Genomic DNA, 72,089 nt, shown 5'->3' with positions numbered 1-72,089 from the left:
AAAATTAGAAAGGTTATGAAAATCCTTAATTCAAAATTTCCTAAATATTCAAGACTTATAACTAAGTAAAAATCGTACAAAATCTAAAAAAAAAAAATCTATAAAAAAAAATCCAATAATCAAATAAAATTTAGAAAAGTCTAGGAAATTCTTTAACCATCCAGAACCCCTTTTTCCATGTCATGTGAGGCTACTCTTGTATGCCACCTTTTGGATTTTGCAATTTTGTGTATTGTTCTCTATTTTGCTTGAGCATGTGTGTCAATCCCTCGGGAAGCAAAATATACTAAATGGGAATTTAAATCTTACTCAACACTTTGATTGGCAGATAGCCTAGTAGAATCACCTCAGGTTAACTTGATGACCTATTATAATTCTTCTAATTTTGAGTGTACATTTTCATACTTAGTCTGTTTACTTTCCATTTTATCTTTTTTTTTTTTCACATATATCCATAATAGATCCAATGATAAGTCCCAAAAGCTATGTTTATACATGCTTTTCAACGATCTTGAAGCGAGAGGAACTTTTGTCCGTACAAGGCTTATTAATATTTTTGACTAGAACCTCGTAAATTTTGTTTTTGTATGTTTTAGGGATATTGAGACGAGAAGAATCCTTGTTTGTGTACAGGCATCCAATATTTAATGGTTGAGGAAATAAAAGAATTGAAGTCTTGATCCGATGAATTCAAAAATAATTTCAAACTAATTTACTATTTGTGGAATAGGTCAATAAGGGGTACTTCCTTTCACATATCCGTACTCTCAAACCTTACCTGGTTGATCTAAAGTTGGATTCTCCCAACTCTCGCGTGGTTATACTCCGCTTTTCTTGGGCATTCTATTAATATCATAGATGTTTCTATTCGTCCCAGTGTATATACTTATTATTCAATAATATTTAATATGTAACTAGCTACAAGAGCAAATTGATACGCTAATCATATTTTGGGAAGAAGATTCAAAAGGGTTTTAAAGTGCTTCCTAATTATATGTTTCTTTTCTCCAAAAAGAAAATCTATAATAAAAAATTATCCCTTTATTTTATTTCCTTTCCTTCTTCACAAACGGCTACCAAACAAAACGCAACGTGAGTATTTTCACGTGCTTACGAGATACTGTCTAGAAGCTAGAAAGATGGCCCCGTGTAGACCATTTGAGATTGAGAGTAGGCCATCCATGCATGGCTGCCATTGACTTCCCGCACCGCTAATGTTTTCAAAGAGTTCAAACCTATAAAATAAATAAATTACAGACGCCATTTTGTACTATTAAAAAAATATTACTACTACTTTATTATTCAACCAAAATTATTATTTATTATATTAAAAATAAATATTTAATATTAATATTCTTTTTTAGGAGTATCTTCCTTTTGTGATGCCACGTTACAAGAAGTCATGTATTCTTTATTGAGAGTTTATGTAGGAAGTTTGGCATATATTTTAAATGAAAGGAATGAAAAAAGTTTCTGCTCAAAACCTTCTCTTTCCATTCTCCTCCCCTTACTACCTTCCACCGAATCTCCTTTTCAATTTTTTCAATTGTTAAAATTCAAAACCTATGGAGGATCATCATTACTAGAGGAGTTTACTCATCTCTCCAACCCTATAATAAATTTTTTGATCTACCAATCCTACTCTGATGTTAACGTTATGGATCCCATTTTAATCCTTCTAATTTATAATTCTATAAAATAAATTAGGCTCGTTTTAGCAAAGTGAGATGATCCTACTACCCAGATTTAACAACCCTTCCTCCAAACAGTGTACCATTATATGAATCATAATAATTATTGAGCTAAATAAAGAGCTACCAGTCGTTGCAAGAACAAAACAAAATAGAACTTCAACACATCTCCCTTTATGAACTAAACTTATTTATTTACATTAGAGAAAGCGATAGCAAACGACATGTAAAGCTGGCATAATAAATATTAAGAAAGAAACCAAATGCTCACATAAAAAAAGAGAGTAATATTTTTTTTTAAAAAACACACACACACGCGCTGACACACAGCAGGGACTCACACGAAAGCATGTAGCTCAGGAGCAAAGGAGAACCACCTGAAGCCACAGCTCCATTTGTCCGGCAGAGAAGGGCATTTGGGCAGCCAGTGCCAAGTCTTCCTTGACACCTTGTAGTACAGAACCTCCGGCCATGTGTAGCAGCAGACGCAGATCATCCCTTGATGCCACAGGCAATATACATGCTCGTAATTGTGATAGCACACCGACACGAATTTCCGGCACATCATATCCGGCAAGATCTCCACCTCCGCCCATTTCCCCTCTCCCCCCAATTCCAGCTCCAATTCCCACAATTTCATGCTTCTCGAAATCCCGTTCCTCCCAATTCCCCCAATCATGTACACCTTCCCCTCGCCGTTGCTCACCAATCTGACAAATGTCAGCTCCGGCGGCAGTTCAGAGACCAAATTCCCCCAATTCCCCGTTTCCAAATCGAAGGAAACGACTGAGAACGGCTCGGGCGTTGTGAAGTACAAACAGCCATTAGAGAAAACGCCTTCCTGGTGGCAATTATCGCTCAGAATCGGATCGAAACCCCCGAATTGCTGCCAAGAATCAGACCTAGAATCGTAAACGAAAGCCGAGGTGGATGCCGATCCGGAAGATAACATGAAGATTTTGTACCCGACGGATGTGGATACGAATGTGAAGACATCGAAAGCGAAAGGGTGCGTAGGGAATTCGATGAGTCTGGAGGATTTCGCCAAGAGGTTGCAGACGAGGAAGGAGGATGAATTGGGGAGCGAGAAGCAGAGGAGGCCTTTGGATGTGGAGATGAGGACGGAGGGGGCGGCGTCGGGTAAGAGGCGCGAGAGGGGGAGGGATAGCTTGCGCCAGGAGCCCACGATAGAGTCGAAGATAGGCAAGTGGAGGCGGTGGAAGTGAGGGTGAGCAAGCAAGAGAAATGACGAGAAAGGGGAAGAAGAGTGTTTGGAGATGAATGAAGGAGAGAAGATGAGAGCTTTGAAGCGGCGACAGGTTGATCGGAGATTCAAGAATGTTTTGAGGGGGAGGAATGATAGAACGTGCTCCAGCAGATCCACCGGCAGCTTGCTCCATATTCCAGGATCCATTTCCGGCACACTCGCCGGAGAAGAAGAGATCCTCCTGTTAACCATCATCGGCAACTTATTGGTCAAAAACGTTAGATACACTTTTAGACGCCTCACGCCATTCGAGAGAGAGAAGACTAGTCTTCGCTTGCCCACAGAGTCGCAGGCCGCGGGCGAAGACAGGGAGGGGCTTCAAGGGCGCGTTTGTTTTGCGGGGTTCCCAAGCATATATAAAGGAATTTTCACAATTCATTGTGGGAATATTTATTTTTATTTTTTTAACATACACTTATTTAATGTCAAATTTTTTTGAAGTTTAGACTCTAAAAATTCTAAATATAGATTTGAATTAATTTAAATAAAAGATAATATGAAATTTAATGAGTTTTATTTAAATGTACACACTCAAAACTTTAAATTCACATATTTTACACAAATAACATATAAACGAATTTTATATCATTAAATTAAAATAAATCATTTTTTAGTTTTTTTTTATCAAATTACTGAATTTCATGCTGGCTTTAAGATTCACACGTTTTAGAATTAAACAAAATTTTAAATAATAATAATAAAAATTATGATAACAAACTATAATAATAAAAAGTACAAACATATATTTTGTTGAAAAATTTAAGAGAGTAGGGTGTATTATAAGTACAAACATATTAAAATGAGATTAGCAACACCCATGATGCAATTGATTTTGCATTTAATGATTTATTTTTCTAGCTTGTACATTTTAAACCAATCATTTTCATCTAGGATCCTAGATGAAAAAAACCTAAAATATTTAAGTTTGTTTGAAAATATATTTCAATTTTTTATTTGAGTTTGTACGACTTTGAATGTACACTTTAGTTAAATTCAAAGAAAAAATTGAATTTCGATTTTAAAAAGAAATCCAAACACAAACTAATTCTCAAACATGGAATCCAAATTATAAAAAATGGCAATCACCATTCCTAGTATCAAAATGAGGCTTTACCTAAATTACAAAAAAAAAAAAAAAAATTAGATACTTTGAACGTTAAAGTTATATTCAATTTGCCAGATAATTATTTCTAAAAATAAAATGAACTTGAAAATTTTGAAAATAGAAATAATAGTGTTTTTTTTTTCATTTTTAATTATTCCATCCAGCACGGAATTTAAAAAAATGGACATTTTTCATGACGAAATTTGAAAATATTAATCCCTTATTTATTTCTTAATACGGATTTACAAAAACTATTTAACTATCATTTGTTTTATTTTAAAAACATAATGTTTAATTTCATAATAATAATATATATATATATATATATATATATATGGGTGTGGGTGTGTGTTTTATTATTATTATGAATGATGACAAATATTATACAAATATATATATATATATATATATATATATATATATATCAAATATGCAACGGCCAATTAAAATGTATTTGTACTTCCTTCGGGAGCGAGCTGATACATGGTGCTCACATTTTTACTCACTTAGGACAACATGAGACAAAATTTGAAACTCTTGACATTAAAATGGTATTATTAGATGTATTGCATGCACATAGTAAAGAAATAAATTATAATAACGGGTTTATTTAAGTGGTTAGTTTTTTATTTCTATTGCCGATTTTCAACTGTTTGTCATGGTTTTCATTTTTTTAGCAACCTCTTGTTAGAAAATTTAATAATCAGAAATAGTTTTTTGGGATTAAATTGTTCATTTTATACATATTTAAATTTAATTCAAAATTAAATGATCAAAGGGACTTTGAAACAATTAAAAGAAATATATATATAAATTTCAAAAAATAATAATAAAACCAATTACAAAATACTCTTACTATTTTTCAATTGTTATGTCCAACAAAGTTTTTGTTGTAAAGTAAAATTTGAAAGTAGAACAATTAAGTGAAATAATTATAATAAATTTTATTTTTATTATAGTAATTTTTTAATATGTATTATTTGTAATTTTATTATTTTAATCATATTTTCATAATATTAATTTATTTAAAGATGAAAATGAACATTTTTTAATTAAGTTTTTTATTTTTATTAGTTTTAAAAATATTGACAAAACAAGTTTCTAATTTCTAGTTTTTAGTCTTTATTTTTTATTTTTGGTTTTTATTTTTTATTTTTATTCCTCTAATTTTTGACAATAATACTAAACGGCCCCTAAAATTTTCAAAATCAAAATATAATATTAAAAAAATAAAAAAAAAAACAAGCCTTTGACACCATTTATATTGTGGCAATCCTGCACTACACAAAATTTTTAAATAGAAAATAAAAATAATCTTTCTTAATTGTCATTTATCATAGCAATGCATCGATCAGAGTTCCACATTCGATGCACCCTAAATAGATTTTGGTCATTTAAGAGTAGACTAAACCTTAATCATTTAAGAGGCTTTGAAAATGTCAAAACCATGAGCCCACCATAACAAGCTACATTCCCATCCCTACTATCCCTATCCCAATAATCCTGCCCATCCCTTTCTAAAATTTGGGGAAATCCTCCTTTGGGAGGAATAGAATCCTTGTCTTCCCAATGAAGAGCCTAGGTGATGAACCACCTAGGATCAAAATTGGGATACAATATGTTAGACTCAAGCATGAGTGAAATTAAATTCTTTTTCAAGAGTTTGACATCATTAAGAGATAGAATCGAACCATCTTACCTTCTAACTAAAATATTAGATGAAAAATTGAAAGTTGGAATGATGCCTAAGTTGTTCGAGTTTGAAGATATGTGATTACATCACGATGGGTGTGAGAAGGTGGTCAAGGGGAGTTGGTAGCGTGATTTTTATTTAAACTTAATGGAGTGAGTTAAACAGAAAATCAAAATTACTAAATACATTTCAAAGAACGGAACAAAAGCACATTTGGTGATATTAAAAGGAATTGAAAGAAATGAATGCTCAAACCCATGAGTTTATGCAAAGATATCCTTGTGAGGCTAAGGCCAATGGTCATATGGGTTAAGGATTGCAGGAGAAACACATAGACTCGTTTAGTTGTGAAAAATATTTTTTATTTTTCAATTTTTTTTCCAAATATATATAAAAATTTTAACTTTTTTTAAGATTTGAATTAAAAAGATTGAAAATGATAAATTTGTTTCATTATGCAAAATAAATTTTCATTCTTTTATTTTTAGATTTTAAAATAATCACAAATATGATAGTTGTTTTGTAATTTTTAAAATTTTAAATAAGGTAATATTTGGAATCATTGATTTAAGGGTTTGAATTCAAATTTTTATGGATTTAAAAGAAATTCTATAAATAATCTACACAAAATAAAGTTTAGGATCCAAGTCCATGTTCCCACGGGCAAAGTAAGAATTGAAATCTAGAAAAATAATGAAAACATATTTTTCAACTTTTCTATATAAGTTTAGAAAATTGAAAAATAAGGTGGCATTTTCATAATTATTTGAAAAAATTATAAATGAAAAATAAAACTATTTTCACGGGCAAATAGTGTCAAAGTTGTTTATTGTTGTTAATATATTTCATAAAAAATGTCATAATTTTTTTTTTTTTGAAAAAGTGAAATGCAAATGAAATTTTTTTTTCTAAAATTAAACGAACTCTAGATTTTCATTCTAGAATGTCACCAAAATAAATAAATAAATAAATGATACATGGTATTAGGATTATTCAAAGGCACATAGAAGTTGGAAGAAAATGATTAGTTGAGCGTAGTGTTAGGCTACTTTGAAAGTCTAATTTCTACTAATGGAACCATTAATGTCGAATCGGTTTTTAACATAATAGATCATTGCATTTCTAGTTAAGTGAATGCGACTCTCTTACACAAGTTTAAACCAAAAGAAATATATATATGTATCTTGAACTAGATGCATACTTCTAAAGCGCCTAGGCTTCATATATGTATGCAAATTTTTTTTTCCCAAAAAATTTGGCATATTGTTAGTTCAGACATTAATGTTTAACATATTTCTTTCTTTCAAACAATCCAAATAAATTACTCAATTCCATCAATATTTGCCAACCCCCAAAATTAAAAAGCCCAATCAAATGATCTAGTTTAGACTTGTTTCTTTGTAATACTCCCTATAAATTTAGTACAAAATTCTAGTACAAAACATTCTTTTTTTTTTTTTTTTTTTATTACATAGGAACTTCAGCCACCAACAAGCCCTTCGGACCCCTTGGTGCGGCACCAAACCTACGGATCAGCATCCTCCCCCTAAGTCTCGCTAATCAAGTAAAGTTCGAAATGCTGACACAGCTTCCATGCATCAGTTGGGCATTCGGCTAACTCGACTTCCGGGACACATCTTCATTACCATCCACAGTCCCCGTTGGCTCATAGAGAACTCTCACCATCCACGGTCCCTGTTGGATCACAGAGCGAACTCTCACCATCCACGGTCCCCGCTGACTCACAGAGTAAATTCTCACCATCCACAGGTACCGTTGGCTATCTACCTGAAATTAAACTTCCGATACTCCTTCTTATGTGTTGATGCCTTTCCACCGCTCCATGCCCGTGGGGGCTTAGTACAAAACATTCTTAGCTCGTATTATAGCATAATACCACGTCTATCATAATGTTAAATGATTTTATGCAAGAAAATATGAACAGGAAAGTAGCAGATTTTAAAAAAATGGTTGGCCAACTTTTTTTTGAACTTAGAGTAGAAGGATTTGATAGATTTCAATCCTTTATTGCACTATTTGTTACAGAAAGAATTTGAGAATTTGGAACTGTAAAATTATGAACTTGTATTGATTAATTAAACTATACATTATAACTCTATAAACAAAACCTATTAAACTAGAAGAACCAATTCCTTGAAGAATTAAAGCAGAATATTGACTTGCATGTAATTTGTGAATCACATTCTTTACGAAAGCATTTATGAATAATGTCACTCCTGACGAATAATATTTTGTAATAATAATTGTGAATTATACAAAGTTTTGTAAGGTTGAAATTGTATTGATAATATCACTATAAATTTATTTTTATTTGTGAAAAAAATCTTCTTGTACCTCCTTTTCTATAGGTGGTGTTGATTTATTCAATATCTGTATCAATATATAAAAAAAACAATTCTTTATTTTTATTAGGAACACAAAAGAATAGTAAGAGATTTCTAGTTTAAAATAATCATTAGAATTGTTAGGGTTGTTGAAATAATGATAAGAGGGAGCACTAGTACACATGTTATTTTATATATTATTATAGATATAGAATATAATTAAACATATTAAATGGAAAGCAAATACAAAAAAAATTTTACATATAAAAATGATTTTTTTTTTTTGGGATATTGCTACTCTCGCTTCAACTTTTTCAACAAAACACTCCCAAAGTTCATAATTATTACTATTGAAAAATATTATTTATCAAATGTCACAAAAACTTTCATGAATATTTTTAATTTTTTTTTAGAAAAAGTAGTATATTTGTCATGCTATATCAAATAAGCATTAGTGGGCTTGTTGAAAGAATGAAAATAGAATTGACTTTTTAGTGATATTGTTCTTTTTTTTCTTTTTTTTTTTGAATAATCCAGGAACTCCAGCCACCATTGTGTCACTTTGGACACTATGGTGCGACACCAAATCCGAGGAGGTGAAAGCCACCCGCCCATTGACGCATCCTTAGTAATTCACCGAGATAAACTTTAAAGGGGAAATTGAACCTGTGAGGGTCACCAAAGTCACAAGTCGCTCTTACCACTTGAGCCAACTCGACTGGGCTTTTAGTGATGTTGTTACTCTCATTTCAATATTAACAACAAGACACAAATAAAGTTCATAATTGCTATTGAAGAATATTATTTGCCAAATGTCATAAAAACTTTCATGATCATTTTCAATTTTTTTTTTACAAAAAAATAATGTATTTGTCATGCAATTTGAAATGAGCATTAGTACTAGGCTTGTTGAAAGGATAATAGAATTGAACAAAACAACACCTCTATGAAAAGGCAATACCAAATTATTTTTACATATAAAAATGTCTTTTTAGTGATATTGTTACTCTCATTTCAACATTTACAACCGAACGCAAATAAAGTTCGTAATTATTTTTGAAAAATATTATTCATCAAATGTCATAAAAACTTTAATGAATATTTTTAATTATTTTTCAGGACCTCTTTATCATTCTATATAAATAAATTATCGAGCTATTTCAAATAAGCATTAGCACTAGGCTTGTTGAAAGAACGAGAATAAATTTGAAGAAATCAACACCTATATTAAAAGGCAATACAAAATTATTTTTACATATAAAAATGACTTTTTAGTGATAGTGTTATTCTCATTTCAACATTGACAATAGAATACAAATAAAATTCATAATTATTATTGAAAAATATTATTCATCAAGTGTCATAAAAACTGTCATGAGCATGTGTCAATTTTTCTTTTTTAAAAAAAATTCATTATATTTGTCATATTATTTCAAAGTAATAATTGGTGTGTGAGCCATGAGTCACTCACGAAAATTTCATGGTTGATAATGAATTTGAATTCTCTATCCCCAATTTTCTATCCCATCCCTTTGTTTTTCTTTTAGAGAACGTCGGTATCATGGGCGTAAGCACTAAACTAATTTCATGCTTACGCTAACAGTGTCCTTCACTAGCGTAGAAGGTAAATCGCGATTATACAACAGAAGTGGTAGGGATCGAACCCAGAATTATACGATACATGGTGGTTCTTCCCGACGTGATCCCGGGGCACATTTTACTTTACCATCCATACCTACAAGACCTACAAGCACTCCCACGCCCCACCAACCACCACCAAAAGACGTGCCCTTGCCACCGGTCAAATTTTTTAACCCGATTAACAGTTCCAACGCTCATTTAACCCTCAGTCAATTAATACATTTTTTTTTTAAATTCATAGTTGACTTTTTTTGGATGCAGAGCATGGTCAAACCAAAAGTTTTTCCGGCAAGACGGCTCCGTTGATGGCCCATAAACTGCTACGGCGAGACTGCTCCGCTGATGTCCCCCTTTTATTTGCATGATGACATCATCTCTCTGAATTGATAGCTTCCAATTTTCCAAATTTCCCCCTTTAATGAACCTCTAGTTTAATGGATTTTTCTCATCGTTTGAGCAAATGCAGTTGATTTGAATCTCTGGGTTTAAGGGGATTTCGAATTTTGAGCAAACATTGAATTGTTGAACCTCTAGGGTTAATGGGTTTCTGATTTGGTGATCATGTTGTGGTTTTTGAGAGAGTGCAGAGCAAACATGTCATGCATGGAAGGAGAGAGAAAAAGCTGTGAGACATGAATTGGGACTAGCTCTTGCCCACCAAAGAGGACGAAAAACCTCCTCCCGAGCGGGTCACAACTGAGGCCACTACAAGCATGGTCACGTCTTCAGATTCCTTAAGCAAGAAAAAATTAGGTCCTCTCGGAGGAATGCCATGATCCTCCCATCAAACATTTACATTCAATGAAAACACTCCATATAATAGGTCTGATCAAACTAAAGTTGGACCCTACCATATGAGATATATTATTTGAAATGTTTTTATTGGATGGTAGAGTGTGATGTAAGATATATATATATATATATATATATATACACACGGCCATTTAACAAGAAACACTAATCTGTCTAACACTCTTACTCACTATGTAGAGACCCAAACTGTAATAGCTGGGCTCGTCGACGAATTCCTTCAGAACCTCGTCGACGAAATTTAAAGTCTCGTCGACGAGGAAATACCGAGCGGATTAGAGAAATATCTGGAACTTGGACTTGGCGACGAAAGGATGGCCTCGTCGACGAGTTGTGTGGCGGACTCGTCGACGAGTTGGACTTAGTCAAAGGCTCTGTAAATATCCATTCTAGTTGCTTAGTTTCTAAGTTTCTCCCAAAAGATCTCTCTCTCTCTCTCTCTCTCTCTCTCTCTCTCTCTCTCTCTCTCTCTCTCTACCAACGAAATCTCTCTCTCTTTCTAAGATTCTTCGCCACTTGTCGTCCGTTTCCAAAAACGGAGGGTACTGCGTGGATCAGAAGAAGAAACTCTACAATTTTAGCAGATCAAATTGTAATTTCGAAGAATTTCGGGTTTTCCCCAAAAATCGAGGTAAGGATCTGATCTTAATTCTGATTAGATATTTGGATAATAGTCAAAATTGTAGTAAGGTTATGTTCTGTGGTTTTAGGTTTTCAAGATCCCGAGTTGTCGATTTGGATCGTTTCCGAATGTAGTTTCGTTTCGAGTTTAAGGTAAGGAGAATGTGATTACAACAGCATTTTTGGAAAACTAAACAGCTAAGAAGCTAGTTTATACTTATATGTATTATTTAACTACTTATTTGCTAAATTCTATCGAGTAGAAATGCAAATTTTACGATTTTTGGTAAAAATGAGGATTTTGACGTATGATCTCCGAATTTTAGGAAAATCATCTATTTGAATTTATACAGTATTAGAAGATGCTTGAACCCTTTACTTTTACATTTAAATAATGTTTACTAGATTTTTATCATTTAACGGATTTTTCGATTAAACTTGTGTGATATATGTTGAAATGAAAATGTATGAATTTTCTATACTATTGATATAGATTATGGGAACGGAGTTCCAATTTGTTATATTAAAAATGTGGAAAACAAAGGCTGATTATACATCGAGCTGTATATATGAAAAAAAGGGTAAACCGAGTGGATAGACACCGATTTGAACCTGATGTGATTATCTGAATTTGTGAAAATACTATAATTACACAGGTTGCTATATTTTGTCATAAATTGTATATATGATAAATGGAATCACAGCTTACTACAAAAGGAGTTGAAAGATACTCTAGTAATAGGGGTTGAAAGATACTCCTAATGGCAGGGAATATTCCTCAACTGGAAGGGTACAGTGCAACCACTCATGTTTAAAATCAATGTAGGTACATAGATAGTCGGCTAGTAGGTGTAATGAAATCACTGGTAAAATAATAAACCAGATGGAGGTAGTCGGATTATATATAGATACTTGACATATGCCTGCACGAACAAGGCATTGTTGGAGATATTAGTGCACAACCCGTGCCATGGGGTAAATAGGCAATACACGTATGACAAGCTGGTCGTTGTTCTAATAATCATATGCATGATTTAAATACTTGATGTGCAGATATATGTTATATGATACAGTATTATAAACAAATGTTTCAAACGTATGAGTTTGTATGAAAATGTGCATATATGCAGTCACACACTGTTGTAACACTTTCTTCCGTACTTATAGGTGTCTCACCCTATTATACAACCTTTGTTTTCAGGTTCATCAGTATGTCGGTCCTAGTAGCTAAAGGGCCTGAGGAGACTATTTTTGGTTTAGCTTACGTAAGCATTGGAATCCTGTATTAAACTCAGATGATGTTATTTTCTGGAGGATTGTAAAAACAGGATTTATTATATGTCTAGGTTTATGTAATTGTGGATGTGTTAGTAAGCTCTGGTATAAGACTAATAGAAATCTTAGCAAAAATTAACAAAGAAAAGTTTACATAGTCTTTCAACTATGATGTAATTAAGAAGTTCTACCCTTAAATTATGCATTATACTTTTTTTGTATTTCAAAGTGATGTAATTACCATTTGATAATCAATAAAGTTTAAGTTTCTCTCTCTCTATTTCATTTAGTTTTTCCTAGTTTGATTTGTGACTTTCATGTTTGGGATTAATTATACTAAAAAAAGGAATAAAAAATGAAAAAGAGATATTACATATTTCATTTCGTAAGTCATTTTTGAACTATAATTGGACTTTATCTTTTGAATAAGGGTACATACGCAACCTATCGAATGAAATGGCAAATTTAGTCTAAAGGAGTCACAAATCCAAGTTTTTCGTAAGAGTAAAACTTGTCTCTTCAGTTTGAAATACAATGTCTTATAGCCAATCAAGATTTGAGTTGATAACTCTTTTGAAACTGTTGATTGACCTAATAGTGAGACAAATTTTTTGATCTCATCTCTAGGAATGTATAATTAGACCAATTTAAAGGAAATGATGCCATTCTTAGTAATCTTTGCATGGTCTCATTTAAAATTTGTTCTTACTCGATTCTTATAACCCTTAGCCTTCTCATTCAATTCAAAAATCAAAGAATAAAAATAGTTGAAAATATTTAGCAAATTGTTTATCAAATGGTGCAATTTTGAAATGTACCATAATAATGAAGCAAATGATGAAGAATTCATGAAGGGATTTGGTGACTTCAATTAAGTTCTAGTTAACGTAATGATTAGGACAAGTGGTCGACTGAATTTATACGTTTTTGTGTGGTGTTTGATTAACAAATTATATCTCTATTTTTTTCTAATATTTTATCCTAAAATGTTGTTTTCAAAAAGATGGTTGTTATCTATAGTCATTTTTTGTCCAAACATTCCATGACCTAATAAGAAAATACAAAAATTAAGCTAAAACAAAGAGAGAAAAGGAAATTGTACAGAGCAATCGAACAACCACTTGATGGAAGTCAACCAGTCCTTGTACTCCCTATATTTTGGCACAAGCACAGAGACTTTTTGGCGTCATCCTAATAGCAGTCAACTAGTCCTAAAGGAGCAATCTACTAGTGCAATTATTTTCAAATTTTGAATCTTTTTATCTGATTGGTTCATGAGTCCAGTAAAGCCAAGTATCATAATCGTTTGCCACATGTCAAGCTACAAGTCAGGTCATTATTTGTTGACAGTTGGTGGTTATGGTGGCTAAAATTTTGAATTCGAAATTTAAAATTCCTAACCCTCCACCATGAATGGCTTATAAATAGACCATACATAGTTCTTTTATGTGCGTCCAAGTGAGGGTTAGGGTAAGAATACAAAGGAAGAAATTTATTTCCTTGGGCTATAGGATGACAATTCCTATTTGGGGGTCGGGGGGATTAAAGAGATATCTTCATTCTCTCAATCATTCTTTTCTGACCTTTGGGTGTGTGTATATATTGAGTGTATCTCCTACTAGAGATACAATCCCTCGTGTTTACAAGTCAATCATATCACCCTCCTACATTTATTTTTAAGTTTCATTGTAATTTTGCATGTTGGTATGCATAATTTTGTGTAATTTGTATATGACATGATGTTTTTCTTTGTATTTTCACGCAATTAAATTGTTTTAGTGTCTCTATATTGGTCTCTATGCATCATGTGAAACCACACTTAGTTTTGGCATCATATCTTCTGAAAAAAATGCATTGTTGATAAAATGAATTTCATGGTCTTTCACCCCTAGATCTATGATTGATCTAGGATTCCCCGAGACAAGACGAACTGTTGATTCTCCAAAAAATGTCAATGACTTACCTAAGAGTAAACTAAAAGCAATCCTTCAGACAGGATCTTCCCTCCCTAAAAGCGCCTCTTGGCCCAGGTTAGTTAGAATTGGATAAAACTTCCTTAACTAATTGAATGGGAGAGGGAGACCTAGGGCCTAAGCCCAACGCAACTTTGGTCTTGATCCTCCCCAACCCCCCACCCCCGCAGAGCATATAGATCCACTCGATCGATGAACACTTTCTTTTTTCACATATGTATGTTAATATTTCAAATCAACATGTCATTTATAGGATATGAGTAAACAATATTTTGCACTACATTTGTCATAATAGCATGAAAAATTAAAGGAAATTTAAAAAATGCATACACACAATCAACCGACATGTTCTCCACAAACAATCGACCACTCGGTCTTGAGGTTTCTTTACAACCCTTTTTATAAAACTTTTCTTGAATTTCTAAGTTGATGGGTTAAAACATTCACTAGAGTATATGGTTGAATCTAATTGTTGATAATTTAATGTGATTTAATGGTTTTCACCATTAAAAAAAAAAAAAAACCAACAAAAAAAAAACAAAAACCAAAAAAACCATAAACAAAAACAAGATTAAATTTTGAAGGTTTTTTTAAGGAAATTAAAATTCTGAAACGAATGTTCATGATGTGATTTTTAGACATTTTCCAAAAGTTTTTCAATTCCTTTTCAAAAAGAAAAAAATCCAAGCCCAGTTTATGGTTCTCTCATCAAAAAATAATTTTAAGTTAGTTTAGAAAAAATAATATTTTTCAAAGTAATAATCTATAAAGTAGCTTGAGGATGAAAAGATGTTATTTTTCTAAAATTAACAGACATCAAGGCTCCACTTTGCAAAGAGTTTTTTGAAAAATCAATGTTTTAACCAAAATATATGGACTAATTTGATATTGTTGCTATCTATTTTATGTTTCTGATTCTACATAATGAAGACACAAACTATAAAATGCATTTTTATATTGTCAATTTTTTATTTCTATCATTTGTTTTTAGTTGTTTACGAAAAAAAAATGAAAACCAAATTTTAATATCTAAAAATAGTTTCACTAGATTAAATCATTCAATTTATACACTTTTAAATGAACACTAAAATAAAATGATCGTCTGAGTTTAAATATCATTATAATAAAAGTATAAATAAATTTCAAAAAATAATAATAATAAAATCAATTACAAAATATTTTTACTATTTTTCAACGTAAAATTTTTATTAAAGCAAATTTTAAAAGTATAAAAATTAAATAAAACAATTATGATAAATTTTATTTGTATTACAATATTTTTAATTTGCATTATTTGTAATTTTATTATTTTGATCAATTTTATTTAATTAATTTTTTAGTATTAATTTATAAATGTTCGTCAATTTCTGATTTTAAATTTGTCTCTGATCTTTTATGTTAGTTTTTAATTTTCATTTATATAGTTTTTTTACAACTATACCAAATGGCCCCTAAATTTTACATTTCAAGGTTTTAAGTATTTTCATAAATTTTCAAAATATTTATAATCAAAAATTAAAAATAATTTGAAACTACAAATGTCTTGAAGATAGGTAGGTTGCCTACTTTATAAATTTAACCATAACTACTAAATTCTTTTCCCTTTTTCTCTTTCATTTTAGTGTTTTTTCTTTTGTGTTGCTTAATTTTCTTTAAAGACTTGAAAAGTAAGTAATAAAATTTTCTTAATGGTTAATTCCTTGCACAACCCTTATGAAAAAGTGGAAGACAGTTCTCTATAAGGGACAGTCGACCAACCTTACACAAGAGCAAGGCACAGTAACCTACCTCCAAAGAACGTTCAACCGATCCCTAATACTTTTCATTTTTATAAATTTTAATAAATAAATTTTTAGGTGAGATAGCACACAAGATAAAAAAATGGTAACCATTCTTAATGAAATGGGTGATTTAAGATCGTGGAACTTAATTCGACTTGAATAGAATTAAAGAATTACCATCCCTATTCACAATTAAACATATGAACCTAAAAACTTTTTGAAAAAAATTTTTCATTATTGTCTTTTAAAAAATTAAAATAAAAGGACAACTCCAATTTATAAATAAAAATATGAATTTAATAATCAATTGTTTGGTTATCGACACTTATTTTCAAAATTATTACCAAACTAATTGACAACAAAATAAGCCTTTGCGTCGACAAACCAAAAATAAATTTAATTAGCAAGAGTCATAGTTCTTAACTTACGAATAATTTTGTAATCAAATATTACTATGAGAACTTTCTCCAAGGCCATTGAGACTAGAATTTGTTATTTGAGAGCTCCATCTATGTACCAAAGAATCCTATTAAGTTGGAGAAATTCTTAACTCTAGTTACCCAAGAACACTACTACATTTTCAGAAACTAAATCAATTAAGCAGTTAATGGGAGTCAAATGTCATATACTTGGTTGTCCAATAGCATAACCTAGCAAGTCCTAACTGAGCTGAGCCCTTTATGTGGACACTAATCAAACCACAATTTTCAATGATATCTCTGCTCAATGTTTGCTAAGTGAAATTCACCTCTTTATACTTTATATGTTGGCCATATATTTCCCATCCCATCACGTTCCAACCCATTAAATGGGCGCAATGAAACAAAACCAAATACAAGATGCAAAAGGCAGCATGGCCCTAGAGTAAAATTTTATTAAATAAAACCCTCTTGCACTATTATTTAATATCCCTCTGCCTTGTACATGAGGATAATGATTAGTCTAAATGTTTTCTAAAGAGAGTAATAATGTCATTGTAATGGTTGTCCGACCGATAATGACCTCCCTAGTTTGATCCGACCTAGGCAATGGTCTCTAGGTTTAGTCACCAATCCGAGTCACTAAACCTATTCGAGTTTTAAAACTACCAAGGTCACTTCACGAGATCTAACATTTCCAAAAATGTGATGCCCATAACTATACTTGAAAATAGATTTAAACCAATGCGGATTACATATTGTATTCATAATGCAATTTTTCGATAAGAGAAAAAGAAATATGAAATAATTAGATCAAATACATCCATTGGCGAAGTATCGAACCATTCCTACTAGTGAAAGCAAAGAGCAAAAGCACAACCACCCAAGAACTAAAGAACTCACTCAATAATCATAGTCATGATACTAACCGTGAATAGAACTCCCAATCTAAGAAATCACAAATCAAATTGAATTAACTCGTATGATCCTAGTACAAATTTTCAAAAACCAATTAGGCATGCACATATGCCAAATAAAAAATATACATGAAATTTCAATAAATACGCATTGAACATGCTACTAAGTAATATGAGATTTGCTGCACCATAATCTATTCAACTCAAAACATAAATCATATAGAAACAGTAAAATGTGTTCGCTAAGTGACTATTTGGTATTATTATCAAAAAAAAATGAAAATAAAAATTAAAAACTAAAAATTGAAAATCAACAACTTACTGGGTTAACATTCATAAAATAAAAGCAAATTTAAAACTTAATTAAACAAACGCTGATTTTTGTCATTGAGAAACAAAAATTTATAAATATTAGTAAAATAATAAAAGTACAAAACAATACAAATTAAAAATACTATAATAAAAAAAAAATTATTATAATTATGCTATTTTATTATTATATTTCAAAATTCGCTTTACAAGAACAACCTTATTCTACATTACAATCCACAAATAGTACAAATATTTCGTAACAACTTTTTTTATTTTTTAATTTGAAGTTTATTGGACAATTTTTTTATTTTAATTATATTCTAAATTCATGTGATCATTTTAATTTAAAAAATTAGTCTTAAAATAAACAATTTGATTCCAACCAAAAAAAACAGTTAATTTTGAATATTAAGACATTCTAACAAGAAGTCAAAAGCAAATTTTAAAAAATCATAAATTTTAGTTTTCAATTTTTCGCAAATAACAAAGACTACCATAAATAGATACTGACAACATAAATACACTTTCATAATAGGTTTCATCACTATACAGAAACAAAAAGCAAGAAACGAGAAACGAAGGATCTATTTGGTATCATTGTTTTTTGTTTTCTGTTTCTATTTCTTCACAATGAAAAAACATATCATAAAAACACATTTATGTCTATTGTCAATTTTTTGTATCTGTTGTCTATTTTTATTTGTTTGCCAAAAAAAATAAAAAATAAATTTTATAATTTTCAATTGTTTTGGTGACTTGTTGCCAAAAATTTTAATTTCTAGAAATATTTTTTTAATGTGCATTATTTGTAACTTCATTATTTTACTCATATTTTTATTATATTTTGATTTAAAGATGAAAATGAGCTTTTTTTAATTAATTTTTAAATTTATATTAGTTTATAAATCTTAACCAACAGATTGCTAATTTCTATTTTTTAATTTCTATTTCTAGTTTTTCGTTTTCGTTTTTGATTTTCGTTTCCCTAATTTTTGACAATGATACCAAATAACCTCTAAGACTATCGGATAGACCCCAAGTTGTATAAGCTTGACTATTATAATTTATATATATATCTGTGTGTGTGTGCGCGCGCGCGTCTCAAGCACAAAAGAAAAAGGGTTTCCATTCCTCAAGCTTGATTTGATTGTAAATGTCTACTCATCTTATCGCCTCCTACTAATAGTGGATTGCTCCTAGTTTTCATGTTCGACAAAATTTCCTTATTTTGGGACAGTATAGAACCATTTCATACCCTCTGTGTGTGTGTGTGCGCACGTCTTAAGCACAAAAGAAAAAGGGTTTTCATTCCTCAAGCTTGATTTGAATGTCTGCTCGTCTTATCGCCTCCTACTACTAGTGGATTGCTCCTAGTTTTCATGTTCGACAAAAGTTCCTTATTTTGGGATAGTATAGAACCATTTCATACCATTAAGGCAAGGCAGCTACTGAATACAGTAACCTTGCCGCCATTAAGCTCATTTGGTGTCTTTGCACCTCAAAAACCTTTGGGTTTTCTGGGCGCATACTTAAAAGATCAAAGGGAACAGTTTGTGGGCCATTAAGGCTCCCCTCCCCAACCAGTATACATGGATCTGGATGAAAATTCTAAAAGCCAAACCTTTATAAAAACATCAATATCTTATTGGTGACTTAACATCTGTCAACTTGGACAATTGACATTCAGACAGACTGATTGAACACTTCGGACAACATTTCACCTTAGAGCTGCTGGGTCTCCCTATCAACTCAAAATGGACGACATGATCTCAATGAATCAATGGATATGGCCAAGAAGGCTCTTCCAATGTTCAACAAATGCAAAGTCCTCCTTGCTGCTTAAAAAAAGATTTGTCATTTGGCTGCCCACTCCTTCAGGCAAATTCTCTACCAAGACTGCATGGGACTCTTATCGAAGACATAATCATATACTTCACTGGCCAAATATCACGTGGACCAAGCACAACATCCCAAAGCAAGCATTCATTGCTTGGCTTGCCATTCAAAAAAGATTGATTACCTTAGAAAAGCTGCCCCTTGGGGCAAAGTCGTATGCAATACTTGCAAGCTTTGTGATATCTCACCTGAAAACTGCAAACACCTCCTCTTTGCTCTACTCCACAGAGTGAAACATTGCAATAAGTGCAAATGACTTTCAAGTGCACTTCATTACATACTAACTGGTACAGCACTGTAAATTGGTTGAGTCAGCTGGGAAATTCTCTAACAAATGAAATCTATAAGCTTGCTTGGACTACACCATCTACCACACATGGAAAGCAAGAAACAAGAGATCATATGGAGCTGATCCTAAATATGAACCAACGGCTGAGCAAGTCATTCTATATGTTAGAATTAAAGGTTCAGATTTCAGGAATCCTAACTTACTGTAGTTATTTTGTCTCCTAAACATGTACATTCCCTTTGCTCTTACTAAGAAAAGGAAGGTAGCTTCTATAATCTGCTTTCAACACGTTCATTCATCATCATCCCATTCCCCTAGTTTGAGGTCCTTGCCTTCATTTTCATCTTTTAAAACAATTATCCCATCTTACCACTCTTCCTCTTCAAACTCATTTTTGCATTCTTTACAAAGATGAGCATTCAATCTTTGTTGCTCCAATTGATTCCCTTTTCAAGGGTGGACATGGTCAAACGTGCTCCAACTCTTTTCACAACCTGTGAGCATCACATGTAAAGCTAAGTAATCATATTACAAACATTTTTTTTTTTGGATCCAAGGTAATGGCTTAAAACCAAAACAAGAAAAACAAAACCACCTAAGGCATAGAAAGAAAACAATTAAAAAAAAAAAAGGCTGGTAAGGCACTTCAACTCTCCTACTATAAAGTAATATATAATAAAAAGAATGAACGTGTGTCATATCTATGTTTATGAGCTAAAAAACACTAAAAATTGAAAAAATAATTTTAAAGGCAAATATAATACAAGACAACTTCTCATCTCTGGTCAAAGTAGCAAAATGTATACCAAACATTCCCTCAACTTTTTTTGAACTTTTCCATCTATAATTTCAATATTCAAATGCATCCTTTCAATTGTGTAGTATAAACCAACTTCGCCTTCCATGTCCATATTAAAATTGTTACTATATTGAACCTACAAATGAGTAATAGAGAGAAATGAATATTTAGGGAACATCTAACATACTATTAAAAATCTTATTCCCAGGCAACTTTCCTCAAATTGAAAAAATATCCCACATATGGCCTATTAAGTTGCAAGTCTCATCTTTTATCAATAATCTTCCAAATATGATTATATTTTTGTTCTTAAAATTTTGAATAATTTGTTCTTCTACTCTATCCATCACCTTGTATATATACTCATTGTCAATTTGGCAACACCATCAACAAGCATTAAAACTTTTAGTAGTGGACTAACACACTTTAAACAATACTTGATTGTTTTTCAGAATTTGATATCATGCAATAGGGAGAGCCACCACTTTCTTAGCTCCCAACTGCAGATTCCTCTAACGCAAACATAGCCCAAAATGAAGCTCATTTTCAACAAAATCTTCAAAGTACAAAAAAACAAAAAAAACAAAAAACAACACAAAAAACAAAACAAAAAATGGAAAAATAAAATGTATAATTGCTACAACTCTCTGAACATGTTAAGTACCCATCCGCTTCCTCGGCTTTCTGTATTGTGACATGAAAGATAGGCGAGTCCTTGATGTCATGCATAATTAAGTCAATGCAATGAGCCAAACATGAAGACCAAAGCAAATTCTTCCTTGTCACTAGCAGGTAAAAAGAGTCAAAGCACCATAAGTTGCAACTTAAAGATCATTTTTCTCCCCAATCTTTTCAATTAGTGAGTCAAGTAACTCAAAATAACTTACAGGCATCATTCACCACGGCAGGAGGTATCCACTAATTTGAGGAAACGCAAGCCACTAAGGTAATGTCTTTGTTTTGTGTCAAACCATCCATCCGGCATCAATGTACATCCCGTCTTTCCCAATTCTTTTCTGTACCAGTCCATAATGTCTTTCACACTCAAACCTCTTTCTTCAAAGAAGTTACCCTAACAATGATGATAACTCAGGAAGTTCCAATCCTTTTCCATATTAGCCAACCATCATCATTGAAGCAAATAACAGGCTCATTGCCAAGTTGAAGGATAAAGCATGCCCATATAAAATCAGCATCTGCTTTGTAGTTTGAACCACCTGCTCCTTATTATTCATCATTGTACTAGAAGAATGTTGTTTACATCCCTAGTCCTCTACCCTTAGTGGAAAAAGCATCCATAGTGCCTTTAATTTGTCCTACAATTTAAACTTATAGTTCTTCTTTTCCAACCACTTCTTGAAAATTTCATTTTCATCGTTGACATTCTTTTGTCTTATTCGTTCTAAATCTTCATGCCATCTAAACATTTCTTGCAAGGAGCTACATCACCATGATCCCTATAAAATGGTATTTCACTCTATTTATGCCACCTCACCTTTCAAGCCCCTGGGTGATAACATTTCAGGTGCATTCTCTTATCATAAATCCAAGAACAATGCTCCCATGTAGAATCATCACTCTTTTATGTTTGAACTTTTTTTTTAAGACTTTGCACTTGAACTAGAAGCCATTTTCCAACATATCAAGACCCAAATAAACACTAACCACTTTTCTAATTTCAACCTACAAAATAAAAATTAACAAAATATATAAAAAAAATAAAAAGTTTAAAATAAAACATTAACCACATGTTTGATGCATAGGAAATAATGGAATTCGGCATAATAGGATAGAATTTATTGCTTAATTTTTTTATGTTCTCCATTCAAACTTTCATTCCAATTCCATTTCCACCCCATTCCATTCCACAAACCAAAGACAAGGTAAGAGATTGACAACAATATATAAACAGATTAATAAATGATAAAATCATAATAGCATAGAGGAGGGGGCCTGAGGTGAAATCTGTTTTCTCTCTGCACATTTTAATAACCATATGCTAGCTTGCACCATGCTTCTACATTTGTCCCAAGAACCTTTTTTTTTTTTTCAGGATAACAGTATATTCTTCCAAGATCTTGATTGATAAGATCTGGTTTGATCATATTTGATTGGATTTAGTATGGAGAATACTAATCGATGTTAAAGATCGATGACTTCTGTTAGCTTTCTTAGCCTGGTTTTGATTTTGGAAACCATCTGGCTTTTGTCTCTGATGATTGGATTGGATTGTATTTAATCTTGAAGATTGGTATTCAACATTTTTGAAGTTCGATTGACTCTTTTAGCACCCTAATTCTGGTTTTGATTTTGGAAATCCGTTTGGTTTTCATCCGAGATGATTAATTTGAAGATCTAGGCAGCTATAGCGTTACAAGATTGATTGTTGTCGTCTTTGTATTTCCTTATTGACCTATTCTAATCCCGTATAGTGGAGACTTTGTTTAAAAACACAATGCAGAATGTTGAAAGATCCACTGGATTGTACTGTGAGAAGCAACACAGGAGCCCACTCGCTTGGTACATAGCAGCAGAGTAAGGAGCTAGAGGAAAATATTTGGTGAATCTACTAGTAGGAGGCAGAACTGAGTAATAATGAATGCTGCCCGATGACATCCACAGAAGAATAGGCTCACAACCTCTGTTCTATCGATGAATCATTGTCAGCACAATTCAAGAAACGAGACTATGTTTCGCCCTCTGCTCCACCTTGGTTATTAGCAGACAAATACTCAAAGCCAATCAAAGTTATTGCATTCTCTGACACAGGAGCAGCATGTAGCTTCCTTAAGCCAAGCATTCTTCCGAAAGATAAATGGTGGTCATGTAATCAAGGTTTCAAAGCGACGAATGGAGAACATTTTCAGGTCAGATTAAAGAGTGTACCAATCTATATTAAGCTTCATCCAAAATGCTAAATCAAGGCAACATTCTTTCGGTCAAACCTTCCAATATATACTGAGTGGAAAGCATTAATTGGTATCACAGTCATGGCAGCTTAAAGACTCCTTCAAAGCCTCCCTCATCCTTTGAGTGATGGATCTCTTCGCCTACAACAAATATTATTGGTCTAACCCAGTATGCTCTATCGTTACCACATCCTATGTGGATCCTCCACATCATAACAATTATGAACAACTGAATATTCCATTCCAAGCATCTCTTTCCTTTTAAAGTCATTATAGAATAAGACCTAAGGTACCCTTGACCTATTCGAAGCCATGGAAGCATGTGTTTTGCTCGGGTAGAGTTGGCTTCTCTAGTAATTGATAAGGAATAGGAATACTTTGATTGATCATGTGTTTTATTTTACAAGATGGGCAAGAGATCTACTCATTCATAGGTTGTGAGAAGAGGTTTCGATTGTGTCAATTAAGAAGACATGCCTTCTAGAGCCATGATCACTCCATCCATATCCTTCAACTCTTCTCCAAGATCTTCATCCGTGTTAAGCCTAGATTGTCTTGATCATATGTATGAAGTAGACTATGTTCCAAAAGATGGCCTTGTCCCCCAAACCAAGAGTCCTCAAATTACAAACTCATACTATGTCTATATGACAAAACCAAATACCCTTTAAATCTTCTGAAGAAAATCACTGGCAAACTAGTTGTACCTAGAGGCGCCAACGAAATCATCAAGGCTTCACCCTTTGATTCTCACCAGCTCTTGGCAACTAAGGCAGAACAGTTTGTTACCCTGGAGTTCTCCCCATATCTTCCCCGAAAGTATCTCAACCGGGGATTCACCCATATTCATGTTGGTGCAATCAAACTGTACCTTACCTTCCGTGGTAAGAAAGGTCTTCCAATTTGCTCCAAGATTCCTCTCCTTGATTCAAAGTTCTGTAAGTATAAGCATGCTTGCATTGCTACCATGCAGACAACGTTGAATGTAGGGATGGTCAACTTCACGATCTTCCCCAACTTCTGCTTACACTTATTTGATCCCAATATAAGAACTACTCTTAAGGTCTAGATCCAAAATGTTGGAGCACCCCAGATCTCTAATTCCATAGCAGCCACTCTCCACCATCAAATGGTTTATAGGCTTTCAACACCATTCCTTTGATCTAGCAACCCCTCAAAAAAATCAAGATGTTCTCTTTGTCAATTATAATACTACTCTTGTCCCAAACCATATCCATATCCATATCCCAAGGCAGCTACCCAAAGAAGAGCTCCTGAAGCTCCTCCCAGAATCCTAGGTGACCAAGAACGAGCAGCTGCACTAGATCCCTAAGTCAGACATCCTCCATGATCCATTTTATAAAGCTATAGAGAATGGCAAAGTTCACATTTCCTTCCTAAAGGAGCTCATCCTCTTAGCATGTCTTTCCCGCCTTTATGACTCAACCGCATTAGGAGTCATCGACACTTCCAAAAGATCAGAGGGTCATGATCAGACAGCCAACCTCTTCCATCAACCTAACCGATCCAGCCTCTGGGATCTCAGGTTCCAATCCCATATTTCAAGGGAGATAGCTTTCTGATTTACCAACCCCTGACCAGATATGACCACAAGTGGTTTGAAATTGACTATACCTATAATGAATGCCTTAATGATCCAGTGTACAAGTCTGATGAAAAAGTTAGAAATGAGAAAAAGAAGAACAACTCCCAACAGAAACTACTCAAAAGGAGATATGAAGATGGAGATCCAACAGTCAGTTTGTTGGGAAAATCGTTAGAGACATTTGACTACTATGTCAAATATGAAGGAAAAAAGACACAAAATGGTGATCTCCCCCAAATTAACATGCTAAGACCTTCAAACCATGACGGTGGTTTTCCACCATTAGAGTACGAAGATATGAGGTTTTAAACAAAACACTCCTAGACAATCAAAGATCCAGCTGTCGTCAACCCAGACAGATCTACTAAGTAGGTGTCTCCAGCAGAGGCAGCTCTTAATTAGTAGTCAGAAAATGCCTTTGCTCAAAATAGAATGTTACAGCAAATTGTTGACAACCAAAAGGAGTTGGCCAACAAAGTTGAAAACAAGTTCGACATCACATCTATCCTTATTGATAAATGCCAGAATCACATCCAAAGACTACGTGAGGACTTATGCAAATGATTGAGCACATGACAGCATTCTCTTCTACTTTCAAAAAGAAAGAAGCATAGATGCAGCACCTAAGGGCTCATCTTAATTCTCTAAAGCAAAGCCAATAGCAACAAAATAGACAAGCGAGGATTGATCCCTTATTTCCACCATCCATTTTGGTTTTCAGCTCTCCTCAACCAACGTATCAGCCTATATCAACGCAGGCATCCTTCAAAGGTAGTGACTCTTTTCTCCACCTCAAAAAGAGGCATCACACTCAAAGACCAACCCAAACCCAGAGGGTTGAATCAGTGGCAGCCTCCACACTACTCAGAAGAAAGATAAGCAAAAAATTGGAGAATCAAGTGATCCTAATCAAGAGCTACACATTGGAGTTTTGGAAAAAGAAAACTCTACCTCCAAGCTTCTTGTTGAGATGGCTGATCCCTTACATCTGAAGGAAGCACCAAGATCAACACTTCCTATCATAACGGAAGATGAATCATCCGAGGAAGAGATGCAGCCTCCCAGATCCACGATGATGACCCCGTCATCCACCCACAAATCAGAATACTATAATCCCAAAAATGACGAAGGAATTGACGACAACATCAATCTCTGAAAAAGCACCCCATCTACTATTCCCATGCAAAGTCCCAATAGTTCAAATGGTAACAGACCAACCATTTCATTGGAAGGAATACCTCCAAGCCACACCATAGACAAGGGGAACAACACAATGGTCCAAAGTCTCCAATCCATCCTTTTCTCACATTTTGCACCAGTAAAATATTTGGACTGGCATCCACTTTTCCATACATTAATGGACTTTGGGTCCTTACACTGTCTTATTTAACCTTCCCAAAAGAAGCTTTTCTTCTTCTTTGGTACCTCACCAGGACATACCGTATTGACATGATCTTGTATAAACTCTTACAAGAGACTTCTTTGCTCTCACTAGTTCTGCCTAATTGGAAGCTAAAACCCTCCTTATATGTTGGCCAACTCCTTTTGGTTGTCAACAATTTGCTATAGCCTTCTATTTTTAGCAAGGGCATTTTCTGACTACCAATTAAGAGATGCCTTTTCTGAAGACACCAGCTTAGTAGATCCGTCTGCATTGACGACAATTGGATCTCTGATCTTCTAGGAGTGTTTTGTTTAAAACCTCACATCTTCGTACTCTAATGGTAGAAAATCACCATCATAGTTTGAAGGTCTTAGCATGTTAATCTGGGGAAGATCACCATTTTGTGTCTTTTTTCCTTTATATTTGACATAGTAATCAAATTTCTCTAACAATTCTCCCAACAAGCCGACTATTGGATCTCCATCTTCATATCTCCTTTTAAGTAGTTTCTGTTGGGAGTTGTTCTTATTTTTCTTATGATGGGGATCAACATGCACCTCGAGTATCTTTCGCAGATATTGTGACACGTGGACAACCACCCAAAGTCCACCATTGGATGTGAACTTTATTTGAAGCAATTGAAGCTTCTCTTGGAAGCTAGCTTGGAAAGAGGATGACAATTTGCAAGTCAAAGAGTTGGTTTTTCAAAAAGCATGACAACTTGCAAGTCAAAGAGTCTTGTTTTTTCAATAAGCATTTATTTCATTTTAAGTTCCTAGACTCCATTATCATAATTATTCTAGTTCCAAGGCACCTATTTCCTATGACAAACTATTTCCTCGGAACCTCATTACCTGTATTTTAAATGTTTTATTTTACATTTGTATTTTCATTAATCTCTTAAGAAGCCATGTGCAAGTCATGTGCATGCTCATGTAAGGCTATAAACATGTCATCACTTGTATTGTAAAAGGGATCTTGCATTATCAATTAAAAAAAGAAGATTTTGATCGAACTTGTGAATCTTGCTCATCTCCTTGTGAGTAGATAGTGTGAGGCTACGTTCCGTCTCCCCAGAGATTGGGTGGTGAGAGACCACGACAACATCAATGTCATCATCAACACTACACACCCACACCTCTTTCATAGCTCACAGCCACAACCACCACAAGCTTCATTCTTGTCTCAAGATTCCTAAGGATCAACAAGTTTGTTCGTGGTGCAATCGAGTACTTGTGTGTCATGGTGTTTGACATTCCGAACCTTTTGGTAAGCTCATTTTAATTCCTTATTTGTGACCATCTAAAACAACCCCCAAAAGTACCTTGTAAGCCTTGAAACTCTACCGGAAACATTGATTGAAAAACCTTGTTCATTCTCTTTGAATCTTCCTAGATTTTCAACATGAACATGCTTGCTAGTACCATGCTTAGGGATATTTGATTTGTACACTAGGACTTGTGATCTAAGACTTCTAATATAACATCCGTTAAAGTGAACTTGATTACTTGAATGAAATGATCAACTAAGGGCTTTTGAACCAAATCATATATGTTTTCAAAATCTCAACAACTTGTGATCATTAGAATATGTTTGTGATGTTCATACTTGGTTAATTCAATTCTTCTCATAGATTGTGATATTGTGTGTGTGCTACAAATAGGGTCAACCGTAGAACTAAGGCTACTTAGAACCGTCCTACATCATCTTATCTCTAACTTCTTCATCAGACTCGTACACTGGATTATTAAGACATTCATTACATGTACAGTCAATATCAAACCACTTGTGGTCGGATCTGGTCATGAGTTGGTAAACTGAAAAGTCATCTCCCTTGAAATATGGGATTAGAACCTGAGATCCAAGTGATGCTGGATCGGTCAGGTTGACGGAAGTGGCTAGCAGTCTGATCATGACCCTCTGATCTTTTGGAAGAGTCGATGACTCCTGATCAATTGAGTTATCATGGTGGGAAAGACATGCTGAGAGGATGAGCTTGTCAAGGATTCTTAATCCTGTGGAAAGGAGATGTGAACATCACCATTCTCTATAGTTTTATAAAATGGATCATAGAGGATGACTGGCTTAGGGAACTGGTGCAGCTACTCGTACTTGGCCACCCAAGATTCTAAAAGGAGCTTCAGGAGTTCTTCTCCGAGTAGTTGCCCTGGGATATGAAAATGGGTCGGGACAAGAATAGTATCTTAATTGATAAGGAGAGCATTTTGATTTTCCCGAGGGGTTGATAGATCAAAGGAATGGTTCTGAAAGCCGATAAACCATTTGATGGTGGAGAGTGGCTGCTATGGAATTAGAGATTTGGGGTGCTCCAACAATCTAGATTTGGAACCTAAGAACAGTTCTCATATTGGGATCAGCTAAGTGTAAGAAGAAGTTGGGGAAGATCGTGAAGTTGACAGTCCCTGCATTCAACGTTATCTACAAAGTGACAATGCAAGCATGCTCGCACTTACAAAACTTTGAATCAAGGAGAAGGATCATGGAGCAAACCGGAAGACTTTTCCTACCATAGAAGGTAAGGTACAGTTTGACCGCACCAACATGGATATGGGTGAATCCCTAGTTGAGATACTTTCGGGGAAGATCCGGGGAGAACTCCGGGGTAACAAACTGTTCTTCTTCAATTGCCAAGGGCTGGTGAGAATCAAAGGGTGAAGCCTCGATGATTTCTTTGATACCTCTCGGCACAGCTGGTTTGCCAATGATTTTCTTCTTAAGATTTAAAGGGTATTTGGTTTTGTCATATAGACATAGTATGGGTTTGTAATTTGAGGACTCTTGGTTTGGGGGACAAGGTCATCTTTTGGAACATAGTTTACTTCATACATATGATCAAGATGATCTAGGCTCAACACAGATGAAGATCTTGGAAAAGAGTTGAAGAATGGGGATGGAATGATCATGGCTCTAGAAGACATGACTTCTTAATTGTCACAATCGAAACCTCTTCTCACAACCTATGAATGAATAGATCTCTTGCCCATCTTGTAAAATAAAACACATAATCAATCAAAGCATTCATATTCCTTATCAATCACTAGAGAAGCCAGCTCTGCCAAAATGCAGCCCTCCATGGCCTCCAATAGGTCAAGGGCACCTTAGGTCTTATTCTCTAATGACTTCAAAAGGAAAGGGATGCCTGGAATGAAACATTTAGTCTAACTTTGCTCATTACTATTCTGATGTGGAGGATCCACATAAAATGTGGCAACCACAGAGCATATTGGGTTAGAACAATAACCTCTGTTGTGCGCGAAGAGATCCATCACTCAAGGAGTGATGCAGGCTCCGAAGGAGTCTTTAAGCTCGCATGGCTCTGATACCAATTAAAGATGGAATACATGTTCAAGTTTATCCTCCTCCAGCCATTTATGGATTGGGGGAGAAAAAATGGAAAGATAAATTGGCCAATTTTATGGCAAATTTCCACATAAGAAGCATTATTGAAAAGATTTTAAAGAAAGCTGGTACCATGGACATCTTCTCTGCTGCTAATAGCTATTACATATTCAAATTCAAGAACTTTGAAGATTGAGTGGATTGGAGAACAGGCCTAGGTTCATAGGCAACTCAACTCTTTTTCTCTTGAACTAGGATTCACCAACTGAAAGACAGCCAATAAGGTAAAAATAAATACCCACATGGGCAAAGTTTCTTAATATTCCTTTCTGTTTTATGGACTCCATTGGAACTCAGCTATATTGCTAGTTCAGTGAGGAATCATTTGCATATGGATCCATTCACTAAGCTGATGAAGAATTTAACAAATTCAAGAATATTTGTTGAAATCAATGTCAATGACGATTCACCTAGTAGTATGGAGGCATTGATTCCTGGAGTTGACACTGTAATTGCTGATGTTGAATATTCCCAGAGACCTCAAAAGTGGTAAAAATTGCTCAAGCTAGGATCATAATGCAAATAATTGCAAGGCCACAAAGAAAAGGATAAAGATAAGAGGAGAATGATGAGGAGGAGATCCATTTAAACAACTCTTACTTATTTCTAAATGATGGAATAAATAACCATGTTGAATCTGTTATTCTTAAAGAGAATATTAGAGCGGAGAAAGATAAGACAGACTGTTGTTATTGCATCTTTAGCAACTCAAAAGAAATATGATAACCCCAAGAATTCTGCTGCTGTGAATCAAGCCAATCAAATGCAATCAACCTAACAAATGTGCCAATGACGCTCAAAAGCTCATTGGTAAAGAAAAGCTGATAATATGAAGCAAAATTCTCCCACCTTATAATTGGTAAAGAAAAGAATATTGATGACTTAGTGTATAATTATAGTCATTCAGATTCTCACACATACAATAGCATGCAATATATAGGGATTCTGCTAATGCTGAGATCAGATATCAAAATTCCCCTTTCACTGCTGTTGGCAAAGCAAAGGTAAACGAGGATTATGATGATACTTGAAAGATCTAATCAGCAATTCAAAAATATACAAAGATCATTACTGTCGAAAGCTCAAATACCAACAGCTCTGGTGCCAAGAAAAAAAAGGTAGAACACCAAAAAATTCAAGCCAAACTTGAACCAAGCGAGTTGAAAAAGTATCCCTGTAAACAGAAAGAGCTAGCAAATTCATTTCCTCAAAAGATATCAGTATGCTTGCCAGTTAGAAACTAAAATTATAGCAACTTTGGTGAAATCTCTTCTAATATAAACAGAAGTTGGTCATTTATTCAAAATTATAGTAGAGAGGCTCCTGTGGACAAAATGTCAGGTTGCTATGACATTTCAATATCATGGAGATAAATCCTCATCCTCAACAGGTTTCACTGGAAGTGCCTGCTTCTAGGTTCCCAACGTTTTGGATTTCATTTGTGTATGCCTCAAAAGGAGTTTATGAAAGAAGAGGATTGTGGTCTCAATTACTACCCTAATCAAATAAATCTAATGGTTTTCCCTGGTTTCTTTTGGGTGACTTCTCAACACAATTAGAGATTTTACAAAAGCAGCAGTCCCATTTCCTATCCCAAGTTAGGCAGGTATGAAGGATTGCAGGGGCTTCTTATTGCACTCAAGCTTGGATGATTATCCTTATTCTGGTCTAGTGTTTACTTGGTTAGAGAGAGAGAGAGAGAGAGATTCAAGCCCCAAGGCCAGAAACTTGACAGAGGAGCGCAGCAACATGGATTTTCCTAATCCTGGTGTGGACATTTTACCTCCTATTATTTATGATCATTGTTTTTTCTATGGTTTGTCAGTGCAGCAACATGGATTTTCCTAATCTTGGTGTGGACCTTTTACCTCCTATTATTTCTAATCATTGTTTTTGTTATGGTAAATTCAAATAAATTTCTAAAGGTGCTCACATAATTCCTCTCAAATTCCTAACTGCTAGACTACCCATTCTAAGTTCTTTGATGATATTCAAAACTCTAGGAAATTCACCTCCATAACTGGTAATCCTATGCTCAGCTTATGTCAAAAGTTGAAAACTCTCAAGATGACTCTATGTTCATTTCACAAGGAGTTTCTTTTCAATATTAGTGATAGAATTAATCAAGAAAAGAAGAGCTGGATAAAGCTCAGTAGCTCTATTGAATTGTCCAAGTCCTGAAACATTTCTAATGCATCTTCAAAGGAGGAATGCTACCTAAATATGCTCAATGCAGATGAAAGTATCTCAAAGCCTAAGTCCAGGATATCCTGATTTCAGCTTGGGGTAAAATAACAAGTCTTTCTTCCTGTTAATGACAAGAAAACCAAGTACCAAATCAGGCATTTGATTAACTATGAATGCAGGAAATCAGAGACTTTTGAAGACATAAGGGATGAGCTGCTCTCTTTTCATCAAAGCTTAAAAGGAACCAAAAACAGTTCCATCATTCCCTGTAATCCGGCTTTTGTAAAAGATCTTTCAAACTTCAATTGGTCAAAGCAAGAGAGCCAGCTCAATAAACCCGTTAATGAGGAAGAAATCAAGAAAACTCTCCTCTTTTTCGGAAGATGAAGCCCCCAGCCTGTATGATCTTAATGCCAGGTTTTGCAAAACCTGTTAGCATATTATTGAAGATGGTGTCAATGCAGCTATTCCCTACTTTCTGACTCCAAACTGTTGAGGCAAGTTAATACCACTGCTTTGGTGCTGATTCCAAAAATAAAAGAACCCCTCAAAGTGAGCAGGGTTCAGACCTATATCTCGTTCCAATTTTCTCTATAAATACATCACTAAAATTCTTGCTAATAGGCCCCAATCCTATTTACCATCTTTTATTAGCACAAATCAGACAGCTTTTGTTAAAGGAATGACTATACAGGATAATATCCTTCTGACTGAAGTGACCCATCATTATTACCATTTAAATAAGGGTCCTCTTAAAATGGCTTTGATGGTTGATCCCAGAAAAGCTTTTGACTCTACTAAGTGGAACTTCATCATCAAGTCCTCCTAACTTCACTAATAGGGTAAAGGAATCTCTTCTCCTTAATTTTCTTCATGCATGGATGGCTCATTGAGCCTTTTTTTTTTTTTTTTTTTTCATTAAGAAAAGGGACTTTGTGATGGGAATCTTCTCTCCCTTCTATATTTTTGTTACAGTTATAGAAGTCTTTCCAAGATTTTTACAAATGGATGCAAGTCGTAGTGAATTGAAGAATCATAGCAAGTGCAGCAAACTGAGAATCATAAATTTATGTTTTGCTAATGTTCTTCTAATTTTTGCTCATTGGGATCCCATCTCAGCAAAAAGCATCAAGAATGTTTCAAATATATTCTACATCCTTTCAAGATTACAATGCAACCCTAGAATCATATTTGTTCACTTCTGGTATGTCTTGAATCTGATAGGGACAATATTATTTCAATTTTTTGGGACCCAGCGTGTGTGTTACCATTAAAAATATTTGGATCTTCCTTTGGTTGCAAAGAAGCCTAGTAAAGCTGATTACAATATCCTCATTAAAAGAATTTCATCTAAGATCTAAAATTGGATTCACAAACACTCCTAATAGACTGGCAGATTACAGCCATTAATTCTATTTTGCTATTTTTTTTCAAAGCCATTGGAGCTCATCTATGTTTCTCCTTAAGCTGTTATCAATGAAATTGAAGCAAGATGAAAAAAATTTTATGGAAAGGCAGTGACTAGAATTCTAAAGGTTGCAAGGTTAGCTGGTCTAGAGTTTGTGAGCCCATTTCAGAAGGTGGGTTGGGAATCAAGCAGATCTCAACTTGGATTTGATGTTACAGCTTATAAAATGGTATAGCACATATTCTATTCCTCTCTTCTTCACTGGGTAACCTGGGTCCACACATACAAGTTGAACAAAGAATGCATTTGGGCCATAAAACCACCTCCAAACTGTTCTTGGACTAGGAAAAGAATCCTAAAAGTCAGGAAATGGTCGCTATAAACACAGTATTGGCATTGGCAGAAATGCCTTCTTTTTTGTGATTTTTGGCACTCTTTGAGCCCATTGGATTTAAACTTCAGCCCGAATATTTCTATTGAGCTTGGTTTACCCCCTCAATGCCAAAGGCTTAACAATGTAAATGGCCAAGAAGAGCATCTATCAGAGTTCCTGAGATAAAAAAGAGAGTTGAGTTCCCCCCCAACCTTGATATGGAAGATTCAATTGTCTAGATTCTTACTATTTCTAGAACTTTTACTGTTTATACAGTGGGGAATCATCTTAGTTAAATTTGCTCGAGTACACTAGCACTCCTCCATTTGACTCAAGCATAATATTCATAGAAATGCATTTGCTGGCTAGCTGTAACAGTCTTGGGCTCAACTCTAGTGAGGTATTGTCCTCTTTGACCCACTAGCCTCATAGATTTGTCCTATAAGAGACACCTCACATAGTTGCAGCCCAAACCATTCTTATAAGCCCAAGATTTTCCTAGCACACATCCGATGTGAGACTATGACATTCTCCCCTATATAATCTCTAACATCCTCATTAGAGTGTCTCCAAGCATGGTCTCACATGACAGTACCCCCAGAGTGGCTCTGATACCAAATGTAACAATCTTGGACCTAATTTGGTGAGGTATTGTCTGCTTTGGCCCACTGGCTTCACGGATTTGTCCTATAAAAGGCGCCTCATGAAGTTGGAGCTCAAACCATCCTTATATGCCCAAGTTGCCCTAGTACACATGTAATGTGTGACTGAAACTAACCATCCTAAATAGGCTAGCCGCTCTTGACTAGCTTTGCAGTTGGAATGGGACCATTAATCCTTGCTATATTTTCTGCAAACTTTTCCGTGAAAGAAGGGATCATTTGTTCTTTGCTTGTCAATTTACTAAAGATTTTTACCAGTCCTTAGCCTTCTTAAAATCCCAAGACCTGTCAAAAGCTAGGAGTGCTGTCATCTCTTGGAAGCAATAATTCTGCAGTCATTAACAAGCTAGCCTGAGCAGCTACAACCCACCATCTTTGAAGATAAGAAATGCCATATTATTCAAAGAAATTATTCCTAATTTGACCATTTTTGTTAGTAATATGTTTGATGTCGAAGGTAGATGCTATAGTTTAGTATAAGCTTGATCTCTCTTGCAACATTTTTCCCTTTGCGCTAATATATTCTTACCATCTCCATAAAAAAGAAAAAGTAATAATAGCATGAAATAATATACATGTGCATAAATATAAAGATCAAACAATAATGTAGTCCATAGAATATGAATTGATACAACATGATATTAAAAGCTTACTAGTAAAAACTCAAAGGCACTGAGATACAATTAAAAAAAAATGAGGGAAGGAATCAAGAAAAATTATTTTAAACTGAACTGTATATTGTTTAAGGGAAGGGATAAAAAAAAAAATATGAACAGCACTTTATGGGTGGTTGGGGGGGGTGTTCATGCATATGCTTTCTCTAACTAAAAAGCAAGAAATTAAAATAATAATAATTTAAAATAACAACAACAAACAATAATTAACAATCAAACTTGGAATCTTGAGAAGACACCCAAATGTGAATAGCACTTGCCCTTTCTCAGGGGTAGAACACTACACTCCTCCAAGAGTGAAAAATGGTTTGATTTTCTTATCCTAAATTCAAGTTTTTTATATACTTCAACAGAAAGCTAACATTCTGTTTTCTTCTCTCTATCAAGCCAACCTAAGTGGAGAGGCAATGATTCTCAGGCAGAACACTTCACACCTTGTAAAGGGTCGTGCAGCACTAACTAAAGTACTCTTAATTAACTAGTCAGCCAAAGTATAATATGGTTAACCACATGAAAACATTCTCAACTTGTAAAGTAAGCAGAAGCAATAAGGAGTAATGTAAGCAATTGAGAATCACACTGCAAACATTGAAGCAAAGTAATCCATTAGCAACACCTCCATAGGCAATATGTGTTTAGCGAGGGAGGCAAGTAAGCTAAACAAGTTTAGAAATGCTAGTGTGTTTTACAAGACTAGTAAACATTCACCCTACCCTGAAGAGCTTTATATGTTATTTTAGCTCTAGCACTAGGAAACATAAAAATGACCAAGAAATACTCCCACTTTACATAAGCATAAAACATATACTGCTGTTTACATGATGGTTAACCGTCCCATGTACGCAAGGCAAGAAGTCACAGGCAAACATAATGCCCTGAACAAGCTTGAATCGTGACACAATGAAAGGCAATCATGCAATATATATATATATAAAGAGGAGTTAAAAAGGCTTCTTTTTAGGTTTTGAACCAGTTGAGTCCAACTAGATCCATAATAGATCTAGACATAGCTTGATTTATTCAAAATTGATTCAATCGAAGAAAATGTTTTTATTGTTATCATTCTAGCCTCAGATGATCAATGGGGAGATGGAGACGATTTGTATATTAACAATAGCAAATGTGATTCAACTCCAAACATCTTTATTTTACGAAGACAATGAAAAAAATGAAGTAATGCACACATGATGCCTCAGCACAAGTCAACAAAAACATGACAAAATTCCATGATAGAAATTGAAAAAAAATTATTAGACATAGGGTGCATAAGGAATGGATATTGGGATGAATACAATATAATTTTAGAAGAAATTTAAATTACTAAAATTACAAATTTAACCTTGCGTAAAACACTAATAATGTAAAGTTAAAGTTCATAGGTCGGGTAGTTAAAGACATTGTTTTTGATAGGAGTGTCATAGCAAAGGTATTTCTAACTTGAAAAAGAGCATCAATTTAAAATGTTTTTCCTTAAAAAAAATTCCTTCTTGTGTCATACTTGGTAATGCACATTTTGCCTACAAGATCATTCTAACAACGTCATCAAACAGGATCCATACACTATGACAAAGCAAGCTTAAGATTCTGTTATAACAATTAATAACAATCATATGCTTGCAGATGACAGTATGTATCAGAATTAGGTCCATAACTCTTCTAATTAGATACAAAATTAACTAAAGGAAAAACAAATACTTTTGAGAATAGAACAGCAATACTAGCATACAATGTAAATCCAAACAAAGCCAGCGTAAGGAAAGCAACAAATGAACAAACTATGTACATGCTAACAGAGCGTGAATAAACAACATAAAGAGATTATCATACAAATTAACATGTAGGCAGCAGCCAATGTCAATCACTCCAGTTATCCTGATCTAGCGAAGGAAACTGCCCTTTTCTGCTCTTTTCGTCCTGCATATCCATCAAACTGGCATAAGATACCAGATACCTGACAGCTCTAAAACTATTTAGCCCCTCGACACTTGGTAACTAAATGTAGAATTCAAGGAAAATCCAGATTGTAACCAGGATGTACCACTTCATCAGATACAAATTTGAACGGAGACCAAACAAGAATCTGCCTATCATTGCCACCCGTGTATAATTCCTGCAACAAGGCTAAGATAGCTTAGTGAGAATAATTCAGCTAACTCCTGCTTGCAAACAGTCTTTAACAAAGATAAACCAAATGTGTAGACATCAAAATAAATGCATTACTTTAATGGTAATGAAATCTTATGACTTATATTAATTTAACCTGAAAATTTATTTAATTAACAAACATTCAGCAGGAGGAAACGACATTGCTTTAATTTACTTAAGGTTGGATGCTTTGAAATGCCCATACAAGTAGGGGAAGTGGGAGGAAGAGAGAGAGAGAGAGAGAGGATGTTAGAATAAAACAATTATAGAAGTAAAATTAGTCCCTCACTCTGGTGAATCCTTTTTTTTTTTTTTTCGTGTTTTGCATAATTATATATCACCTAAAGTACAGTTTAATCTTTTTCATCCCCATCCGCTACCCCCACCCACACACCCTCCCCCCCCAGTGGATTACACTCTTTTCCCCTTTTTCTAAAAGACTTATTCCCTATCTCCTGCTGGCAAATAGTCTTTAACAAGATAGACCAAATGCGTAGACATAAAATTAAATGCATTAGTTTCTCATGCGCTTCCAGACCATTATTGCTTAATTACTTGTATGGCCATTTCAAAGCATCCATCCTCAAGTAAATTAAAGCAATGTCATTTCCTCCTGTTGAATGCTTGCTACTTAAATAAGTTTTCAAGTTATATTAATACACATCATATGATTTCATTACCATGTGAAACACAAGCTAAATCTTTTTCCTTATATTAGTCACCATATATAGAACAAGAAATGAAAAATTAAAAATCAATAACATAAACTAAAAATCAAAACTAGCAACTATTTGATTAATATTTTCAAAACTTAAACAAATTAAAAACCTAATTGAACAAATGCAAATTTTTTCCTCGACTCAAATAGTAATTAAAAAATATCATTAAAATAAAAAAAATGCAGGCTCTATTCCACACCTCATTTCATAGGGAACCTCTTAGTAGCCAAAAGAAAAGAAAGCAAAAGAAAAAGAATGATAAAATACAATTTATTAAAGTATTTTTTTTAATTACTATATTACAAAACTGACTTTTTAGAATTACAAGAACAATCTTATTGTACATGACAATTGGAAAATAATAAAATTATTTTTTGAACGACTTATTTTTTTTCAAATTCTTAGAAATTTTATGAATGATTTCATTTAAATTATTTTAAATTCACACAGTCATTTATTTTATATTTATGTATAAAATGACTGATTTTATCTAAAAAACTTAATGTTGGAAATTAAAACTAGAAATGTGTCTCTTCACTGTAGCGCAAACAAAACAAAATAAATAAATAAATAAAGCTGATACTTACCAATTGTTACTTTTTCATCTCTCTAATATTTTTCTTCCCCATTGATTGTTTCCATACATTTTCAAATGTTACAAACATAAAATCAAATGCATATTTTCTCATGCTTCACCTTTTTACAATTATCACTTAATTCTTTGGCAAAAGAACATCAAAATCCAAAAGGGATTATAATTAGCAGTGAGAACGGCTTATACTAGTAAATTTATTAAAAAAATGTTAGGACTTAAGAGTATAGATTCATCAAGTCTAAAATATCATAAAGTATACTTGATAAATTCTTTTGGGAAGATTTTCAATTGAATGGCATAACTTGATAAACCACAGACCAATATCACACTTGGTGAAGTTGAGAGTATAATGATAGGAGGTATAATTTTGAAAGAAGAAAAGAAGAAAAAGTCAAGTTTGATTTAGGCATGCAAGGAACAAATCCAGTTCAGCGACTAGGAGGTGGTGACATCACACATTCTGTGAGAGGGCAATTTCTGTGCAATCGGTTCACCAATTTTCTGACACATTCATGGTTTCTGCAAAAGTTGTAGGGACATGTTTTCCTAGGAAGAAAATTTAGTTTCTTTGTTTACTGGAGCTATTGCTCTCCATTGCAAAACAAAAGAAGGCACAAAAAGGAAACAGGAGTGATGAAGTTGTACCTGCTCTTGTGAGCTGTACCAGCAACAATTCACATGCTCATAATGACCACGAAATGTCATAGATGTCCTTCCTGACCACATTTCAAATGCCTGAAAAAATCCAAAAATAAGTTCAGTTTACAGAAATCCTTCATGTTTCCTATTCACCAACAAACTTATATAAAAATCATAGGAAGGACATTCACTTTCACAGATGTCATGCAAGGAACAAACACAAGGGCTGAATCCTGAGTCGTGGCTAACTGTATTGCCTTACTGGCTTGCAGACGAACAGTTTCAAAGTTCACTAGTGTGTTGCAGCCAGATTCAATATCCCACAACCTTAATCTTGAATCAGAACCTGAAATTGAAAGCAGGAACGTAGAGAAATTAACTTGAGCTGTATTATCATTTAACAAGAAAATCTGAATTGTAGTTAATTTATTGAGAGATAAAACATGAACTCTTGTTAATTCATTGTGGTTTCTTACTTCTAGATGCAGACATGTAGTATCAAGCTTTTAGATGCAGTATCAAGCATTAAATATTTAGTTACTAAGATAAAATGTACTGATTAACTAGCAAAATAATAAACCTTGGTTGACAACTTGATATGGTTAACAACAAACAAAAGCATGTATACAGCAGCAGCTAGTACTTCAGAGAACAAACGCATGTATACAGCTCAAGGTCAATGATTCCAAAAAGAGCACAGCTACCAATGGAAACATAAAAAATAAATGAACAAATAAATAAACTAATTGTTAGGTTCCCAGTGCAAGAAGCTTCAGTAACAATTAGCAAACCCTGAAATTACAACAGCTGTGTGTGTGTGCATGGAGAAGGTGCCCCACCGGTTAGGTAACGGAGCCACCATAGGCCCCTTTACATTCTTGCCTTAGGTAATGGAGTCACCATAGGCTCCTTTACATTCTTGGCTATCAAAAAAGAGAATAATATTTTTATATTTTTTTACTGATTAATTTAGAAATAAAAACACCAAATATATTATATTAACAAAAAAATATATGTTTTAAAAAGTATAAAAACAAAAGGAATGAGTGTTACCATTGCTGTCAAGAAGTTAAAACGTCCACAACATTATGAGCCACGATATCAAATTTTCAAAACTCAGCTACATGTAACTCACAACCAGCATACTTCAGAATTTGCTAAATTATAATTTTTCATATATATCCATGAAAACTGATTAGATTGAAAACTGAATCAATGGCTTGCAAATTGCAGCAGCATATTAACCCTATCAAAGTTTCCAAATGTTCCTTTCTGACAGTTGTTTTTTGCATTCAGTCACATAGAGCCTTTTGGCTTCCAACTATTTTAAAACCATCAATATTAACTAATATAAAATTTTCTTCACACAAACACATACACTTAAAAGCATAAGAAACCAATAAGATATAGTAGTAATAGTAGTAGTTGTAGTAGTACAAAGTCAATTTTTAACTCAACCTGCGCTCAAAAGATACATGCCATCTTCTGTTACTCTTAGACCAGTAACAGCACCATAATGTGCAGTGGCTCGATCCTGACTAGACAACATCCCGGGATGTAATCTCCGCCTAACAGATCCTTTGGCTCTGTTTGGAATTCTACAATTAGATGATGATTTTGACCCATTCCCATTGGCTATTTTCCTTTGCAGTGCCTGCTGTTTTACAGATGAATTTTGACCTGCCAACGAGGACTTCGATGCTGAAACCTGAGAAAGAACAGATGGCATATCAATTGTAGGAGAAAGGAAAATTTTAAACATTAAAGCTATCCATGTTTATGGCTGGATGAAGCATTAATCAAAAGCTACCTAATGCAAGTCCAAAAATGAAGAATTACAATAGTCAAAGCAAAAAATAACAAAAGAATCATCAACGATGCTTGACAAAACCCATCTAGATGAATATTCCCACGGTTTCATTTTCTGCAGCATCAGGAAGTAACATCCACATTAGTTTAAAGTTACATGGAATTTCAGTTCACAATTTCACATCAACATCACAGCAATGTCCCCCTTATAGATCAGAAAGACAAAATGGTGAGGGATAGAACAAAATTTATCAACCCCAGAAATTTATAAGGAAGGAGTGATTGACCAAATGACCACATGCAGCCATTATATATAAACAGAGAAACATGTCCATCCTAAAATAAGACTGTTTTACAGTTTCAGTTAAAGAAACAGAAACAATTTGTCATTGTAAATGACTGCATTCATTCAGAGAAGCATTAAAAAAAAATCATACACATAAATGCATATCTACGAAGTTTCAATGCCCATGGTTGTTTTCCCTGAATTTAATCTTCATGGGGCTGTAGAAGTCAAGTATTAGATTTCAAAAACAGAAAAATAAAAAGTAAAAAACAAACAAAACAAAAATAACTATAGTTCTAATTCTACCATATTTCTAGAATAATTTTACAAGACAGAGACGTAGAGCAGACAGCCATAAATTGAACATAAATTGGTGTACAACCAACAATATTAGCGTTGAAAAATGATTAGGGCAGAAAAGACAACATAAGGAAACCTTATTCATGGCAGAACGTTCAAGGAGGGGTGGCCGTCTCCCAAGCTGGGAATGCGATTGATCTAAAACAAGAAAACATCCAGCCCGTCTGATGTCCCAAAAACGGATTGCACCATCACATCCACCCGTCATCAAAATCCACTCGCTAGAAGTTGACCATTCCACAGTCATTACACCATCTGACATCAAGGAAATGATACGAGAAAATCATGAGGTCCTAAATGCATGGCTATGGTCTTGCTAGCCAGACGGATTATTGTCCCAGACACATAACATACTAATCTATTTAAATAGAATGCATACTATATATCCATGAGATTTAAATAGAAAATGCGTCAATAAGAAAATGTATCAGGTACACACAAGTGAAGGAGAAGGAGAGTATACAAAGTCGTCATGGTTAAAACTTGCAAGACATGAGGAGGACACGGCTCCCATGATGAATATCATATGAAACACAAAAAACCCTCGTCAATGTGTCCCTCTCTGAACAGCTCATTTTAGGCAAAAGCTTACTCAGCAAAACCTTCAAACATTTCCACCACCTAAAAGAAGAAAAGAAAAACGCAAATACTGACACACTCAACCATCAATCCAGAGCCTATACCAACCAAATAGGTGTCATATATCTAAAGAATTATTACGGTTGTGCTAAGATGAAAAAATACAGAGGAGAAAAAGGAAAAGAGGATTAAAATGTGAACATATCTCTAGATTTTTTATTTTTTTGGATACTTTCCCTCTCTAGGTATTATATTGGAAAGTTTACAACAATAAGATGCCGTTTGTAAACCTTTTTATTTCTTTGTTGAAGTGATTAATAAGCTTCCATTCCCAAACATATGTCATTCTAGAAGAAAACAATACTGAAAAGCATGGTTCTTACTTTCAAACTGATTTTAGCACCAAAAAGAGTCAAGTGTTAAATGACCTCCTAAAGTTGATGATAAGCTAAACAGTAAACACCACCAAAAAAAAAAAAAAGGTAAAACAAAAATAAGAATGAGAACCCCAATACAAATGAAATGCCACCAGGCCCTTTTCATGCCACCTGGAAGACAAAAACACCAATCCACAGTAAGAGTTTGAGCACATTATGAATGGTCTAGCTTAGCTGCCAGTCTGCCACATTTAGACAACAACAACAAACAACAAAACCAAGCCTTAGTCCCATCAAGTGGGGTCGGCTATATGAATTTTTTTCCGCCAATTTATGCGATCATGGACCATTTCTTTTAATAGATTCAAGGATATTAAATCCTTACTATCTCCTCACAAGTTATTTTAGGTCTACCCTACCCATTCTACTGCCCCCCACAGTAACTAAGTCACTCTTCCTCACAGGCACACTATGTGGCCTACGTTGCAAGTGTCCATACCATCTGAGTCGTCCCTCCTTTATCTTATCTTCTATAGGAGCTACACCTAACTTACAACAAATATGTTCATTCCTTACTTTATCTTTCAATGTTATACCACTCATTCATCTAAGCATTCTCATCTCAGCAACTTTTACTTTTTGGATATTATGTTTCTACGTCGCCCAACATTCCAATCCATATAGCATAGCTGGTCTTATAGCTGTCCTATAAAACTTCCCTTTCAATTTTAAGGGTATTCTACGATCACATAGCACACTTGAAGCACTTCTTCATTTTACCCAACCTACTTTAACTCTATGCATTATATCATCTTCAATTTCTCCTTCATCTTGCATAATAGATCCAAGGTATCGAAATCTACAAGTGCTATTTATTTCTTCATCATCAAGTTTAACTTTGTCTCTAATATTCCTCCTATCATTACTAAAATTACATTTTATTTCTACTTATCCTAAAGCCTCTAGATTCCAAAGCTTCTCTCCATAATTCTAACTCAGCCTCTACTCCGTCCCTAGTTTCGTCAATTAATACAATATCATCTGCAAACAACATACACCATGGAACCTCCTTTTGAATACTCTTAGTCAATTGGTCTATCACTAAAGTAAAAAGATAAAGACTCATAGCAAATCCTTGATGTACACCTATGGTAATTGGAAATTCTCTAATTTCTCCATCTATAGTCCTTACACTGGTCATTACTCCATAGAACTTCCCTAGGTATCCTATCATATGCTTTCTCAAGGTCAATAAATATCATATGCAAGTCCCTCTTCTTTTCCCTAAATTTTTCCATTAATCTTCTTAAAAGATAAATAGTTTCTGTGGTAGATCTCCTAGGCATAAAACCAAATTGATTTTCTGAGATCTTCGTTTCTACACTTAATCTTTGTTCAACTACCCTTTCCCATAGTTTCATCGTATGACTCATAAGTTTAATTCCACAATAGTTATTACAATTTTGAATATCTCCTTTATTTTTGTATATAGGTATTAAAGTGTTTTTCCTCCATTCATTTGCCATTTTCTTAGTTTTTACAATTGTATTAAATAAATTAGTTAACCATATGATTTCGTTATCACCCAAGCATTTCCAAACTTCAATTGGGATGTTATCTGGTCCCATAGCTTTCCTATTTTCATCTTTTTTAGTGCAAACTTAACTTCGTTAACTCTAATTTTGCGAATAAATCTTATATTTTTAGTCTTTTCCTCATTTGACAATTATAAATTTAAGTCTTCTATTTGGTTTTCGTTAAACAACTTACTAAAATAACTTCGCCATCTTTCTTTAATATCTTCGTCCTTAACCAAGACAATATCATCCTCACTTTTTATACATTTTACATTTCCCAAGTCCTTACTCTTCCTTTCTCTAACTTTAGCAAGTTTAAATATATCTCTTTCCCCTTCTTTTGTACCCTAATATATCATACAAACTATTAAAAGATCTATATTTAGCTTCACTAACAGCCTTTTTTGCATCTTTTCTTGTCTCCTTATATTTTTTAAAGTTATCTTTGTTTCTACATTTTTGCCATGTTTTATACCAAATTCTTTTTGTCTTTATGATTTTTTGTACATCTTTATCCCACCACCAACTCTCTTTGCTATTCGAGAATCTTCCTCTTGATTCACCTAAAATCTCTTTTGCTATCTTTTTAATAGAGCTAGCTAATCTATTCGAAAGAGTATTTGTATCTATCTCATTCTCTATGGTCCAATCCTCATCTTAGACCATTTTATCTTTAAATTTTATTATATTTTCTCCTTTTAGGTTCCACCATCTAGTTCTCCTACACTGGTTTATTTTATCATTTTTCTTCCATTTTTTAATACATATATCTAACACTAAGACTCTATGTTGTGTGGTTAGGCTTTCACATGAAATAACTTTACAATCATTTCATGATAAACGATCGACCCTCCTAGTTAAAAAAAAAAAATCTATTTGACTTCTATTTTGTCCACTTTCAAAGGTTATTAAGTGTTCTTCTCTTTTCTTAAAGCAAGTATTCATTATACTAAAATCATATGACATAGCAAAGTCTAAGATCATCTCCTCAGACTCATTTTTGTCTCCATATCCATACCCTCTATGCATCCTCTCATAATTTTTATTATCTCTTCCAACGTGTCCATTCAGATCTCCTCCTACAAATATTTTCTCAGTCCCTAGTATGTCTTGTACAATACTATCCATATCTTTCCAAAATTGTCTCTTAAGATTTTCTGCTAAGCCAACTTGAGCAGCATAAGCACTAATGATATTTATTATCTCTTGTCCTAATACCATCTTGATTTTTATAATTCTATCCCTTACTCTAGTTACATCCACAACGCTATCTTTTAAGTTTTTGTCTATAACAATGCCTACTTCATTCTTATGTTTTTCTTTTCCAGTGTACCAAAGTTTAAATCTTGATTTATCGATTTCTCTAGCTTTCTCCCCCACCTACTTAGTTTCTTGAAGGCAAATTATATTAATTCTTCTTCTAATCATTGTATCCACAATTTCCATGCTTTTACCCGTAAGTGTCCCTATATTCTAAGTTGCTAATCTAATCCTAGTTTCCTAAACTAACGTCTTTACCTGCCCACGTCCAGAATGATGCAGGAACCCTCGCATATTTGACACCGTACCCAGGCGTTGACACAGCGCGTTGCTTCGGGGCGACGACCTAGCCCACCCTCACCCACTTTTCGCTACACCCGGGTGGTTCAAGTGCAACACGTCGCTCGTAGGGGACGCCCCAGCAAATACTCGGTAAGGATTCATATCATAGTGATCTGACAAATTTTAAGCTGGCTGTCAGCTACCTAACTTGCCTCCTCCTTTACCCGGGCTTGGGACTGGTTGTGTGTGAAAAAATTAGGACATTAAGTGCATCACAGGACAAGTCATGAAGGATGAGTCAAATTAATGCCACATTTAGCATTACACAAATTAACAACACATGAAGGATGAGTCATGACTCATATCAAACAAGCAAAATACAAAGTTTAATTGGATAATATTAAACAACTAATGGGTCAAAACCAAACTGATATTTGTATTACAAAAATAAAATTGTAAACAGTAGAAGGAAAAGGTAGATTTTAAAAATTAAAAAAAAAAAAAATACAAAGTCATCTGCATACCCCGATGACCAGATAATGTGTGAGCAAATGCCCCTGAAGAAATATCACATAAACGAACTTGAACATCTTCAGTTCCAGTAGCAATTAGCATGTGAGATGTTGCAAGCGAAGACATAGCAGTCCTATAAACCTTTCCTGGCATTTTAAAATTCATTACCACCTACGAAATAAAATACAATGAAAATGAATAAACAAGAAAAAGTATCAAACTACCTTAAAATTGAAACATGACGGAGAAATTAATGGAACATGAGAACATAGATTTAGTAATGACATATACCTGTGTGGTGTTGGTATCCCAAACATTGACATAATGATCATATGAACCTGTGATAAACAGTCCTGTGTCAATGGGATACCATATGGCTGATGATATGGCATATTTATGCCCATATTCGTGTCGCTTATCAACAGAAAATATGCACTTGTGTTTTGCAACCAAACCATCTCCATCAAAATCTGAGGCACGTTGAACATCATAGACAGCAGCCGATGCATCTGATGCACCAGATAACAAATATCGGCCATCTGTCAAATCAACCTGAGCTTGTGATCAAAACAGTTGGCTCCAAAAGTGTCTTAAACAACAAAAAATTCATGTCCAGTGAAATGCTGCTATATAGTTGCCAACAGAAATATGGAAAAAAGGTAACTAAGAATATATGTATCCAAACACAAAAGACATGAAGGTCAAAAGAAAGGAATCTGAATTCATGTGTGGAATCTAATAAATTGAATAATTATTGCATCTAGTGTATGATCCATAGGCTGATCTAGAACAATGAATTTATTATATAAATGGTAAGTGGCTACCAATTCAGCCTAAGCCAATCACCATAACGTAGCAACTCAAAGCAAGAAGGTTGTAAAATTAATAAGTTTTATATGCAGTACAAGTCAGTCCAGACTAAACGTTTTGTTATTGCCAAAAAACAAAAAACTTAAATGATTCTAGAGTACTTTCCATTGTCAATAATTTCCATTATCTATCAGTACAATAAAAAATTGAGAATACAATATGAAAACTCACAGCAAGGCGATAATTGCAGAAGTTTTTTGGGGAAAAAATTATGGAAGATGACAAAGATGTCTCAATTTGAGATATACAAGTTCAACCACATGATGGTAGCTGCTTATTATTATGCACCAAATCCCACATTGAGGAAAAAAAAATTGGGGAAAAAATGAGTATATGAACCTAATAGGCCACTTCACCTATTGACATCGTATTTTGTCCCGCCAGGGGAGGGGGGGGTGAACTTTTACCAGAAATGTATGCCATTATTCTTTTCTCTTATTCATGTTGCTTTGATTTTCAAAAACTTGAAAAAAAGTAAAAATAAAAGGGCTTCTATTAGTTTCACAAATTTCTCCACAAATTTGGGACTTTATAGGTTCTTTCTCAAGGGTTTTAAAAATTTTGTTAGAATACCGCTTTACCTAAAAGCTTAAGCTGTAAGGTTGTGGGCCAACAATGCATATCAAGCTTTAACAATTTGTTCACCAAAAATCTTGAAAGAAGTGTTTTGATGTTGGTTTTTGTCCTTTGAATCATGTCATATAAAAAATTCCAAAAAAAAAAATGAAAAAGGAGAGAAAACTGAAAATATTGGCCTTGGCAAGCCCAGCAAGCACATAGGGTCATATCCCTCAAGTTGTGCACAGAACGTATAAAAAGAGGAATATAACATAAACATTTCATCCACAAGAATGAGTAAAATAAATTTTACAGTTTAATTATTACAGGATCATTAGTTTGTCCTTATGCATAGGCATGCACATCCTAGTTGCAATCTGTTTGACTAGGAATTACAAAAGTAAAAATAAGGAAAGAAAACTAAGAAAACATAAATAATCGCAAAGGGCGTTAGCCTTTCTTCATTTGGTAATGTATGGCTTTGTGGCACATGTGGAAGCCACTGGCAGCCTGAGCAGAGTTGATGCTTGTCTCTCCTTCAAGGCAAGCAACTCCTGCCAGAGGAGAGAACTGCCCCCAGGCTCAAGAAAAACAACCAGTACAGTATACAGAAACAGGAAAACCGAGGCTGTCGCGGCAGGGCAAGCTGCAAGCATAGGGGCTGATTGGGAATCACAGGAGAAGGGAGAATTGGACATAGAAAAACAACTCAAGCATAGGGGTCAAACATAGAGCAGCAAAAGCAATATGATGATCAGAAATCCTTTTTAGGGTACTCAAGACTTTGAAAGTCTCTTCAATTAAGATTCATGTCCTCAGCTGTGTTGGATGCTTTGCCATTGCATGAGACTTCAACCATCATTGGACATTTGGACCTTAACTAAAACAATTTACCTTCTACCAAAGGAGACCTTCGAAACACTTTCTTGGGGTGGCCCTCGTGTTTCAGGTTGCGTTTTTGCAATTGTGGTGTTTCAAAGTGTCAAGGTTGACTGTATTTTATCTGAATTTCCTAGCACTTCTGGGTTGAACCAAGTAACTTACAGGATTCATCTTTAGCAGGCCTCTGTAACACTCTCGGAGTGGCCCATTGATTATTGACTTTCAGCTTCAGTTTAAGTCTTTTATTTTTGGTTTTTTAGTTTTTATGGGCCTTCCCAGCACTTTCGTGAGGACCTGATTAATTATGATTGTTTATAGTTAATTCTCAGACCACCACTTCAACACTCTCAAAGTGATCAAGATTAAATTCCCTTAAAATAAATTTTAGCATTAGTTATTTTTTTCAATTATTTCTAGTATGCAGGGACTTGGGGTGACCTGCTATACCTTAATTAAAAGGTTATTAACTTTTAAAACTTTTTAATCAATTTTTAACTGGCCCTCCCAGCACTTTTGTGACAACTTGGTTTGACAGAACAAATTATTTCATTTCTTTGTATTCTTTTTATGTAATTAGATTATATGTTTTTATCATTTGCCCATGAATATATTATTGAACTCTATAAGATAGCTCCATGAGTAGGCCCTGAAATCACTATTTCATTACTCGAGAAACTCATCTGTAGGCACCCAAACAAACACTAGCTTATATTACATCTTACATGCATATCAGCATATCTATACACCCATAAACCTACATGCACATAGCCACACATAACAGTCATATGTTCACATATATACCATGTTAAAACACATACTTACCCATGTTTGCATGCACCTGCACACACCTTCCAAATAGAATTTCATGTTTCAAATGCATCATGCTTTATTATAATAAGATAATGGCATTAATAACATCATCATTCAAAATGGAATTAAGTTCAACAACTTAAAAAGCCTAAAAACAATATCCTTATGTAGACAATAAACCCTAATGCATCTGAAATATCATGTCTCCATTAAACTAAAGCAACATTATTTCAAAGTGCAAAGAGTGCAGTATCAAGGCCATGCTGGTAGTCCGAAACTGGTTTGGGGTTGGGTTGATTTCCAACCAACCACAGATCAAGGGGCATGCACCAATCCATCCCTTCATATAGGGACATTTTGGTAACTTAATAGCTTAGCTGTTTACCAAAAAATACAAAGCAATCAAAACAAAATTTTCGAGGAGGAGACCAGAAACTTATTGCAGACACTGGACTTTGCCAAAACTGGAGGGGGTGGCGGGACCCTTGGAGGTATTGGATTGCAGGGGAGGTGCAATTGCAGTGGCACAGTGGTGGTGGCAACAGCAGTGTGGCAGTGATGGATGCAGCAATCGCAGGAGCAGCATGGAGAAAAGAGAAAGAAGAAGATTTGCACAAGGGAGGAAGTGAGGGAGATTGAATTTTCTTGTGTTTTTCCCATCCCCCCTGTGTGCTTGGGTCAGATGTCTATTTATAGGCAAATTCAGATGGCTGGTCGGAGGAGCTGGAGGCGATGCGCAGCACCAGTTTCTTGCCGACGATGGTCAGCTGCACATGGAAGGAATCAGCAGAACAATCGAAGTTCTGTCCCCTACTTTCTGTTTGCAACAACTTGAAAATTCAATCACTTTTATTTCTTTAAAAAAAAAAAATTATGCAAGTTTGGGTTGGTCGGATTTCTATCCGGGTGTTGGTTTGAATTCAAGTTTGGGCGAATTTTCAATTAAGATTAAGCAGGTTAAGATAAACTTGGGATTTTAAAATTAGGTCAATTAAAACAATAGATACAACAACAACAACAAAAAGCCTCAAGTCCCACAAGGAGGGGTCGGCCACATGATCCTTCTCCGCCAATTCACCTGATACAGAGCATTTTCCTCGATTAGATTAAGGGTCATTAAATCCTTCCCTACTACTTCATTCCACGTTATTTTAGGCCTACCCTTACCCCTATTCATGCCAGAAACTATAACTAACTCACTCCTCCTCACAGGTGGTCTACTAGGCCTGCGTTTCAAATGCCCAAACGATCTAAATCGCCCCTCCCTTATCTTGTTTTCAACAGGTGTTATGCCTAAATATTGCGTATATGTTCATTTCTTACTTCATCTTTCAATTTTAAACCACTCATCTACCTTAACATACGCATTTCAGCAACTTTCATTTTTTGTACATGTTGTTTCTTAGTTGCCCAACATTCCGAACCATAAAGCATAGCTGGTCTTATAGCCATCTTATAAAACTTTCCTTCTAATTTTTAAGGGTATTCTCCGATCACACAACACGCTTGACGCACTCCTCCATATCACCCAACCTATCTTAATTTTATGTACTACATCTTCTTCAATGTCCCCTTCATCTTGCATAATAGATCCAAGATATCTAAATCTATTAGTCATATTAATCTCTTGATTACCCAATTTTATCTTCTCTCCATTGCTCCTCCTAACCTTACTGAAATTACATTTCATATATTATGTTTTATTCCTACTTATCCTAAACCCTTTAGACTCTAATGTAGCTCTCTAAAGTTCGAGTTTAGACTCCACTTCGCTCCCACTATCATCAATTAACATGATATAATCTGTAAACAACATACGCCAAGAAAATCTCATTCTAAATATTCCCAGTAATTTCATTAATTACTAAAGTAAAAAGATAATGACTTAAAGTAGAACCTTGATGTACACCTATTGTGATACGAAACTCTCTAGAATCTCCTCCTACAGTCCTAACGCTAGTCACTACTCTATCATACATATCCTTAATGACCTCTGTATATCTACTGCAAACTCCCTTCTTTTTTAACACCCACCCAAGTACTTTCCTGGATACTCTATCATAAGCTTTCTCTAGATCAATAAAAATCATATGCAAGCCCTTCTTCTTTTTCCTAAACTTTTCCTTTAAACTTCTTAAAAGATAAATAGCTTCTATTGTTGATCTCCTAGGCATAAAACCAAATTGATTTTCTGAAATCTTCATTTCTAATCTTATTCTATGATCAATTACCCTTTCCCATAATTTCATCATATGACTCATAATCTTAATCCCACAATAGTTATTACAGCTTTGAATATCGCTTTTCAAATATGAAATAATAGATCCTGAAATAAAAAATAACTTCCACTTCAAAATTGGACAGTTATAAAATTGAAACAGTTCTACAACAATCTGGATTATGAAACAAATATAAAATTTAAGCAAGCTGAGTCAGTTAATTCCAGCTTTGAAAATAAATCAGGATTTCAAAAATTAAGCAAGTGAATAAACCTTGATCTTGAAATCAATCAGAAATTTAAAAATAAATCAATAAAACTGACCATTCACATGGTCACAGACCCAACCATGGATTCAAATTTCTTTTTCATTCTAAAAGTTTCCACAGTTCGTGGACTAATGATTGGCCTTAAACAGATTAAGAATTGTGAAGTTAATGCCAAAATTATTTTGAATAAAACTGTCATTCACCATCAACCTGGGAAAACATGCGCACAAATGAAAAAAAGAGCAGAAAAAGAGCAAATTTCAATCATGCATGATAAGTCAAAATTGATTTGCAAGCTGAACATAAAAATAAAAACAAATTTATTTGAAGGCTCACAGTTAGCCTGGACAAAATTAGGTGCTAACAAAGCAATGGATTGTAGTGGCAACTGGCAGCTATGATAATAGTGGTTGTGGTGGTGGTGGTGGTGGTGTTGGTGGTGGTGGTGGCAGTGGCAGTGGCATGCTTGAGAAATGAACTTTGAAAATCTTTAAAAAAAAACATTAAAAAGATGTTATCCTAAGTCTAGTATAAACTTGGAAAAGTAGATAAGATATCTTGACTTCAAAATTATATTTGAACATGAATTTCTATTTTCATTTTCACATAAAACCTTTTTCCAAATTTTTCAGAAAATATTTCCCATGACTAAACACTATTAGTTTTGCATATTGTAGAGTGTAATGGAAAATAAGAACCAATAAAACAACAGGTAAGATGGTCAAAAGAAGATTTGCAAGAAAGCTCTACGGTGCCATCCATGACCAAAACCCAATGGTCACAGCTGGAAGCAAGAAGGAAAGAACCAAGCACGCCTAATAGTTGGATCAGATGTCTCTCTCTCTTTCAAACTCCTCCTAAAATAAAATTTCTAAGCACTTCTAAAATAAAAATTCCATGCAGCACTGTTCCTCAAAACCAAAGAAAATAGATATAGGAGCATCATCGCAACTCGAGATACAACTCATGCAATATAGACAAGGGCAAGCAATATAAAAAGGACCAGTCCCAATCCAAAGATCCTTTGGCTCCACCCAAAATGAACACTCCTCCCATCAGCAAACCTAGATCTAATCCAGGGATGAAAAATGAGAAATTTGCAAAATAAACACCCAAGGACTAACATAAGTGGCATACCAACTTTAGCATGCCAACCATGCTATTAGATCCCATATTTTCTATGGATGAAAGGAAATAAGGAAAGCCACAAACATTCATTCGAGTAAGAAAGAAGGAAAATATTGAATCTAATTCCCTTTTGATATATTCTCTCTTTGCTGGTTAAAAAATATTTGCTACAAATGACTTTCTGCCGTGGGAATTCAGGATCCAAAGAACACCATGGCCATTTACTCACTAGTCGCCAGACATAGTAGTTAAAAGTGCGCAGGTGCCACCGAGGCGGCCAAGCTAGCACCTCATTCTTCTTCAGGCGAGGAGACCTTCAAAAGGCGCAGGTAGGCACACTGATTCTCCAGGCGCAGTGAGTCGCGCCTTGAAATTTTGAAGCTGTTAAGAAACAAAACGTAACCAGAACCAGCCCTAGCCCTCTTCCAGCAATCCAGCCTTCGACAGTTCGACTCACACCAGCCCTAGCCCTTTGTCTTCAACCCTTCGAAGCAGCACAAAACCAGCAGGAGCCATTCGTCTTCAACCAATCGGCCCTTCGTAGCAGTACAAAACCAGAAGGAGCCCTTCTTTTTCAACCCTTCGAAGTTTGAACCAGCACAAGGCTTTTGTCTTCGACCCTTCCAATTAGCAGGAGCTCTTCGCCTTCGAGCCTTCAAACCAGCAGGAGCCCTTCATCTTTGAGGTTCAAACCTTCGTGAGTCGTCAGGTTGCTTCAATTTTCAAACTATTAAGTCGTCGCCATCATCATCATCATCTCCTTATGCTTCTTCTTCTTCTTCTTTAGTTCTTCTTCTGCTTCTTCTTCTTTTTCTTCTTTTTCAGTTCTTCTTCTGCTTCTTCTTCTTTTTCAGTTCTTCTTCAGTTCTGCTGCCTCCTGCCGGCTACTTCTTCTTATAATATTAACTTGCATTAAGCCTCTAAGTTAATATTATATAAATGCGTAATTAATTATGTAGTTTAATGCAAGTTTATACTTTATAATTAATATATAACATTTTTTACTGAATTTAGGTGCTGTTTTGTAATTTGTTTGGAAGTGCAATATACAAACTGTACATTTTTTTCTGAAATATATTAATATATAACATTTTTTACTGAGTTTAGCTGCTGTTTTATTGTACTATTTTCTTTTGATATTGAAGATGCTTTTGGGCCTTCGGCCTGGCAATTTCATTTCATTTCTAATTTGAAGCTTGAACCCTTGCATGTCTAATTACTTATGTTGAACCATGTTTGTTTCACTGGGTACTTGGTACTTGGTTGTCATATTTACTATTGAATATTTTGGCATTTTAAAATTTTAATATAACTATTGATGCGTTTTTATATCAATTACCCACCAAATAGGCATTGTACACAATTTTAATAATTGTGCGCCTCACCTTCGTGAGTCGCACCTTGGCTCCAACTACCCTCCGCGCCTCGGTGCGACTTGCGCCTTTGACTACTATGTCACCAAAGCAATGTTTTTGGAAACTATGTTCCTATGCCCACAAGCACCCTCATATTTTGATTTACAGACCCTATCTAAATGATATTTCTTACCCTCAGGCCTCAGCAACCCCAGACCACCGGAAATCTTTCTATCAACTTCCCCAACCTCTAAGCAACACCCACAAAGAAGCTGAAAATGGGGGCAAGAAATAAAGAAAATGGAAGACAAAGTTGCCTAGATCAAAGTAATATGCCCTCCTGGGGTTTCTTTTCAAAAAAAAAAAGGCCCCTTCCACACATCCTATCTCTAGCTACCTTCTCAATTATAGGATTCCCAAAACACAGAAACTCTAGGGTTACCTCCTAACAAACATTCCCATACAAAATGAGCCAGACAACTCTTTTAAAAGATTAACCTTTGACCTTGACACTCTCTCAAAGACTTGCAAAAGAGTGAGACTATAGCAAAACAAGCTAAGTCATTAGAAAGAAAAAGAATGGTATCATTAAGAAACTGTAAATCAGAAAACAGTAACATCCTCAGGACCCGCTCTAAGACCCTCCACAACACCTCTCTCAATGACTAATCATCCTAGAAAGAACAGCCACCATAATCAAGCTAGAGAAAAGATAGAGAATTGCTTTGACAAACATGCCCCCTCCTCCAAAAAATCGCAAATCACCACACCATTAACCATAATGCAAAGCAATCAAGGGAAGGCGACCCCTTAATCCACTTTCTCTATCTAAAACCAAACCCTACCCCATCTAACTCACTATCAAAGAACCTCCAACAAACCATATCATACATCTTTTCAAATCAAGCTTAAAAATAATCACCTTCCTATGATCACGTTTTACGTCCTCTACAACCTGATCAACCCCTAACGCAGCACCCAAAATATGATGTACCCTATAAAGGCACTCTAAAAACAAGAAATGGTAGTATGATACTATCCAAAATGTCACTAAATTTATTCAGCAGAACTTCAGCTAAGATCACATATAAACTCACCAACAAACTAATAGGCCAAAAATCCCTCATGTACTAGGCTAATAAAGGTCAAATGAAAACCCCTAAACACTACTTTTACTACTCCATTAGTAAAGAACTCCCAAAAAACTTCAACAAATCATCCTAATAACCCAGCAATGAAAGAAATATATAGTAAATCCATACGGACCAGAGCCTTACCCTTCTTCATCTAAATTCTAAAGAACCACTCTCCTCACCTCTTTCTCCTCAAAAGGTGTCCCAAAGCACTCCACCTTCTGCATCAAAATAGGAGACCATTCCAACACTAGCATAGTTCTCCTAGCATCGTCATCTGATTAAAATTCCTTAAAAATGCAAGTGATGTCATTAGCAGTCAATTGACTTTGGTTGGATGCTTATTAAGTTGATAATGTTTGGTATCTGAATAGGTTCCCCATAACACATTTAAGCCACAGATGAAAGCCATCTCAAGAGGAAAAATTAACCTAAAACAAGAGAGGAACTATCAGAGTGAGAAGAGCTGAAGGAAAGGGCTACCTATAGACTGAATTAAAACTAGTTGTAGCTAACACTATTGGGTCCAACAGAGTGCAGCCACTTAGCAAAGCTGTGCAGAAAATAGCAACCTAAGAAAATGCAGCCGAGAGTCCAGATTTGTTAGGATCTGGCACCCACACTGCATCAAAAGCTCGAGCTGATATTAAGGAGCAACAATTTCCTTATCCATGGCAACGCAAAGCCTCACATCTATATGTGGTGCAGGTGGGCCTAAGGGGATTCGAAATGCACTCATAGATGCACTGGCAGGATGGCTATCAAGCACCAATATCATGAACTTGCATACATGATAGCAAATACACAGGAAGATCACTGACACCCTATGAATGCCAACAAAATTAAAATTACAAGTAGATGGCACCTTAGTTTATAGAGCGAGGCCACCAAGGATGTGGGCTGCAGAACATGGAAGCATGCCATGCACCAAGATTGACATTGAAAATTTACCATATGTGAGAATATAAATAGAATGAGCCACTCCACCTTTTGGCAATTGGTTCTGGGTCTAATGCTAATTAGGTCATAGCACTTGCATGAACTACGATGTAATTTAGTAAGACACCAATAAGATGGCAGAATCTTCCAATTTTTAGTCAACGCAAAGGTTCAATCAGGGTGTTTCAAAAGGTGTGCCAAGCCTTAAGCTTAATGTCCTAGCTCCAAACAGTCCTCGAAGAAAGTGGCCCAACGCTCACATAAAAAACCAACTAGGTCTACTATTCCATTATGTAAATCAACCAACAATTCATCATACATGCGTAGTAGCATCCACGATCAATCCGGTTCGAATAAACAGGATATACTTGAGAGAGAGAGAGAGAGAGAGAGAGAGAGAGAAACCTGAAGGGAATTAATGGAGCCTCTGTGAGGAGAAATAATCTCTTTGTAATTGGACAGGTGGAGGGAGGAGAGACGATTGGATCTAATACGATTGGCGAAGGAATAAGGGGGGAGTTTACCAGCTTCTCTGTCTCCGATCTCCTTCCACATTTCCGGCGCATCTTCGACCGCGCAGTCTCGCGCCACCTGATCTCTCTACCGATCCCTCAACCCCGAAGCAGCTCCTCTAGCTCTCTCTTCTCCCCTGTTCCTGTTCTCTGATACCGACCGAAGCTCCCCTCGCTGTAAGAAGACGGGGTCTTTGGCTTCTTCGTGTTACGTTAAATACACTGAATCTGGTGCCCTGTGTCGAATCTCGGCCTAGATAGAAACATTAAAAGTCACGGGCCCGTGATTTCAATGTTTGCATCGCGGTTAACGTGAAAATAGAAGAAAGGAACAATGGGCCACTGGCCAATAAAGTAACATTCTTATCTCGCTCATCCCAACCTAATCTTGACCACCTCGACTCAAGATTCTTGCCACGTATAAGTCAATGAGATAAGGGCACGAGGCCTCTAATGAAAATTTTTTGGATAGTTTTTTAGACAAATGATCCTATGTAAACGAAGTTTAAAACTATTGTTCATCATAGTGGTAAGATAGTTCAGAAATATTAGAAGATTTTTTGGACAATTCTTTTATGAAATTTTTTTGATCTATTAATAATTCATTTGTTCTCAACTATATAACACAACTTATAATTTAAATATTCAACACAAATATTTTAAATTCTTACTAGTAAGATGTCCTCTTTAGAATAATTTTGTGATTTTATAGTTATTTAGTAAAATTGAGTTTGATCAAATAAGTTAAGAATTTATGAATATATCTTTTGCTGTAAAAGAGATTAAGTAATAGGTTTATGTTTTAGTAAGTCAAAGCAATTAAAAGTCAAGTAATATGTATATGGACACCTAAAATGTCTTGAATTAGTAGTACAAAGTGGAATGAAATGTAAGAGACAATTAGATAGACACTCACATCTATCATGCATAAGTTAATACATAGATTTCTAATTAAAATGACATTAAATTAAATTGTTATTGAACTTGTAAGGGAAGATGGGCATCCCCTATGAGTGACGCATTGCACTTGAACCACTCAAGTGTAGCGAAAAGTGGTCGAGGGTGGGCTAGGTCGTCACCCCGAAGCAACGCGCCGTGTCGGTGTCTGGGTACGGTGTCAAATATGCAAGGGTTCCTGCATCATTATGGACGTGGGCAGGTAAAGACGTTAATTCAGGAAACTCGGATTAGATTAGTAACTTGAAATATAGGGACACTTACGGTTAAAACAATGGAAATTGTTGATACAATGATTAGAAGAAATTAATATAATTTGTTTTCAAGAAACTAAGTGGGTGGGGGAGAAAGCTAAAGAAATCGATAAATCAACATTTAAACTTTGGTACACTGGAAAAGAAAAATATAAGAATGGAGTAAGCATTATTATAGACAAAAACTTAAAAGATAGCGTTGTGGATGTAACTCGAGTAAGGGATAGAATTATAAAAGTCAAGATGGTATTAGGACGAGATAATAAATATCATTAGTGCTTATGCTCCTCAAGTTGGCTTAACAGAAAATTTTAATAGACAATTTTGGAAAGATATGTATAGTATTATACAAGGCATACCAAGGATTGAGAAAATATTTATAGGATGAGATCTAAATGGACACGTTGGAAAAGATAATAAAAATTATGAGATGATACATAGATGATATATGGATATGAAGACAAAAATGAGTTTGGGGAGATGATCTTAGACTTTGCTATATCACATGATTTTAGTACAATGAATATTTGTTTTAAGAAAAGAGAAGAACACTTAATAACCTTTAAAAGTGGATAAAATAGAAGTCAATTAGATTTTTTTTTTTTAATTAGGAGGGTAGAACGTTTATCATGCAGGGATTGTAAAGTTATTCCAGGTAAAAGCCTAACCACACAACATAGAGTCTTAGCATTAGATATATGTATTAAAAAATGAAAGAAAAAGGATAAAATAAACCAGTGTAGGAGAACTAGATGGTAGAACCTAAAAGGATAAAATATAATAAAATTTAAAGATAAAATGATCAAATATGGGGATTGGGCCTTAGAGGATTGAATAGATACAAATACTCTTTGGAATAGATTAGCTAACTCTATTAAAAAGATAGCAAAAGAGATTTTAGGTGAATCAAGGGGAAGATTCTCGAATAGTAAAGAGAGTTGGTGGTGGGATAAAATGTACAAAAAAATCATAAAAACAAAAAGAATTTGATATAAAACGTGGCAAAAATGTAAAAACAGATATAACTTTGAAAAATAGAAGGAGGTAAAAAAAGATGCAAAAAGGATCGTTAGTGAAACTAAATATGAATCATTTAATAGTTTGTATGATAGATTAGGTACAAAAGAAGGGGAATGAGATATATTTAAACTTGCTAAAGTTTGAGAAAGGAAGAGCAAAGACTTAGGAAATGTAAAATGTATAAAAAGTGAGGATGATATTGTCTTGGTTAAGGACGAAGATATTAAAGAAAGATGGTAAAGTTACTTTAGTAAGTTGTTTAACGAAAATTAAATAGAAGGCTTAAACTTAGAATTGTCAAATGATTAAAAGACTAAAAATATAAGATTTATTCGCAAAATTAGAGTTAACGAAGTTAAATTTGCACTAAAAAAGATGAAAAATAGAAAAGTTATGGGATCAGATAACATCCCAATTGAAGTTTGAAAATGCTTTGGTGATAACGGAATTATATGTTCGACTAATTTATTTAATACAATTGTAAAAACTAAAAAAATGTTAGATGAATAGAGGAAAAGTACTTTAATACCTATATTTAAAAATAAAGGAGATATTCAAAATTTTAATAACTATCATGGAATTAAACTTATAAGTCATACGATGAAATTATGGGAAAGGTAAGTTGAACAAAGATTAAGGCTAAAAACAAAGATCTCAGAAAATCAATTTGATTTTATGCCTAGGAGATCTACCACGGAAGCTATTTATCTTTTAAGAAAATTAATGAAAAAGTTTAGGGAAAAAAAGAGGGACTTGCATATGATATTTATTGACCTTGAGAAAGCATATGATAGGATACCTAGAGAAGTTCTATCGTGGGTTTTAGAAAAAAATGATGTATGTTGTAGGTATACCGATGTCATTAAGGATATGTACGATGGAGTAATTGTAGTAACCGGAAAAAAAATATAATAATAATAATAATAATAAAATAATAAAATAAAATTAATTAATTAAATTAATAAGTAAAATAAACAGTATGATAAGGAACAAATATATATATATATAAATATTAAAGCATGTATATATATATATATATATATATTTATATATATGTGTGTGTGTGTGTGTGTGTGTGTATATATATATATAAAAGGTATGAAAGCTTCTTAAAGAAGCTTTACTTTACTTTACTTAAGGTTTATTATATATATATATTATTGAATTAACACAAGCTTCTTTAAGAAGCTTTGAAAGTAAAATCCAAATTTAATTGGATTTTTGGTGGATGTGAGTTCATTCTCTCTCTCTCTCTCTCTCTCCTACGACTCTCTCTCTTCGATTCCGGGCTAGTTTTACGCCGGATCGACAAACCGAAACCACCACAACGCTCCTGGCGAAGTTCTCTACAAGTCTGCCGGAACAGATCATCAGGAAAACGAAGTTGGATTTCATCCCAAATCCAAGGTAAGGCTTTATATTCAATATTTAGATTTTTGACAGTTGAAGAAAGTAATATACGCATAAAAATATTGAACTTTAATACTGAAAATTTTCAGTTCCAGGGTGTTGATTGGGAACGTTAGGAATCATCCCTAAGTTGAGGTAAGACTTTTTAAGTCGAATTTGACTTAGTGGTAGTTATAGAAAATATTGTACGTACGAAAATACTAAACTTTAATTCTGCGAGTTTTCATTTTCAGGGTATTGAGTTGAGAACCTTATGGGTACGGGAAAGATTTTCTTAGGGGCTTTTCAGGAATCAGGTAAGGGGATAAACTAAGCTAGTTTTGTTTTAAGAAAATGTATGTATATATATATAGCATCTGGTTTCAGGAAAAATAAATAAATTTATATATATGATTTATATTTGGAAAATACTGTTTAAATGATGATATGTTGAATACGTAGAAAATTTGTTTAGTGTGGCATGAGTATAAAAATGTTATGAAATACTGTTTTTTTTTTTGGGAATGGGGACAATATGGATTTCTATGATGGAAAACCGGCGTACGGGCCGAGATATTTTTATATGTATATGTGATTTGCCGGCGTATGGGCCGTGCTATGTGGATGAGATTTGCCGACGTATGGGCCGTGCTATGTGATTTGCCGGCGTATGGGCCGTGCTATGTGATTTGCAGCATACGGGCTGTGCTATGTGATTTGCCGGCGTACGGGCCGTGCTATGTGGTTTGCCAGCGTACGGGCTGTGCTATGTGATTTGCCAGTGTACGGGCCGTCCTATGTTAAAATGTGTAATACCGGCGTACGGGCCGATGATTTTCATGATACACGTATATATGTGAAATGATATGATTGATGTGAAAATAAATTATATGAGATATTTATGTATCACGGTTTTAGTATATGTATATGATATCAGAACCTGGTTGGCTTGGTCTAGGCTAGCACTTGCACGGTACCGTTGCTATGTGTCCATGGTCCTCGTGATCATGATATCTGTGTTAACGCCGCTGTACGGAGTGGTGTGAGATTGGATGGTCGATGTGGTTATTTTCAAGAAGTGTGCTGTTATCGCCCCTAGTGTACGGACCAGTCTGGGTAGACCCATCGGACCTACAGACTACTGTTTGACTTGGCAGTGGTCGGCCAACCATTGTCAGGTCCCGCCTTCGGGCCACACAATCCAGTCATGTGGGGGTAATACATGACAACAGCCAGCTAACCTACCAGGGTTGTTTTTATGTTATTATTATTATGATATGAGATGGGAAATGTTTATGAAAAGGCAGTATGTTCTGCCATGTTTTGATATGCATATGTTTTCCCAAATTTGATAAACGGTATTGAATATGTTATGTATGGTATATGTAGAACACAGAATACTCATGTTGCCACACACTGGTATTAGTTTATTTCCCTTACTGAGAGGTGTCTCACCCCTAAATCTTATACATTTTTCAGGAGCCCCTGATAGGAGAGCGGGAAAAGCTCCGCTGATCTAGATCAGTTGTTTGCCCTCTTTGGAAGGGTAAGTTTTTGGTAGGGACAGTTAGGTTTTGTGGGGGATTGTCCCTAGATTTCATTTTTGAGATGTATATACTGTAAGATAGTAATTGTAGTGACTCTGGTATGTGTTATGCACATTATGATGAGATGTATATGATTTTATACTTTCTGCTGCATAGGCTTCTGCTGTATGTTTTGTTATATCCTTGGTGCCCACGGGCCCAAGTGGATTGTGACCTGCTGAGCTGGGATGTATGATGTGATGATAATTTATTTATATAAAAAAAAAATATGTGAAAAAGGAGCAGGTCGTTACAGTAATGACTAGTGTAAGGACTATAGATGGAGAAACTAAAGAATTTCCAATTACCATAGGTGTACATCAAGGATTTGCTATGAGTCTTTATCTTTTTACTTTAGTGATGGACCAATTGACTAAAAGTATTCAAAAGGAGGTTCCATGGTGTATGTTGTTTGCAGATGATATTGTATTAATTGACGAAACTAGGGACGGAGTAGAGGCTGAGTTAGAATTATGGAGAGAAACTTTGGAATCTAGAGGCTTTAGGATAAGTAGAAATAAAATAGAATATATGAAATTTAAATTTAGTAATGATAGGAGGAATATTGAAGACAAAGTTAAACTTGATGATGAAGAAATAAATAGCACTTGTAGATTTCGATACCTTGGATCTATTATGCAAGTTGAAGGAGAAATTAAAGATGATGTAATTCATAGAGTTAAAGCAGGTTGGTTAAAATGGAAAAATGTTTCAAGTGTGGTATGTGATTGTAGAATACCCTTAAAATTGAAAGGGAAGTTTTATAGGACAACTATAAGACCAGTTATGATATATGGATCGGAATGTTGGGCGATGAAGAAACATAATATCTAAAAAGTAAAAGTTGTCGAGATGAGAATGCTTAGATGGATGAGTGGTGTAACATTGAAAGATAAATTAAGGAATGAACATATTCGTGGTAAGTTAGGTGTAACTTCTATAGAAGATAATATAAGGGAGAGACGACTTAGGTGGTATGGACACTTGCAATGTAGGCCTTATAGTGCACCTATGAGGAAGAGTGACTTAGTTACTGTGGGGGGTAGTAGAAGGGGTAGGGGTAGATTTAAAATAACTTGGGAGGAGATAGTGAGTAAGGATTTAATACCCTTGAATTTATCAAAAGAAATGGTCCATGATCGCATAAATTGGCGGAAAAGGATTCATATAGCCGACCCCACTTAGTGGGACTAAGGCTTGGTTTTGTCATTGTTGTTGTTGTTAACTTGTAAGGGAAGATCTAGTAAAGCTCCTTTCATTCTAAAATACTCTAACATCACATTTGCTTTAAGGAAGAAAAAGTAATGAAATTTTGAATTTGAGAGTATAAGGGAATTGATTGGTTGTTTAGATTATTTCATTTTGATTTCATTCCATTTTTATGCACCAAACTTGTAATAAGAGTGAAGTAACCACAAATGTTCTCGAAAGTTCACTAACAATATTGTTGTGATATGGATGGGATAAATACAAAACACAATAGAATAAATAAAATAAGTAAATAAAACACAACTAGAAAATGATAAACAACAAGAACAACAACAAGATTTATGTGGATCGACAAAGCCTACATCCATGGAAGCAATGGCACAATAATTTCACTAAGGAAATCTCAAAGTACACAATATACTTCTCAAAATTATCACACACACTCAATACATGCCCAGAGTGACATACATAACAATCTCTCAAAGGTTTCCCACTAATTACGCAACCACCCCAACATTCAAATTCAAAAAACTGCTGGCAGCCCAGGCGCACTCATCGATGAGTACAGGGGATTCATTAACGATACAAAGAAGGACACTCATCAACGCGAATATGGCATTCATCGACGAGCCCATTTTCTGCTCTCGATATCTCTGGAACTCTAAGATTTTTCTACTCTTGGGATCTACTCGTCGACGAGCACAGGGCACTCGTTGACGAGTCCTTGCTGTGCTGCCCCTTTATGTTTTTCTTCCTTCTTTGTTTATGAAATCCAAAGTATAAGAGCCACACCATAAACAACAATCTCCACCTTGGTGATTATATGCCCCTTAGGATAATCTCGAAAACATATCTTACTGCTCCACATTGAACTTGAATCGCTCGGTTGGGTTTGTCTCCCTTCTATCAATTTGAGACATGGAGTAAGTCCAAGCAATGCTTGAACTTCTCAGAAGTAACCGATTTCATTAGAATATTCGCTGCATTTTCAGATGTATGAACCTTCTCCAACACAAGCTCACCTCAAGCAATCAATTCCCAAATTTTTTGGAACCTCACATCAATATGCTTGGTTCTAATATGGTATATTTGATTCTTTGCCAAGTATATGACACTCTGACTATCACAATGTGGCACCACTCCATCTTACTATAACCCAAGCTCTCTGACTGAACCAGTAAGCCATAAGGCTTCATTTGCAGTTTCGACAACTGCCATATATTTCGCCTCAGTTGTGGATAATGCTATCAGAGATTGTACCATGGATCTCCAACATACTAGTCCTCCTACAAGGGTAAATACATATCCCGTTGTAGACCTTCTATCATCCATATCTCCAGCATAATCAGTATCTACAAACCTTATAATTGAAGGACAACCATGTTGCTTGCCGAACATGATGTCATATCCCGATTTACCCCGTAAGTATCTAAGCATCCATTTGACAGCTTCCTAATGTCGCCTTCCTGCATTAGAGAGAAACTTACTTGCCACGCTCACCGCATGAGTCAAATCTGGCCTCGTACACACCATGACATACATTAAACTCCCCACAGTACTAGCATAGGTGACCTTTGACATGTCCCAAATTTCCTCATCCATACTTGGGCAATTTGCAGTAGAAAACTTAAAATGGCTCACTAAAGGTGTACACACCAGTTTTGCATCAGTCATGATAAACCTCTCTAACATTTTATGCACATAACTGTCTTGAGATAGCCATAATCTCCCTATAATTTTGTTATGGTGAATCTCCATCCCAAGTATTTTCTTGGCCGAGCCAAGATCCTTCATGTCCAACTCCTTATACAACAGCTCTTTAAGGTCTTTCTGGCAACCACATCACTTTCATGTGTGTGTAACTTGTTCAAGTACTTAAGCATACACATTAGTAACATGCGGTTTGTCATTATCAAAACTAGGGATCGGACTCAAAAAGTCAACAACTTGCCATAGCCATGTACTCAGCTTCAGCAGAGGACCTTGAAACCACTCCTTGCTTCTTTGATTTCCAAGGTATCGATGATTCACCCAAGTAAACAGCATAACCAGTTAATGATCTTCTTGTATCTAGGCAACCAACCCAGTTTGTATCACAAAAAGATTTAGTATGTAGCTCTAAATTGCTTGGAAAGAAGATTCCTTTGCTTAGTGAGCCTTTAAGATACCGAAGTATTCTATTGGCTGCAAGTCGATGAGGCTCCCTAGGTTGTGATACAAATTGGCTTAACCTATGCACAACATAGGTAACATCTAGCCTGGTTAGAGTTAAGTATAACAATCTACCAATTAACCTTCTATATTAAGCTGGATTATCAAGTGGTTTTCTTTCATACTTGGACAACCTCAAGTTTTGTTCCATAGGAAATCTAACAGGTTTACTGCAATAAAACCTATATATTTCAGAATCTTTAATGCATACTTTCTCTAGTTTAAGCTGATCCTTTTATCAGTTCTAGCCACTTCAAGTCCTACAAAATATCTTAGTGATCACAGATCTTTTAACCATACTTGGCATCTAGTACTTGCTTCAAATTGTCAACACAAGAAAGATCATTACCAGTCAGCAAGATATCATCTATATAAACCAATAGTACTGTGAAAGAACAACTAGACGTATGAGTGAACAATGAATAATTAGATCTTGATTGGACAAATCCCACCTACAAAATTGTGGTAGAGAACCATTGCCTGGAGGCCTGCTTAAGTCCATAAAGACTTTTATTCAATTTGTAAACAAAATGCTCTCCTTTGCTGTGAAAGCCTGGTGGAAGAAACATATACACATCCTCAACTAACTCCCCATGAAGAAAATCATTATTTACATCAAGTTGATGTAAATACCACCCTTTCACAGCAGCTAAAGCAAGCACTATCCTCACTAAAACAGACTTGGCAGCAGGTGAAAGGGGGGTTGAGTAATCTAAGACAAGTTTTTAAATGAAACCCTTGGCAACCAAACGAGCCTTGTACCTTTTAATGGAACCATCAGGGTGATACTTGATTCTATACACCCATTTGCAACCAATGGGAGATTTACTAGGAGGCCATGTAGTGAGAGTCCATGTGTCATTGAGTTCCAAAGCAGCAATCTCTTTGTCCATGGCTTCTCTCCACTCAGAATATTGGACTAATTGATGAAAGGAAATAGGTTTTGAGGGATTGGAAGTAACAACCATGACAAAAGAGTGAAAAGAGGGGCCAAGGTGAAAGTAGCTTAGGCCATCAGAAATATCATATGGCAAACTTGGGGCAGGTTTGGTACTGATAAGCTTACAAGTGTAATTAAATATATAAGAAGGAGAATGATGAGATCGAGCAGACCTTCTTAAAGCAGGAGAGGAGGCAGTAGGCGCTAAAGAGAAAGCATCTGTAGAATCAAAGTTAGAAGGATCATTTGCTGAAGAACTAGTATTTTCAGAATCATGATTAGAAGAATTATGTTCTACAAAAGTAGGTAAAGGTGGACTGGATTATGAAGCATCAGAATATGAATAAGTGGAAGAAACTTGAGGAGATAAAGAAACAGGAACAAAATGGAAATCAGAAGAACCAGAAGTACAATGAGGAAAAACAAAACTATCTAGATAAGAAATAGAAGGATTAACAAAATTCTCAAAAAGAAAAATGTGCTCATAGAAGTGAACATCTTTGGATATGAAAACAAAATTAGTCTTAATATTCAAATGCTTATATCCTTTAATGCCATGAGGGTAGCCTAGAAACACACATTTTCAAGCCCTAGGTGCAAACTTGTGTCTATTGTGAAAGAGAGAGAGAGTAGAAACAAACCATAAATAGCCAAAACATTTTAAATGAGAATAAGAAAGATACTTATTGAAAAGAAGCTCAAAAGGACTCGTATTACCTAAAGACTTGGAAGGAATCCTATTGAGTAAGTAAACAGCAGTCAATATGCAATCACCCTAATAGTTCAATGGCACCTTGGATTGAAATAACAATGCTCTCGCAACATTTAAGATGTGTTGATGCTTCCTCTCAACAATGGCATTTCGTTGAGGAGTATCAACACAGCTCAATTGATGCGAGATACCATTATTATGGAAGAAATGCTTAAGGAAAAATTCAGTGCCATTGTCACTCCAGATGGTATGAATTATGGCATTAAATTGAGTTTTAACCAAAGCAACAAATTTGGGAAGAAGAAACTGAGTATCAGATTTTTGTTTAATAAGGTAAACCCAAGTACAACTAGTGAAATCATCCACAATTGTTAAAAAATATCTAAAACCTTCAAGAGTACAAGTAGCAAAAGAACCCCATAGGTCACAATGTATTAGCTCAAAAGGCTTATTTGAAACATGACTACTACAAGCAAAGGGTAGTCTTTTATGTTTAGAAAAATGACAAACATCACAACAATCAGGTGTATTAGAAGTATTTACATCAAAAACTTCTTTAAGCAAAGAAAATTTGGAATAAGAAGTATGCCCAGCCTAGTGTGCCACAACTCTAAAGAAGAATGACCAGCATGAACACTATTGACAGCAAGAGCAGTGTGCATAGTAGAATCTTACAACAAATACAACCCATTATGTTCTCTGCCTAGACTAATCATGCTCCATAGAACAAGGTCCTAAATGAAACAACAATTACCAAGAATTATAAGGCAACAAGAAAGATTTTTGGTAAGCTTACTAGCTAAAATCAAATTGAAACTGAAGGTAGGGACACATAGAACATCAGTGAGAGTGAGAGTAGAAGAAAGTTGCACTGTGCCTACGTGTGTGATTAAGGTCTTTTTCCCATTGGCATGTAGACATAAGATTGTACAATGGAAGTAATAGAAGTCAGTTGAGAGACAGAATGGACCATATGGTCAGTGGCTCCAGTATCAATGATCCAATTATTGGATTTAAAGTCATGTGTATAAACAAATTGGGTAGAAAAAATGGAATGAGATAGATTTGGTTGAAACCAAAAGGGGTTACCTGAAAAGTTGGAAGAACAAGAGGGAGTAGAAGTGCTACAAGCATTGAAAGTGGGTTGAGAAGATGTAATGGGTGCCGTGACAGATGTAGCTTGATGAGAAACTTGAGTACTAATTCCTAATATAGATGCTGACTGATTTTTCAAAAAGGCAAGCAACTACTCACATTGAGCTTGAGTAATTGGACATTGTGCCAAGGAAGGTTGTTGTGAGAAATTTGACTGCAAAGAAGCTGCTCCAAAAGAACCACCAAAAACATTTGATGTAGGCACGATCTCTGAGCGAAGACTAAGATGAGGCAAAGAACCAGGCAAATGACCATTAACTTGAGAATTAGTGTCATGAGAATTGGTCAAAGCAGTAGTAGGATCAAAATTCCTAAAACCTCCAGTCACTTGGTTAGCCATAACTTTGTTTCCTCCTTTGGGTTTGTATCCTGGAGGATAACCATGAAGCTTATAGCATTTATCGGCTATATGACCTATTAGACCACAATAGGTACAAACTGGACTTTCTTTCTTAGGATGCCCTCCTCCTTTGCCATCATTGTGATTCTGAAATTGTTCTTTGTTGTGGTTAACAAACATTGCAGCAACTGCTTCAAGATTATATCACATGGTACCATGACCAATGTTCCTTCTCTTTTATTCTTGCAAAACCAAAGAACAAACTTTGCTCAATGAAGGAAATGGTTCTATTAACAATATTTGACCAATAAGATTGCTATAACTATCATTTAAGCCCATCAGAAAGCTGAAAACATGTTCCTTGTGCTGGGCATCCAATTAAAAAGCCTTGGATCCACAAATACAAGCACAAGAACAAACAGTAAAAGGTTAATAGCTGATAAACTCATTCCATAAAGTCTTGAGTTTTGTAAAATAGGAACTCACTGAGAGTGAACCTTGTGAAAGATGAGAGATTTCTTTCTCAAGTTCAAACAATCGTGGTGTATTACCCTGTGAGAGCCTATCCTTAAGATCAAACCACAAATCCTTTGCATTATTGATGTACATCACACTAGCTTTCAATTCCAAACTCAGAGAATTGGTTAGCCATGAAAGAATTGTGGTATTGTAGCGATTCCAAGAATTGAATAATGGAGAAGAAGAATTTGGTTCTTGATTGAGCCATTTACAAATCCAAACTTATTTCTGGAACTCAAAGCCAAGAACACTGATCTAGCCCAACTCATGTAATTTTCTGGACCTGTGAGAGGTTGAGAGGTAAGAACAAACCCTGGATTTTCATTCCCACGAAGAAAATAAGGATAGTTAGCATACATTGCTGTGCTTGAATTGGACACAAATTGTGAAAGAACTGGAAGTAGATGTTGTTTGCGATGAACTAGCAGCGAAAGTCATTGAGATACTTGAAAAAAGCTTGAAATCAAGAATTTAGAAATTGAAAACAGAGAGTAAAATGTGTTGATACCATGTTAAAATTGAATGAAAGTATTTCAATCTTAATTCCATATTGAGAGAAGATTACAAGGGTATATATATAAATATAAATATATATATACAATGATTCAACAGCTGAAGTAACAACCAAAGAATCAAATAACAACTTGACTAAACAACTAACTTAACTAACTGCAATGCTAATCAGCTGATACAACTAATTGCTATTACACAAGAATTAATTGATTAACTGAGTGAGAGATTATCTGCTGTTGCTTCTGTATTGCAACATTTGTGACTGCAGTATCTGATGAAGGATTAATGAAGCTTGAGCTAATTGAGATCAACATATTGTTGTTGTTGTTATTATTATTATTATTATTATTATTTAGGTTTCTACGGGTTGGATTTGCAAATCCCATGCATTACATCAAACATGAAAAGCCCATGCACCAGGTGGCTTTTTGGTGTTTCTCAATTTCGCAAACTCATACTAGCCCTTTGGCAGCTGTGAAAACTTCTATCATTGAAGAAAACATCGTAGGCTTTATGAATTTTGACACATTCCCACAACTTGTACTCAAGTCATCTAGATAAATATCTTGGATGACTGTTATAAAACTAGAAGCAGCCATTGGTTGTCTCCAATGTGACCTTTTCAAATGGCTTCTTTGATATTCTAAAACTTGAGTAGTTAGTTCAATGACAAAAAAGATTCTACTGCTCCAATAGCCAAAAGGCATCCTAAGTTCTAAATTTCTGTAACTTTATATTTTTGAGACAAGTTTAAACTATATTTATGTTTTTGTATTGCTTCATATGGATAGAACTGCAGCGTCAATGTTGATGATCCATTTCTTTAACCATGATACCAGTGTTGCATGTCAATCACATAATTATGAAATTGCAACAAATGTTTGACAATCCGCAATTTTAATTAAGATGCGACCAATGGATGTTAGTGATCATGATGGTGGTATCTTGTGAAAACAACACCACACATATTCTAATCTTCTCAAGTAAAATATGCATGTTTTAAATCATTTTTGTCGTCTGATCTAATGTTTGATATGCAACAAAAAAATGGATTAAGAGTCGAGAATGAAAATTTATACAAAAATTCTAAATAACAAAGACCAAATCCATTCCATTCCATTATTGTGTTTACGTCCTGATGCCCATATAGTCTTTTGTGATGTGGAAAGTGTACTGAGGGATTGTAGATATCTTATTCAATCCAATGTTCTTTCTTTTAGTAGGAGAGACTTGAAAAGAAGGGGAGAAGGCTGAAGTAAAAGGGGGTGAACAATTCTTTGCCCATTATTTTGAGTGGTGGAAAACTGAAGAAGGAAAGAAAATGAACCTTTATGGTCCTCCTAGAACAGGTGGAAAGAAACGTGCCAGTTGAAATCTGGGTGAGAATCATTTTTTTTTTCTGTTTGTTTTGTTCCCCTTTTTTTGCCTTTCCCCTCTCTTACATGTTTTCCTTTCCTTGTGTTTTAATTGTTCTGGAAAAAAACAAAGTTGCTGGCTGGTGCTAGATAATTGGGGAAAAAAATTTTCATTACTGAATATAAGAGCATTATTTAGTTTTGCCATTTTATTTTATTTTGGCTTAATTGCTTTGTTTCTGATGATAAATAACAAATGGGGGGATGAGGAAGGAAGGAAAGAAGTAACACAGTAGTGGGAAGATGATTAGGATTACGAAGATGTTAATAAGCGCATATGCCATTTCATTTTCGGCAAAGAAGTGTTAAACACAGCTGTGATAACTAATAAGGCTGTGATTGATCGGAATAAGAACAACAACGGGCGGCAGCTGGCGGCAGGCGGCAGGTGGTTGAGGCTGCGGTAGGCGGCAAACGATTGTGGCAGTGGCAGGCAGCAACTGACTGTGGTTGCGGCGGCGCAACAACCAGGCGGCGACGGCGGTGGGCAGCTCTCTGGTGAATCGCATGCAACAACAGGACGGGATGCAGGATGCGAGCGCGAGAGAGACTAGGGATTTGGGATAGTGCAACATTTTGCGGGTGGGGAAGAATGAT

General features: G+C 34.8%; 2 protein-coding genes across 3 annotated transcripts; both read right to left on the bottom strand.

The window, feature by feature from the left end:
* Window positions 1–1,843: 1,843 nt before the first annotated feature.
* On the bottom strand, window positions 1,844–3,390 carry LOC131162066 (F-box/kelch-repeat protein At5g43190). Its single transcript, XM_058118194.1, has one exon. It carries the CDS (start codon window positions 3,151–3,153, stop codon window positions 2,029–2,031), a length of 1,125 nt encoding a protein of 374 aa, XP_057974177.1. The 5' UTR covers window positions 3,154–3,390; the 3' UTR covers window positions 1,844–2,028.
* Window positions 3,391–31,029: 27,639 nt separating this feature from the next.
* LOC131162062 (WD repeat-containing protein ATCSA-1-like) lies at window positions 31,030–57,608 on the bottom strand. Of its 2 annotated transcripts, XM_058118192.1 has the most exons (10): window positions 57,166–57,556; window positions 46,890–47,150; window positions 46,610–46,769; window positions 42,087–42,265; window positions 41,014–41,263; window positions 39,747–39,901; window positions 39,562–39,651; window positions 37,496–37,567; window positions 37,285–37,371; window positions 31,030–31,327 (listed from the first exon to the last, which is right to left on the bottom strand). In XM_058118192.1, exons 1-9 carry the CDS (start codon window positions 57,313–57,315, stop codon window positions 37,312–37,314), a joined length of 1,377 nt encoding a protein of 458 aa, XP_057974175.1. In that variant the 5' UTR covers window positions 57,316–57,556; the 3' UTR covers window positions 31,030–31,327; window positions 37,285–37,311. The 2 variants fall into 2 exon arrangements, with proteins under 2 accessions (XP_057974175.1, XP_057974174.1); XM_058118191.1 differs by lacking the exon at window positions 31,030–31,327 and having other exon boundaries at window positions 37,021–37,371; window positions 57,166–57,608.
* Window positions 57,609–72,089: the final 14,481 nt, after the last annotated feature.

Source organism: Malania oleifera, chromosome 8 (genome assembly GCF_029873635.1).
Source record: "Malania oleifera isolate guangnan ecotype guangnan chromosome 8, ASM2987363v1, whole genome shotgun sequence".
Taxonomy (NCBI): domain Eukaryota; kingdom Viridiplantae; phylum Streptophyta; class Magnoliopsida; order Santalales; family Ximeniaceae; genus Malania; species Malania oleifera.
The sequence above is the reverse complement of the archived record's forward strand: the minus strand, read 5'-3'. Positions and strand labels throughout refer to the sequence as shown.

Coding starts and splice junctions, on each gene's coding strand:
- LOC131162066 (XM_058118194.1), bottom strand. CDS start 3,153: ATGATGGTTAACAGGAGGATCTCTTCTTCTCCGGCGAGTGTGCCGGAA.
- LOC131162062 (XM_058118191.1), bottom strand. CDS start 57,315: ATGTGGAAGGAGATCGGAGACAGAGAAGCTGGTAAACTCCCCCCTTAT. Junction 41,264..42,086: donor AACGTTCTGCCATGAATAAG/GTTTCCTTATGT, acceptor GTTCTTTCTCAG/GTTTCAGCATCGAAGTCCTC. Junction 39,652..39,746: donor CTTGCATGACATCTGTGAAA/GTGAATGTCCTT, acceptor GGATTTTTTCAG/GCATTTGAAATGTGGTCAGG.